The sequence below is a fragment of the Perissodus microlepis genome, chromosome 9, assembly GCF_051167445.1.
Source record: "Perissodus microlepis isolate ML-2025 ecotype Zambia chromosome 9, ASM5116744v1, whole genome shotgun sequence".
NCBI classification, from domain to species: Eukaryota; Metazoa; Chordata; class Actinopteri; order Cichliformes; family Cichlidae; genus Perissodus; species Perissodus microlepis.
Window position 1 is genome coordinate 6,078,921 of NC_140469.1, and position 72,089 is coordinate 6,151,009.

Consider the following 72,089-nt stretch of genomic DNA (forward strand, 5'->3'; position numbering starts at 1 on the left):
CTAATGATACTTTAATGATCCACATCTACTGCTTCTGAAAGCTGCTTAAGGCAGTATGCAGTTTCATCCACAGCACATTCAAATGGCACATCCCCTATTTTTGCAAGTGTTCAGCTTATTTTACAGCCAGTTTTGTAACAAGAGAATATATTTTAAAAAAGCAAGTTTGCCTTTCATTAAGTACGAATGTCTACTGTTACTTCACATCTTCCCTGCTATAACGTTTGTACTAATACTGTTTATGTTCATGGAAATCTTTTGTCTTGTGGTTCACTGAAACTGTTGACTAAAGTGCTTAAGATACATTGTTACAAATATCAATACCGTAAGTCTTTTTAAATATGTTCTTCTGAGAAGGGTTTCAAATAAAATGCTTTACCTCGATCGATCAGGGTGTATTTGTTTGCCTTCTTGTTTCCATTGTCGCAGGGAACTTTGATCCTGAACTCCTACCTTACATCATTCACCTCATCTGGAGCTCGAGCAACCATTTTTGGAAGCCCTCCTCACTCTCTGACCATCTCCACAAAAATAAATCTGACTTTCTCACATTAGTTCTTTCTCCAAATTCATACGTATGTAAGAGTAAAACTCTTTGGAGTTACCTTCTCTCTACTAAGTAACTAAAAGAGACCTCGAGGTCAAAACAACATCTGCTTGCTTCTGAACACATCCAACCACCAAAACCTGCAACAGAGCACTGAAACAGAATAACTCACTGTTGGTCGTATGGCGTCAATGTGGGATACAGGACATCTTGAGAAATGTTCTGGATAAGTACCCTAAAACAGTCTGAACACATAAATTCAAGTGCTGTTAGCACAAGTGGATAAGAAATGTTTATAACAGTTAGGAACACAATAGAGTGTTTTTTCTCCACCTCAGCAACCAGCAGAGTACCAGGATTTAAATCATAATTTTCCACTGTTTACTTACAGTATTTTCAGATTTTGTAGGGCTTTTATTATAAATAATAAAATACATTTTATAAACAAGCTCATTATTTTTCTCAGTAAAAACTAGAATGTTGTAGCTATTTGGCTATTTAGGATCACCTCTTTACCAAAGCAGTTGCATTGGCCTGAAATCAGCAGCAGCTATAAAACAATCTAATGAAGGATTTTTGTGAAAAACACTGAGCTTTTTCCCAAAAGTAGTTTTTGTTTGTTTTGTCTGCCTTCGTTGCTGAGTTTATTTTAAAGGTTATTTCCATAATAATAATCCAGTACTCCCCCCCCCCCACACACAATGCAGTAGTAGTGAGATCCTTCCTTCGTCTGATCCTCCTGTTTTCTGTTCCTGTTTCTTATAAACAGCCCATGTCAGGCTCAACAGTCTTGCAGTAAAAGACTGCTGGCTTCTACTGCCTCTCGCTGCCTCTCACTTGTTTCTCAGTTTCTTCTGCTCCCGCTGTCCTGGTCCCAGTTAGCTTAGATGCAAAGCACTCAACCACAAAGGGCTGCCACAAGTTCTCACGGGGCTTCCATCATTAATATCAGCCACGTGCAAAAATTAAAAATTAGCAAAACGCTGAAAATGTGTGGTTGAAAATTGTCATTGCCATTTAAAGATTAAGCACTCCCAGCTGTTTGTGGGGGTCACTGGAAGAGCACAGATGAAGGAGGAGTGGATGAGTGAGTTTATTACGCTGAAGAAGCGACTTCCTCCCAAAAACACAAAAAGTAGGAGCTGGAGGCAGCCACTGTCTCTAAAGCCGTCAGAGCAAATAAATTCTTAGTGATTAATGGATCTTTAATTCCATGTAGCGAGATTTGTGGCTTCAGCAACATGAGCAAATGTCAAAACTCATTCTTAAGAAATGTTTAAGCGAATCTCATTTAATTTTTTAAGCAAACAAAGAGGAAAATCTGTTTTCTTCTTTTGCGGCAACTTAGTGGCAACTCTGTTCAAATGGATGTTTTATTTCATTAAGTTTCCATCAGCTCTTTTTCTTTTAGCAAAAACAAGTTGTATAAATCTACTATTAACCAGTGATTCCTCAGGATACCTCATAGGCATATGTCAGACATCAGGGATTGTCTGAATTTAATCTCTCTACTGTAGCAATACGGTCAACCTCACAACCCAACTACAGAAGTTACAGACACTTTCTTTCCTGTGAAAGTTTTCCTGAATTCTCTGAAGATTTGCAAACAGCTTGGTGGTGTGGTGGTTGGACCAGTTGCCTCCTGGCAATAAGGTCCTGAGTTCGACTCAACCATCTTCCCTGTTTTTGTGTGGCGTTTTCATGTTCTCCGTGGCATGTCTTTGGGGACTCCCACAGTCCAGAAACATGCAGTTAATTAGCAATCCTAAGTTGCCTGTCTCTCTGTGTTAGCCCTGCAACATACTGGCAACCTGTCCAGGGTGTACCCTGCCACTCATCCTATAGCAGCTAGAATAGTCCAAAGAAGATGGATGGTTGGCTGGTTTGTGAATGAAGGCCTTGATGTTGAACCTTGTGGAGCACAGTAGTTTCAGGAGCCTGGCCCTCAGCCTCATCGGTCATAAAGCCACAGCAGAATGTATTAGTTGAGCCACAAAGCCTGTGGGAAAGAAACTGCCACTTTCTTTGGCTTGCTGTCCAAAACAGCGACATTATTCAAGGGAAATGAGAGGTTACGCCCCCACACCTCAGCAGGGACAGCAATTATGTCCGACTCTGGCCTTTCTGGTCACCATTCAAGATCCCATGATTCTCATCGCTTCACTGAATGGATGGAAATAGAGGAGGGATATCTGTTATGTTGTTGCTCCTGTTTTGAGGGTGCATGTGGGCCCTGTTGTCTGCCACACCCATGTATCCCAACTGTTGTGTCTCACCATTGACCTAACCTTCACCCTGTCTCCACTCACTCCAACAGATGTTTCCCATAGGTGGGAGTGATGGATGGATGTCTACTTTATTGAACATTACATGAGTCTTATGGGTGGAAATATCCTCTCTGTAGCTGTGAATTTTCTCTGTCCTTATTTTGGGTGGACAGGGCAGTAAATATATAACGCTTAATTTTTAGGTCTTTGCAGTCCTTTGAGTGTTTGCCATGTATTGTGATACGAGCTTAATTGTTTTAAAACGCAACCGCTCTTTTGAAGTTTTTTTTTTAGATCCCACATCTCCCCAGGCGTTCTGCTGCAATATTTCATAAAAGAAACTAATGACCAGTAAAAATTCCTTCCAAATATTAGAAGTGGCTTTCTGTCCCCTCCAGTGTCTAAAGTGTATTTTTAATATAAAAATCACAAACTGTTGCACAGCAGCGGCAGAAGTAGTGTGGTTTGCTTGCCGATGCTGCCATCAAAAACATGCATGTGCACAACAACCTCTTAGAGCTCCATCCAACAGACGGCTGTGCTCTCTGGTAGCCAAGGACTGGGGGGGTGAACACGGCTTCTGTTCTCAATCACTAAATTAGCTTTTATATTACTGCAGCTCGCTCACACCATCAGGCCCGTTGAAGCGAGTCTTGCGTGTGGTGCTAGCTCGCTGTTTGCTCACTGCCTGCTCCCTGCACCCATTTCCTTCCTACAGTTCGTTGCATGCTGTCCTCTCATGCACTTGCATTTCTCAGCGTTTTTTGAAAACGCTTTTAAAAGAGCTCTCATGAGCTCATAACGTAATATCCTATAAATATATATCCTATAAATTTGAAAAAGCAAATATTTTCTTTCTCTACTCCATAAATGAGCACACTAATCACCCCTCTCAAAGAGCATCTGAAAACCACACTTTGAGCAATTGCCTGAGGGTTTGAGGGTGCTCAAACTCCAGTTTACTCAAATGAGTAAACCTGAGTTTACTTTGTTACTGTGTCCTTTTTGGGTAATAGCACACATGAGAATAAACTGTATTGTTTTTCGTTTTTTTTACTTAATTTAACTGATGTGCTTGCAAAGTAAGGCCTGTACTAAAAATGTCTTATCTTACTTTTACCCCAGCTTTTGTGGATAGTAGGTGAATTATAACAGGCAAAAGCTGTATAATAACACATGGAAAATGCATTGCTAATGTGTTCAAACATGGTTTAAAATCTCATTTGTATTTTTGGTATGTGATTTGAATGTGAACACAAATAAATAAAGACTCATTAAACACATTCACCTCTGTCTGATGGTCTTCGAGCAGGTGATTTGGTCCCTGGTTGGTTCCTTTCATGATGAGAATGACAGTTTCATTCTCCTCAGATAAGACGGGCTACACTGCAAACAAGACAAGCTAAAGCTACAAATTTACTTTAGCGTGTACATTTTCACTCAGGAAAGTCGCAAAAACCTGAAGCAACAAATTTGGAGGCATGGTTGACAATATATTATTATTTTGACCATCTTACTGATATTCTAGCTCCTCTCTGAAAGTGTGGTTTGTCTTTATTTTATAGCTAGCTTAGTTTTACTGGGAGTGATTTAGCTAGTATCAGGTGTGAATATGGTACAGTTTGTATTATTATCTTTTTCAAAGGTTCATTTCTGGCTGACTTGTAACTTTTGTACAGGTGGTCTCACTTTGTCATCAAGTACTCTTCAGAATGATGTGGAATTCATAGTTAAATCAATGACTCTGAGCCCCCCAGTTCCTAGGGCAAAAAAAGAAACCCCAAACTTACAGATTTCTTCCAGACGTCACAGGTGGTCTCCTGAAAAGCCATATTTAGACTGCGCCTAACATGTCCTCGGTTACTGTTTCCAAACAACTCTTTCATTTGTCTGTCTAGAGCACATTTGACTCTGTGTCCTTTGACAAAAGCAGTTCCCCTTCAGTGTTCCTCGTGGACAGCAAAGGCTTTTTCCTGGCACACCCTCCACATATCACATGCATGCTTTTTGTGACTGACGAAGTATGCATTTTGACACCCACAGTTTGAAGAGTTACCTCCAGATCTTCTTATAAAATTTGTAGGTTCTTGGAGACTTTTTTTTGTGTCAAACAGCCTGCTGTACTGTGGATTTTCCTGGCATGGCCAGTCCTAAACCAGCTGACAGTTGTTTAAAATCTACACCACTTGTAGATAATTTTCCTTATAGTAGAATGATTTATTTTTTCAAATAATTTGGAGATCTTTTTAAATCCCCTAGCAGACTCATAGGCATCCAAAACCCCTTTTCTGAAGGCCTTAGAGGGCTCTTTAGATCTTGGCATGATGACACCAAATACTTTAGTAGCAAAGAGAACAGCAGGCCCTGGATGTCAGAGGTTTAAATAGGACAAGCTTGGGAGTCTGGAACGACTGATGATCATATTATGGATTTGAAAGTGTGATAATTATAGAGGTGTGCTTAGTTTTTCCATGTGACTGATCTGTTTGTTTGCGGCCAAGCCTTTAGAGATCAGGATCGTTGTGTTATACTGTAGTAAACGGAACATTTTTTTTTTTTGCTAAAACCCCTGACTTTTTTCTCCCGTAAATATGAGAGGAAGAACAGACTGGATGACGCTTCGTGCAGCAATCACCCTGAACTGTTACGGCACTTAACATCTAAGCATTTCTAATGAAACGCTCGTTACTCACCGGATCTGTCTGTTGTAGTCAGTGTAAAGGTAGATGAAGGGGAGGGGGGACCTGGACTTTAGGATATGCCTGTCAGCCACATTAACAGATCATAGCTCTTTTCCTTACCTGTCCTTGAAATCGAGGAAATTGTGAAATCTTAGAGACCAGTGCTCTGATTTGATGAAAGTTTAAATGTAGGATTCTAGTACACTGATTGGCCTCATAGGGTAACTGCAACATGCAACCCCCCCCCCTTCTTTTTTTGAAATATGATGTGATAACGCTCAGCGCACTTTTCAGCTTTGTATTTGCCTCACCTAAAGCCTCTCTTCTTGTGTTAACACTAAACTGGAAAGGAGAGGATCCTGATAGCCAACAGGCAGTTATATTTATTTGCAGACAAAGGATAGTAAAGATACTCAAAAATGCCAAGTTCCCCACACGGCAGACAGTGATGAATTGGCGTGTGCTCCCAGCTGCACAGCTGTGAACCATAAGCCCAGCCAGGTTTCCCCTCACTGGATCGCGAACCAACCTGAGAGCTCCGTATGGCACCCCACCAAAAATTATATTATCCCAGAGTTTTCATCAGGCTCTTTTCATCAAACTATCACAACTCTGGACCTGAGGGGAAGACATGTAACTGAGGGGAATAGCACCAAATCAACAAATCATCAGCAAGGCATTATAGAACATCCTATTTAAATCTGTAACTGATTGCGCACCTTAAGACATGAAGACAAAGTACAAAACCGTAGTAGACACCGGTGGCTTAAATTTCTTTGCTGAATTAACAGTAATATTTGTAAAAGTGGTCAATTAGGCCTATACTCAAAAGTGCATTCTTCTTATTTGGCGTGTTGGCCACAACATCTCATTGATGTGGCCTCCTCTTCTATTTGACCTCTAAACTCAAACGTGTTTGTTCAACTTTAATTCTGACACTAATAAATGCCCTTTCTTTTTGCCTGATGCATAAATAACCCCTGTCCCAGTCTACCTCTTGCTGTCAGTTTGCCCAAGCACTCCCAAATACTTCAGAGCTTTGCAACTGTCTGCTCACGGAGAAAAATATCTGGAGACTCGAGAACCAAAGATAGCAGCAGCAGAATTATAGAGGTGATGACACACGAATAAGTGAAAAATTTCACTGAAGTTTTAACAGCACTGGCATTATAAATGAACAAGTCAAACACGTATGCTTCTTTGTTATTCCAGCATGACTGAGGACTTTTGGCAAGACTTAAGTGTGCAAAAAAGCATGATTTGTTAATTCAGCTTGTATCGACAGTGCATGAAAATCAGAGGGTTCGGTTTGCAACAAAAGCTTGACAGATATATCCATAACCACCATTCATGCTGGATAGTGAAGTGGTATCTCCTCCCTGTAGAGTACTATGTGCCAATTTAGTAGCCAGTTGTGTATTCTTGGAACGCCATATTTAGAGATGCAACACAGGACAGGAGGGTTAAACAGTACTGGGTGTTCCAAGTTGCAATTATTCCCCACTGTAATTTTAGGGATCAATCCCAGTGACTGCTAATGGAACTTGATTGCTTTCACTGGACATGTACAGACAGCACACGCTTCAGCTCACTGATTAGTGTCCCAAATGTCTGAAACCCCTCTTTGAAAACAGCAATTGGGTCATTTTATACAACCTGCAAATTTTCTTCTCAGTCACACTTTCCACCATAGCTGGCAAACTTTTGAGCAAATATGTTTCTGGCTTTACAAGTAGTTATACTATGTAATTGCAACATGGTTTACATGGGGTAATTAGGCCCAAGCATGGAGTGAAAACATCATCTTAAATGAGGGGCAGATGATGGGTGCAGAGGCTGCAGCTTTAAAAAATAATTTGGATTGAAATGGCGTAAGGTGTTGACATTGAGCTAACACTGATTTTAAGTAATGGCCACTTTTCATAGCCAGCTCCTTTAATGTGCACTGAATGATGAAGTAGCTCAAGGCAAAGGTGTTCCCTGTTGGATCCATGACGTGTAATGAATGTCTGCTTTTTAATTTTACAATCCCTGCCTCAGAGAGGGACACTAAAAAGGAAGTCTTTAGGCCATGGCATATAGAGCATATATCAAATTTTCTGCAGCTTCTTTACTACAGCGTTTTGTTAATTAAACATAAGACACATTTGAGTCCCTCTGGAACTTTAGGGATTAGAGCTGAAGTGGAAGTTTAAGGAGAAAACAAATGTTATGAGCGAAAGTGTATAAAACTTTAACTACAAACGCCCCTCTGGCAAGCCAGACCAAACCCACATAAAAATGAACTCAGTCGATGTCATATAAAACAATACAAGAGAGACTGTCATTGGTATATAAAACATACAGACACTGGATGCAAGAACAGAGTTTCCCACAATTACACTGACGTACAACATTGAAATAAATGAGTCTTGGATGGAGTGTAGGGTAAACTAATGGTTACTTTCTGGTATTGTATGAAAATGCTCCAGATGTTGTTTTACTAAGCATAAGGGATCTGATATATACTGACATGAATCTATGAACCAGTATGGATATACTGGAGTTGGTATTTTATGAGAGAACATCAGGGGTTTAGTTTTATACAAACACAAACATCAGTATGGAAAGTTGTCAGATATTTCTTGTAGTTGGTCATCAAGACCATGCACAGGAATTTTGACCCAGTCCTCTTTACAGAAACTCTCTAAATCCTTTAGTTTTCTTGGATGACATTTGTCAACTCAAAACTTTAACTCGTTACACAGATTGAGGTCTGGAGACCAGGGCCGTGCAGAGACGTTTAAAGGGGCGGGTGCTCAAAATTAAAAAGGGGCACATTGAACCAGGCTGAATAACAACAACACACATTCATCAAGAATCTAGTATGGGATCGCATCATACTATATCACTGTTGTGAGGTGGCGACAAGGCAAAGCAAACGTAGCCTATGTTTTACCTCATGGGTACAATGTTGCTGTTGAGGGGTTGCTGCTGCTCCTGCTGCTGATAGTGCTGGAGGGCAGGGCTGTGTTGATCTGAGACTGTAGACATTAAAAAGTCCATAGGAGAGATAGTAGCTGATTAAACAAGTATCATGAGATAATAACAAAATGCAAAGATTGGTGACAGCGCTTGGAACCATAAGGCAACAAAAAACTGTGAGAAATAAATTAGGCTCTGCCTGTGAATCACTCTTTGCTTCTCTTCTTCCTTCCATCCCATCATTTCATATATCACTCTCCACTTGCTGTCTATCTGAGAACAAGGCACAACTTGCTATTGCAATAAACTATAATCTAATTATCCACACCTAACAACTCTTGCACTTAATCTATAATAAAATGATGACAGAAAAATGTTATAGCACTGCCTTTAGTAGCCTCACACAGCTCCTACTGTTTCCTCCTCATGTCCTTACCAGCCATGTCTGGACAATGTTATATCATGAGTAATAATTTAAAAAAATCCATATACATAAAACAAACACATGCACGCACACACAGTGACATTTTAGACCTTCTTCAGAATACTGTATATGCTATGGGCATCACGGTGCTGATCCAGAATCCTTACATTATTATTTATTACTAGAGCTACAATAATAAAGCAATGAGGAGGGGGAAGTAATAAATATGAAATAATGTATTTATGATGATTCCATTTGTTTCACTATCCACTCTGTGCAGGGGCAAAGCTTATTACATTTTTAAACTGTAGAGATACAATAATTTTACTGCTGCAAAATCCAAATTTTGTCTTATTTAAAATATAAATCTAATATAATCTGCTTCTTAATGTATGTTCTTTAAAATACAGCGTGTGTTTTTTAAAATATTATAATAATGCATAATTATGTGGACATGCACATTAGATCGTTTTTTAGTGAAATATAATCCCCCAGAAAGGCAGGAAAAGCTCTGTAACTTACTTTAAAACTAAATATGTTCACTAAAACGGTGGACAGAGCTACAGACCCATGACAGCCTTACACAGTGAGCTAGCAGCTATGACCAGCACTACTTGTGCAGTTAATAAAAGGACAGGTGTGTTCGTCGCGCTGTTGCAAACACAGCACGCTCATTTGTTTCAGTTCGTCAGTTGCCACAAGACAACTTACCAACGTGTACGTAATAAGCCAATACTCCTGTGTGCTATACACTACAGTGTACGCTGTACACCTACTTACTGGTTTTGTCGCATCAGTCTGTATGGAAGAAATATAGTAAGTCTGTGTCTCTGAGTTAATTTGTGTTTCTCCTACAGCTGCGGACCGCAAAAAATGCGCGTGCTCTTTGTGAGCTCGTTCCCGGCTCGTAACCAGCGCGTTCTGCCGTCAAGGGCGATCATTGGTTAAATGTGATCATGTGACTGATGCAAGCCAGATCCTTTTATTTAGCAAAATTAAAAGTATATATTATTGTTGAGGGGCACAGACAGGACTCCGCACGCCCAATCACATAAAAATAAATAAATAAATAAATAAATACATTTTTAAAAGTTGCCTCAACAAAAGGGCACTTTGGGCACCCATCAGGAAAGGGGCGGGTGTCTTGGTGGTACTTTTTGGATGATTTAGATGGGTTGTGGATGAGTCTTCCAGGAAAACAATGTTCTGGCTGAGGAAAGGAGGTTCTCATCCCAGATTTTATGGTATATGGGTCCATCTGTTAGCCCCTCAATGCAGTTAAGTCATCCTCTACCCTTAGCAAAAAGCATAATGTTTCCACCTCTGTGCCTTGCTGTGGCAATGGTGTTCTTTGGGTCATACTCAGCATTACCCTTTCTCCAAACAAGTAGATGCTGCTCAACTTTGGTTTCATCTGCTTTCTCTTCTTGGGATGATTCACCACCTTACTCATGATCATCCTCACCACATATGGCAAGATCTTGTATGGAGCTCCAGAAGAAGTATGATTGATGATCATTTCTTGTTTCTTCTATTTCCAAATAATCAAACCAAAAATTGTCACCCTCTCATCAAGCTTCTTCCTGATAGTCTTGTTGCTCTAGTCTACAATCTTGTCCCTGATGTCCTTGGACAACTCTTTGGTTTTACCCATGGCAGTGGAGAGGTTAGAATTGAAGAAATTGATTCTGCAGACACACATGCTTTATACATGTAATGATTTGAGATCAGTCAATTAAATAACATTCAATTACAATCTCTGGAAGCCAGAATTCTGGCTGGGTTGTGGGAGATCTAATACTTATTTCACTCAATGACTTGACTTTTTGGTTGATATTCTGTCTCTCTCTCCATTACCAGGAGAATACCATAAATATTAGTGACTGTTAATTTTTTTGTAATAAAGCAAACTTACAAATTCAACAAAACATACTTACTTAACCACTAACCACTCAAGCAGATCAATGCAAAAAATAATGCAAAACATAAGGAAAACGTGAAAGAGCCCAAGGTGTTGACCAATTCCAGCACCCTGTCCTGTGTCCTTGTCCTCCATCACACAGTGAGAGCCTATTCACAATATAGAGCTGATGTTTTGTAGTATATGTGTTTATTTCCTTTTTCATCAGCCCTTTAATCCTTAATATGCATGGGTCGAAGTCCAGAAAGACTGCAATACAAGCTGTTGTGACACTATGACATCATCTCTGGGGCTTGTCTGAGCTCCATGGGAGACAAAATATTATTCAACTGTTTTTACAGGCTGAGTTGTAATTACCCCTTGTGGGTCGACTAGACCAAACTGATGGGCAAAATTGAGGGGGAACCCTCTAAAATCAGACAGTAAAAGTCTGGTGAATTCTTTTCTTTCTTAATTTTTCATCCAAAGCAGTAATGTGTTCCAGAAATGTCTAAACTGTGAGTGGAGTAAGACTGAGTCAGGTGTCACATTCAGCATTACAAGACTTCATGAAAAATAGATTATACTGCAAAGCTTTTCAGCAGTAACCCATATCTGTAGACTAGAAATATATAGTCACTGGTGCCAGGTTTCAAAAAAATCGTTTATAGTTTAACTGCAACACCCAAACACATGACGAAGAATAGACAACAAAGAAAACAGATGCCGGTGTAGTTTAGGAACTCCAGCCAGAGATGAAACAGAACTGTGTACAGGGATCGCCTGCAGAGTCCCTGCCACCAATCCTTATAGAGTGGGACATGATGATTAATGTTGTGCTCCTACCTGTTGAATCGTTTTGCACGCCCACACTTGGATGACAAGCAGGAGTCATAAAGAGAGGTGCAGGGAGCAAAAGCAGAGGCTTTGGAGAGGGTAGATTAAGAACAAAGAGATGCCATTTACAAGCCTCAAAACTTCCCCAGTCAAGTCTGTGCTGAGCCACAAGTTTAGATAACACTGGCAAGGTCATAGGAGGTAACATGAGTTCACATCAGGTGAGAAGTCAAACATACATATTGTGTATAATCCAAGCAAATAAACTATTCTTAATTAAAACCATTACATGACTGGGCCATTCATGGTATGTTTGCACAAGCTGTTAGTAAAAGTTAACTTCCCCCATTAAATGAAAATAAGCACAAATAAACAATAATTACACAGGGCTCGAACCCTTCATATGGCTCTTGCTGCTTAGTCACGTCCTTCGAATAACTACCTTGGATAAACCCCAAAGGAACACACAGCTGAGAACCTCAGAATCTGTGACTCATGAGCCCACAATGTGACAGGTTTATAATGGAAGTCAATGAGAGGGTGCATCAGGAGTAATCAGCAGTGGCATGGCTATATACAGTCAGATTTTTTTTCTCTTTCTTCTTTTCAGTGTTACCGAAAATAGTTTAGAATTGTGTTTTTGTGCTGAATCTGATGGAATAACTCTCATTACAAGGAAAACACACAACCTTGAAGATGGTCTGATACACTGATAGGCAGCTGTATACAAAAGTGCACTAAGTGGTTGCTAGAAGGGGACAAAATCTCTTGACACAGGACCATTTAGGACCCAAGTGTGATCTTGTAGGGATAAAACATGATACACTCTTTACAAGCATCCACAACAGGTTTATTGCACTGTAAAGTGTCTGTAGCAGACAGTGGGTTTGACTCAGTCTACATCTTGCAGGAGCTAAAGAAAAGAAACCATAATGACTGACCTTATTGCAGTATTTGGAGTTTTCTGCTGTTAGCAAAATCCCACATTTTGCACATCCTTTGCACAGCTAGGACACTACATGTATATGACACAGGTGCTACATTGTTTTTTTTTTACAAAGCAGCACATGACACGGAATAAAATCTGCTCATTTGGATTTATTAGTGCTTTTTCGCGCTGCTTTCACAGATTTTGCGCTTATTTTCTGGAAAAGACTGAAGAGAATCTGTACTCAGGTCTACTAATTTATCATTCTAATTACTCAGGTTTCATTAATGACTATTTATAATATTGCTTTGCAGTATTATGTTCCAAACAGAAGGACTAAATACCAGCCAAAGGGGGTTTTCACAAGCTGACAACTCAGAGTAACATTTCAGACTCCACCGTGGATTCGTGATTTAGACAGCCTACTTTTTGCAGCGTGATGGCTCCCCTCCCTCTCCTCCCCTCTGCTGGCCCCGGCCCCAGAACAGGCGTAAGCCATCAACAGTATGTTCGCAGTCTCAGGCTGTGTACTAGGAAACATGAGCAGGGTGAGATATTCAGAGTCCCGGGCAGCGCGGCGCAGGCCACTCGATAAAGCGGAGGAGGAGACGGCAGTCCGTGCGGTTTGAGCTCAGGATCTCAGGAGGGGAACATGTGAGCAGGGAATGGGTGACTGGAAACAGGATTATTGCTCTACACAGCAGAGAGACGCAGGAGGGACCCGGGACAGGTAACTACACTCACAGTGGTTTACTGCAGCAGGAATGGAGCCGCGTTACTGAGACTCAGGACAGGGATGATGTAGAGGACAAACACGTATACAACTTTGAATGAACTGGACCGAGTTTGCATGGCTCTTTATTCTCACTTGTAACCCCATATAGAAAGCTAAATACAATAAACGTGACACAGATTGGAACTTGAATATTACTAGTAATACTACTACTAGTAGTAATATCGCTTAGGTGTTTTATTTCAGTGCTGTTGCTGCGCGGAATTTGCGCCAGGTTAATGATGAAAGCTCAAAGGTGCTTCTCTTGTCAGGACACCTCAGTCACAAATTGAGGGTGAAAGGAGAAAAAAATAAAAATGTCACATTTTTGTGAAGGCTTTAGGTTTGTTTGTATTAGATTTAAAAAGAGAGGAGGAGTGGAAGCACCAAACAAAATAAACCATTCACGAGTTCTTGACGCGCGACCACAGAGCAGAGGACGATACTTGGAGGTGAATTCCACTTGAACACATTTTACAAACTCAAATTTAGTGTTTACAGTTCAAATCTTGCAGTACCACTTCCCTGCTGTCTCCTGCAAATAAAGTGGAAGTGCATTAAATTGAAGAGAGTGGAATTTTGTCACTTAGAAAAATCAGATAAAGAGTTAGTAAGTTTATTGCAGCGCTGCATTAATGCGTACGAGTCACACAATATTTATTTACCCACTGTCTCATAATTGATCTGCTGTCTGCACGCATTATTTACAGTTTTATTTATGTCAATTTCCTCACGCATACCTTTGCACATCAATGGATATTTGTGCATAATGAGTCTGCACAAGTGCTTCTGTTGTTTTGTTTGTAAACCAGCTGATGCATCAAAGCTTCGCTGTTAGGTACGATCTGCTTTAAGTCGATCAGCTTTTTAAATGAAGTGTAAATAAATGAGCGAGCACATTTAATAAGGTTTGGAATTTAAATTTGTCAGAGAAATGTTTTAAAGTGTGTTTTAAAGTACTGGCATTATTAAGTGTTTTGTTTTTGGTTTTTTTTTGTGATCCTTGTGGCCAAAGGTCAAGTTGTAATAGTTTCCCTGGCAAATTTACTTGTCATCCTCCAAGGTATTTCTGAGCACGCTTTGTGTAAAATATGTACACTTGTTCCACAGAAGAGACACTGGGACACTGTGACAACTCCGTGGATTTCCTTCCCTCCTTCTGATATTTTACGCGTCAGAGAAAAACGGTGGATTGTCTGACCAAAGATGAACACCATCGTCTTTAACAAGTTGAGCAGCCAGGTTCTGTTTGAGGAGAAAGCGAAGGAGGTGGAAATGAGCAGCAGAAATTATCTAGAAGTGATCGACGGACAGCATCCAGACCTCCTCTCCAGCAACCAGACCATCAGAGACAACCAGGCGATCAGACACCGGCGGAGCGGGTATGTGGAGCGTTCTGTTATGGTTAACGCTGCTGGTCAGCATGTGCGGAGTTGGATTAACTGGAGTTCCCCTCCGGGGTGTTACTAACGAGGAGTGCCTCTATTTCACGGTTATTTCTCCCAGCACGAGCTAACAGAACGAGAGAGAGGGAACAACAATGCTGGTTTTGTTATCAGAGCGCTGTGGTTATCGCTCCAGTTTGTGCGCAGAATTAAAGACAGCAGACCAAACACCCAAGCCAGACTTTTGGGTTCAGATCCTGTTAAAATAAATATTTAATCCATGTGTGTGCACGAGCCTCACTGAGTTGTGATACAGATGCATTTATTAACATTTGGATTTGATAAAGTACCAGCAGCAGTGCGTAATTGCGCATTTATGCACAAACATTTGAAACGTACGCCGGCCTCAATAAGCCACAATTTTGGTCGTTTATAGGTCCCAACATTATGCTCTAGATCTCAGCACTGAAAGAAAAAATAATAATAATTATCAAGTCTAGCTTTTTTCATGTAGATTTAATGCACCAGGATTCTAGGGCTCAAAGAATTTATATTTACCGTTTCCCAATCTGGTCTTTATTTTGGTGCTGATGTTCACAGCTAATCTTAGAGTTAATAAGTAGGTCAGCCTTGTTCAGTAGCGGAGGTCTCCATCTGTTTTCAATAAATAAATTCACCCTTGAGCTCTCTGTGTGGTCTAGTCAATCATGTAAGCGGCCATTGATTTTTTTTAACTATATATTTTCTACAATAGGAAGCAGGTGTAGGTGAAGATATGTCCTGATATGTCCATGTTTTTTAGTTTATATCACAGCAACCTGGGGCAAAACAGGTATGTTAAGGAGCCTTGTGAAGAAGAAACCCTCAGTAATATTAAAAGAATTCTGTGTGAACTTATGTGAGTTGTAGGTGTTTTTTCAGGGGACGGATAAGACTAACAAAGTACATTAAATTTTTAAACAGAGTGCGTGTGTGAGAGAGTGTGCTTAAAGCCAAAGTTCAGAACATGGAATGAAATATCCTTTAAGATGTTCATAGCGATCTGCATTACAAGGAAAATATTTGTAGAACATGAACCTCGGGTAGACTTTGAGGTTAGACTAAAGTATGTTACATTACAGTGAGAGCAGCTTTTTGGTGAGATAAAAGGAGAAATGCAGCACAGCACCATACTGACATCTACAGGTTCATAAGACCTGGAGCTACAGGTGAGACTGAGTCCTTTGCAGCTCAGGAAAAGCAGACTCAAAGAAAGACGTTCTAATATTCATTTAAGGGCTCATAGAAAATTCATATATTGTCATTTTTCATCTTGTGTAATTTCACTGTAGTGATCTTTTATGAGTTGCTGTTGTAGCTCTACTCACCACTGAGTTGCTGAATTGGGATTTGAGAAAATATATTTGCGATCTTCCAGGCCACAGAGTATATTCCCTACTTTGATTTTCTGTAAGTGAAAACCAGAAGTATAATTTCAGCTTTTTGTCCGTCCCTTGTGTGATGGTTTGGCTCAAGCCGTGGCCTCTGTTACATTGTTCTTGATCCACTTCTGCTGGGTGTGAAAAGTTAATCTGGCAAATCTTTGTGCCTGAGTAGAATGTTTTTGTTTGTTTCATAGCAATGTGTTGGCGGTTTGTGGGACACGCAATGAAAAATAAACTGCAAGTGGCTATTCTCTTTCTCCCCCTCACTGACTCAGTCTCTCGTTCTTTTTCTCCATCTCTACATCCCTTTAACATCTCTCGGCTTAATTGCAGTGCTTTTGGTGAGAAAATTGCACACTCTGTAGAGTTTTCACTTTATGTGTCATGACTAACAAAGTCAGGCAACTTGCCACTCCACTTAGGACTCCACTTGCTGCTCGCATAACACCGTTTGTTCATTTCAGTATACAGTACGATCCTGATTATGTTTCATTGCTTTAAATTCAGATTTTATCACATTTTTAAAAGCAAAACAATTTGTTTACTTTTTAGTCTTTATTCAAATATGACAAGCATTGTGTTAACTCATAAACGCACTGTGGGCACATCTCCTATCTTACTCATAGAAGGAAGATGTGTTAAAAAAATAGGCATTTAAAGAAAAGATAAAAGATTCTACAAACTCAAATACCATTTACATACTCTACCCGTTTCTTCACAGGGGTCGTCCCAGTGGTGGTAAAGTCCGACACAAACGTCAGGCCCTGCAGGACATGGCGCGGCCGCTCAAGCAGTGGCTCTACAAGCACAGGGACAATCCCTACCCCACCAAGACAGAGAAAATCCTCCTGGCACTCGGCTCCCAAATGACGCTGGTTCAGGTGAGACCACTTTCTGGTAATCCTTCAAACTTCCAGGTCAGGTGACAAAGAAATTGACAGTGAATACAGAGCATTAGAGTTATGTTTAACAGTTAAGGTTGATGTCTGTTGTTGGGAGCATTGAAAAGCTGTATTTTCATTTGCACTTGAAGTAAGTGGAACATGCTTTTCATCTTGAGTACTGTGCACCTATGCAGCAGCACTGAATATTGTTGTTTCTTCACACTATTGTAAAAACACTTTGCCGATGACTGCTTTAGATTTACATTATTTTATAGGTCAGTTGTGAGAAACATAGACGCATTTATATATTTTCATTCCTTTATTTCTCAAGAAAGCCTCACATTTTTCTTTAGCGTCAAACCAACGAAGATTATACTGTAGTTACATTGTAATTATCAGTTCAGTTTTTCACAAACTTCACTTAGCTGCAAATAGAATTTTATGTCATGTAACTTTTTTGACTTTACAAGAAAGGCAATTAATTGAAATTAATTTGAACCATTACTCTGTTTTTTTTTATAATAATCCTGGAAAAATGGTGAAATCAGTCTTTTTTATTATTATTATTTCTGCGTAACACGGATGTATTTTTATGCTGCATTTTCTTTTGACAACACTTCATTGGGACTTCACGTGGGACCTCGAAGTGATCCCAACCCAGAGTTTGGGATCCTCTGATCTGCTGTAATGCAGTTAGAAACGCAGATTTCATATACGCTTTAAGCTTCATTGCACCCTCTGCTGATGATGCCAGAGTACAGTGGACGGCTTGACTTTAGCGACTGACCGCTGAGAGGAAAACCCAGTGGAGAATATGAGTGTGTTTGGTGTCTGGCACGTGCAGCTGTGTATGTACAGTATCATCTGGCTGACAAGGTCACTGATACAGCCTCAGAAAGTCTGCGGCGGCTTTTTTGGGCTGCCGGCCACGGTGCTTAATCTGGTTCTCATTTTGGGGGCCTGATGGAGCTGTTTGTTTTGGTGAGGGCGAGTAGAGTGCAGAGGAATGCTTTGTGTTGGACACAGGGGTGCTGTGCCGCTCACACACACTACCACACAACCTCACACACACGCATGCATGCGTTTAAGCTGACACTCAAATACCAGCAGCAGCGTCAAAGGTCAGTGGAATATTTCATGATGGTGAGTGTAGGTATGCAAGTTATAATTGCATTTTCCAGCATGAAGGAGGTATAAAAGTTTTATTAATTAATTTTTAATTGATTTTCTGTTAAGTGTGCGTTGCTGAGTCAATGTATCAGCAAATCAAATAGCTGATTGACATCAAACTGCCACAAATGCACTGCTTCTAAAATCTCAAATCAACCTGGAGACCATTTTTCTCTTATTTGTTGAACTTTTGAAAGGATATAATCTTTAATATATGGGCATTTGGGACATAAGCCACAATTTTAAAAAGTGCTGAGACCATCTGATGATTGTATTTTCTCATTTTGTAGACTAAACTAATTTATATTAAAAAGTGTTATATGATAGCACCAGCTAACTGTTGACTCACATTTCTTTGCCTGTCCATTGATTGAGGATGAGAGCTACCCCTTTCTTCCACTGTTTAGTCCAGAAATGTAGAATGCATCACTTCCTGTGCATTTTCCCTGGAAACACCCACCTGGCACCAGGTGTTTAAAACAACTAAATCTGTCATGTTTTAGCAAAACAGCCTGTTCTTTCCATGTAAATATTGTGAATCAAATGTGCTGAAAATCCAGTCCCATCTCTCCATCACCACTGAAATCCCTCGCCGTCCCTGCATGCCGTCTCCTCTATGGTACACACGCGGCTGACAAGCCACGGCTGAGAGAGCTTGGTTTGGCGATTGGGTCCAGCCTTTTTAGGCGTTACCATCTCTGTCTCTTTTCCCTGAGCCATTCTTTCCCCAGCTCTCATAAGCAAGCTGTCTCGTGTCTCACCTCGCAAATTGACAAGATGCCGCCGTCCTCCTGGTGTGCCACGGTGCTGGGCTCGCGACAGAGGGATGTGGGATGGTCTTAGTTAACAAGAAACATGATACTGAAAGAGAGGATCGGAAAAATAAGTACTCTAGCATAAGGCCTCTGTCTCAGCCCCTTCATAAACTGCTTGAAATCTATTGAGCATGAAAAGTTTTTCTTGTATAATATCTAATAGTCTCCATTCCCAGTGAAAGGAAGAGTGCTGGATCAAGTGTCTCTTTTGAAGACACTCATCTTGAAGACAGTGTTGGAAAAAATGTCTTATTGGTGGGAGGCCGTGCGAGTCCAAAAGAAGCATGGGCAATGTACGTCTCAGCTGGAACGTTAGTTAATGAAATGTTGCGTTCATTGGCCATCCGGCGTTTGAATGGTGTTCAATGTTTCTGCATGTTACTGATACAGAAAGGATGCATGCTGCGGTGTCTCTCTGGAGCGTCTGGGTTGTTTCTTAAGTCTCGGCCTCAAAGAGCTCCTCTGCAACCCGACTCTGTATCTGTCTTTTGCTTCGGTCTCGCTTGGTTTTTCTGAATGAGACTGATGGCAGGCAGAGAGCAGACATTTTCTTAGGGGATAGACTTTGTTTTGCTGGATATGGAAGAATTTGGAATCCAAACAATAACATATGTTTCTATTTGCTGTACGTTCCCACTTTGCTCTTATTTGTCTTACTCACTCTCTCTCTTAGGTGTCCAACTGGTTCGCCAATGCCAGGAGGCGACTGAAGAACACAGTAAGGCAGCCAGACCTGAGCTGGGCGCTCAGGATCAAGCTGTACAACAAATATGTTCAGGGGAATGCAGAGAGGCTGAGCGTTAGCAGCGATGACAGCTGCTCAGAAGGTACGGTTTCTGAATTGTCAGCCATCCCATTTGAGCAACGCTGAACCAGGTTTACTGGGATGGAGGAGTGGTCGTCCTTTGACTAATTTCACCTCAAAGGAAGGATTATTAGCCAGCAATGTCAACACTCAATTTCCCCAATCCAATCCAACTTTATTTATAAAGCACTTTAAATAGCCAGCACAGGACCAAAGTGCTGTATAGTAAGTAAGTTAAGAACAATAGAATAAAACAAAAATAAAACACATAATACATAAAAATTAAATTAAAACAGCCCTATATATATATATATATATATAAATATATTAAAAAAAAGAGACGGGTTTTCAGAGGTGATTTAAAAACAAGCAGAGAAGAGTCTAATCTCTAAAGGCAGATCGTTCCACACTTTTGGAGCTACTACAGCAAAAGCACGATCTCCTCTAAGTTTACGCTCAGTCCTGGGTGCATTCAGAAACAGCTGATCAGCTGACCTGAGAGAGCGGGTGGGTGTATAAAGGCTGTAACAGCTCAGAGAGATAAGATGAGGCTGGACCATGGAGGGCTTTGAAAGCAAATAAAAGAATTTTAAAATGAATCCTCAAAGGAATGGGCAGCCGGTGAAGTGAAGCTAAAATAGCGCTCAAACCTTCGAGTGCCAGTTAAAAGACGAGCTGCAGCATTTTGCACCCTCTGTAGATGAGTCATCGATGAAGCACTGACCCCTATATAAAGAGCATTACAGTAATCCAGCCGTGTGTAAACAAAGGCATGGATAACTAACAACCCTTTACTTACTAGCATGTTTAATTTTGATCTGCAATATAGTTAATTAGTTTTATTCAAACAGTTATAATTAAAAGGGTGCCCTGTTTAACCCTCTCGAGGCAGGCGTTGCCGATTTGCAACAGTTAAAAACTAACAACCTGATTACCCCACATGCATATTTTATGAGTTTTTTTTACTCAGAAGTACCACTGCAGGACTTGGTTGTGCATTAGCAACAAAAAGTTTAATTTGAGCCTGAGAGGGTTAACTTCGTTCACATGAACTGTAAAAACATATTTATATTGTCTTCTATGGCGGGAAGCTGGCATAGATACAGTGCACGTGCTGTATATCAGTCACTTGTGACTCATTCGTATTTATGGAAGTTTTCCATCACATATAACGTTACATAGAACACACATAAGATCACTGTGTCCCATCAAATTTGTGTTGTTCCGACTGAGAGATGACATTACTATCAATCTATCTATAGATAGATAGATATTTTTTAATGTTTTTTTTTTCTTTCAGCGAAACAGAAACAAGATTTTTCGGTGTCCATAGTATCAAAACAGTATATGAAGTTTAATTTGGTCATGTATGATGACAAAATTTGTTTTTACTTTATATCTTTAAAAAAAGAACTGCCTGAAATGATCATTAGAAGCATGCACTAATCAGACTTGTACCATGTGCACCCATGCACAGCACACAGAGCAGATTGATGTGATTAATTCTTTTTCCATTCACCAAAGCATATTATCCATTTTCATTGGCACTAGTTAATCTAACAGAATTTTAATAATGATGATATTTGAAAGGCCACTCCTTCTCTGTGTGTATGAGCAGCGTTGTTCTGATTTGGTGTTTGACCCTTTGCCTGCTCTTTCGCTCTTATTCTGCAGCTCTCTGTCTCTCGCTGAGAGCATATCCTTGAATGCTGAATGTTAGAATAATTCAATAATGTGCATTAAAGAACAGTGGAAAACGTGTGCTGCTCAGTCAGTTTGATGGAAGATCACTTCTGAGATATCACATAATAATGGCTCTCTTATATAAACTGGTCACATGCTGTGAACCTGATGCACTCTGTACCGACTGACCTGCGAACTTACATCATAGTTGTTGTACCCCCAAAATTTTAAATGTAGTGTCACGGAGTGAACCGGCGCCAAAGGCCAGTCCACCTCCTTCTGAGTTCCTCCTAAAGTGGCCCGACGCTCTGCAGAAACAGTGTTCTGGGCTGGATATAAATGGTGATCCAGCTGAGAGACGCCGAGGCCGATGGGCTGCGACACGCTGTCATTAGGACACCCTGCTGAGCCAACCTCTGCCTCCTAGTCTGCAATTGCAAATGAGCGGCTCCCTGTCAGCGTAGTGTATTTACTGCAAACACATGTTGATCCTCAGAGGAGAGTGACTGCCTTTTTGTACTCCATGACAGCACAGAAAACATGGGTAGGAAACATAAAAAAAAAATACAACTTATATCCCCGAGCAGTGAAAGAATAGAGAGAAAAGACGAGCGCTGTGGTGTCAGTGATCTCTAATTAGATTTTTGAGGAGCAGAAGCCGTGTGCGGCTCACAGAAGAATGTGTGCATGGTGTTTGCATTGTGTCTGCCACAGGCCACTGTACCACCGGAGGCTCTGTATATCTCCCTGACTCTTCTCCCTGTCATATTATGGTTATGAAGCTATCCGCAGCCTGCTTCCACTTCTGACCCACGCGCTAAAAGGCCCTCTATTATGTTTTTAAGCCTATGCTTTTGTTCCAGAGTCTATTTATGGGGCCAGATCTAACCCCACTGACCCGGAGTGCATTCCTCTTACTGTCTGAAATGGTCCAGCTTGTTTTGGAGTTGAAGTGCAGAGAAAATGTTGTTTTCTGTTTTGTGAACTGGAGTGTCATGGAGGTGCGAAAAGGGGCCTGCTTTCTTTAAAATACTGCAAGGACTTGATGTGAAAAGATTTATTTTATTGTATGAGTGACAACAGGAAAAATGCTGATTCTCTGATGGTGCACAGGAAGGAGAGCAAATACTCTCCATCCATGTGTTTCTGATATGTGGGAGCTATAATTTTAATTTGGCTCCGGCTGAATCAAATGTCCAACCTGTCCAAATTACAAAATTATGGTCTTGGCAGAGACAGTATCTAGAGCGAACTTCTCCCTAATTTCCCTTCTGCCAGAGGATATCTGGTTCTTCTGTGCAGTGTTTTATCTTCCTGCCCCCCCACCTTTTCATCAGGTTTGGACCTGTGCTTTAATTCAGTGTCTCCAGTTGCAAAGCAGCACCCTGGAAATTATTTATTTCTGCAGGGGAACTTAGGGGCAGCATGCTTTTGATGGAGAGGAAATTGACTACCATCCGTTATGATTCAGTAATGCGTCTTAAGTCTCGGCTGTGCTTCCCGCTCTTGAAGGAGAGCCAACGGGAGGGCAGGAGTGCCAGGTTCAAATCTCCCTGCCTCGTATTTGGATTCAAGTTCAGCTCAAAATAACCAGCACCCGAGTCAGATGGGACGCACAGAACTTGGAAAATTATTTTAACTCTAGAAATACAATATTTGCTGAAGAAAATGTGCGTGATTGTTATATACACTTATGCTAACTGGAGCTCCAGCCGCAATTCCTGTTTAAACTCCCCTTAATGCATTGACTGAGTTCCATGTGCAGTAGTAGAGATCGGAATCTTTAAAACATTTTGTGCATTTTGGGCATTTAGCACTGATTAACTACAGTGTTTAGCTTGTGAACTATATATGTGGTAACTGTGGGTTTATGTGCAGTCAGTGACTGCGACAGTGTTGTTTGCACACATTGACAGAAACCTGAAAGCAAATGAAACACAACAAATACAAATCCATATCATCCAATATAACATTTCCATTAAGGAACAGTGTCCAACTTCTATAGCTCATGTTTACAAATTTTTAAAAAATCTTAATTTTTTGAAATCTCTTAATAAATATATAAATGTGTTACATGAACGTTAAAAGGTTTGTGTGATTCACAGTTCTAATCTTACCCCCTCCTCCTTAATTCAAGTCTTTTGATCGGCTGATCCTCTCAAACGCAAATTCTGATCAGCAGTTGAGTGGGGCGTCTGCTGACAGCTGTGAAAGTGTAAGAATATATTTCTGCAGTCCATCTAAATGAGTATTCTTATCCTGGCACAGATGGGGACAACCCTCAGAGGACACAGAGTAGCCCCGAGGAGCTCACCAAGCCCATGTACCAGAGTGTGATCAAGAAGGAGGGCTCCTCCATGGTGGGGATGGCCATGGGCATGGGCATGGGCATGGGCATGGGCATGAGCATGGGTATGGGCGCGGGGCTGCGTTCGGCCGCCGAAGCCGCCTCACTGGCGGAGGACTACGTGTCTCCACCCAAGTACAAGAGCAGCCTGCTGCACCGTTACCTGAACGACTCGCTGCGCCACGTCATGGTGGCCAACGCCGTCATGGACGCTCGAAAGAGGAACCACTCCGGCTCCTTCAGCTCCAACGAGTATGACGATGAGCTGCTCTCGCCGTCCTCCTCTGAGGCTGAGGCAAACTTTGTTTATCGGGCTGGTAAGAAGCCACATTTCTTGCATTCTTTCCCTTTAAGAGTCTCCCTCACACACACGCCATCCTTCACTTTTGTTCTTTTTCTGTCCCCTCCATCTGCACATTTTGTTTTAATTCCTGCAGCTGGTCCATTTTTTTTTTCCCAGCTGTCTGCCTCTCTGCCTGCCTCCCTGCTTGTGTCGACAGTATATGACGCTTTATCTGGGTTGCCAGAGCACACCCTTTAACTGTCTTTTCACATGACGTTTGACTTGCTCAATGAGATTCTTGTGACCACTGAGACCTAGTTAGCAGAGCCTTGAGTGTTAAGAAGAGTTTGATTAAATTATAGAAATATCCAGCGTGTGTCCAGCACCCTAACACAAACTCGTATACACATTCGTGAACCCATGTGCATAAATGTGTCTTTCAACCACCCACAGGCAGCTCTTCTGACCTAAATGCCAGACACAACAGGGCCATGTGCATCATGCTTACATTCACACTACTGTTTGGGATGCCTTTGATTGTGACCTGCTGACAGAGCAGGGCAAACAGCCTCTGTGTGTGTGTCTTTAAGCATAAACTTGTTTTTTTTTTAACTAAAAAAGGATTTTTTTTTCATCTCTGACGTACAAAAATCTGCAGTTTCCACCAAAACCAACATCATCCTAAAAGGTCAGACATCACTTCCACTGCTGCTAATGTCTTTACAGTCAGTAGAGTTGGAGGGATCATTTTCCTCCCTCTAGAAGAAGACACTTGCTTCCGTTCATTTTCTACAGAATGAAAACACCTTCATATCAAAACAGAGGATAGATTTTGTTTTTCTATGCCTATTTTAGTATTTTGATATTTTCCACTCTGCTGCTGTGTTTTAGTAGAAATGGCATGGAATGGAATTCCCCACAAGGAAATGATCCTTAAAAAATGTTTCCTAACTTTTACATGTTTTTATCTAGGGCATTGCTTTTTTTCATTTCAAGCTAGAGTTAACTTTTTCAATTTTATCTTTTTAACAAATTAATAGAAATAAAAGCAGCATGGTAAAATATTACATAGGGACTTAGTGGAGTCACTAATCTTTTATGAGGACCTTAAAAGAAGTGTGTGTATTATTGTTTTAAATTAAAATAAAAATTCCAAGTTTTCATTGTCGGTTCTTAGAAATTAGTTCCTTTAAGTTTCGGTCTTCTGACTTGAAGTGAGTTGAATCAATTAACTGTTCTCTGAAGTTATTAAATTCTGTTTCTAAAAAAGCCTCATTAGCATGTTTTGTTGTTTAAGGAAAGCATACCCGTACTTGTTTTTGCACATTACATTACAGTCACTTGTGAGACACCCTGAAATAATTACCCCAGTTGACTGCAGTTAGCTTATTTTTAAGTCTGCCGGGGCAAAGTTGTGCTTTTTAACCCGAATAAGATAAAATGTCTCATAGCAATATCATTGACGTCGATGTTCTTCTAACCGTGAAGTCACTGTCAGCCCGATGCAAATCACAAAAGCTTTGTAGCCTACAGAGGCTTTCACAGCGCTTCAGCTCACAGCTCGTCTGTGGCGAGAACAATCAGAGGTCTTCCTCAGCTGAGAACACTGGGCCATTTGTTCAAGCAGACTTCATAACCAATAGTAATGTTTTCACTTTCTGCAGAGCATGGACAGGACCCGGAGGGCCTGGATCTGAAGGTGTAGGTGGTGGAGTAATGGAGAAGTGAGAGTGTGTGTGTGTGTGTGAGAGGGGGGACAAACGTGGACAAATGTGTTTCCTATTATCTGAGCATGAAGGAGCGTGTGGGGGTTGGTTTGTATGAAACGCATCAACGACTGCAACGGGTACAATCGCCTTTATCAAAAAAAAGAAGAACTTCAAACCCCTTGACCTGAACGAACATCAGGCTTTTTTCACAGTGAAGCACCTGTTGAGACTTACAGATGGAGAAAGAAAGAAAGAGACGGATAGACCAAGTGAGACTTATAACTCCTTTCTACCAGATTTTAATAAGAGAACTCCCCTCCCCCCAAAAAAGGATTAATTCATCTGGCTGACCTGCTGTTTTTAATAGAGGCTAACTATTTTATCTCTATAGCTGATATAACTTCTTGGCTTTGAGGTGTCCCTCTTGGATTTCTCGGGCTTTGGCACCATTACAGAAGTGTTACTCTCTTACATGCAAGAGAAGCTTTCAAATCCGCACATGGAAAGTTCTCAGAGGCGGCGTTGACTCATGGGATCGAACACCTGCCGGGGGCTCTCCGATCTGATCGACCCGCTCAAAGAAACGAAACAAAAGAAAAAAGTCGAGAAGATGAAATTTTAATCCCGCATCTGATTCCCCCGACAGAGCAAATGACAGAGCAGAGAGAGAAATCACTTTAAGCTCGGGCTTGCGTCACTTCCTCTGCAACTTTTGAATTTTTTTTTCCTCCTGTGGGCTCCGCTTCCCAGATACTTGTGCAGTGAACACATTCCTCTTTTGCAAATAGTTTTATTGTGTTTTTATAATAAGAGAAAAATGTTTCCCCGAGTACCTGATTTCACATAAATCTGTGCTTACATCAGAAAAGCAGAGAAAAAAGAAGACAGAATAAATCAACTTTAAGCTCTCTGAATGTTCCCCCGCTTTCTTTCTGACAGTGACAAAACGTCTGACATTTTCACTCAGCAGGGAGAAATAGAATTTAAACGTAGAAAAACAACAGCTTAAACACAAAACGATGTCTCTCGGTGCATTCTTTTGCCGAATTCCAGCTTGTGAACAACCACTTGCGATTGGTCAAAGCAAAAGTGGCGTGCCTGGCAACCATTGTGCCATTGGCTAAAAGTCCATTAATAGGCCAGTTGGTTGTTGTGGCCGCAGCCTGAGCCCCTGTGACTACAGAGGGCAGTCAGACGTGGTAGGAGATGGTGAGTGTAGATTTACCCCAGTGGAAAACTAAACTTCTGCCAGCTTGAAAGGACTCACATACAATTCACAGGCCTCATACGAGCATAGGCACACACACATCCAGTACAAACACACACATACACACTGCAGTCCAAAGCCTGTGGGGAATTTCATTGAACACAAGGAGCAATAGAATTCCATCACACACGCCAGGGGTTTCATGCCAAATTACCCTTTAATGGGATATTAAATGGCAGGAATCTGGCCGAGTGTTTTTCTTGTTGCTCGGTACCAGATTTCGCCCCGTCTGATATCATATAGATCATTATACGCCAAATAACTCCCAACGTTTCTGCGGGTGGAGACCGAGAGATCTTGGTCAGACGTTTTACATGAGATTGACAGTAGTGCATTTTCTCAGGTTCTACCCTTTATGGACGTTGGTTACAGCTGAGTACAGTAGCCTGATGGTGAATGTAGAGTTCTTGCCAGTGCATCTATTGATGTGGGAAAGCCCCAATAACTGCAACCTAGTCAGTGGCCAACAGCAAATTCCCAGTAATGAGATTTTTATTTGCCTGTTTAAAGTCATTGCTCTATTAGGTTGAGATACTGTTAATAGCTGTTATCACCATCCTAAAACGGAATAAAAATGGCAGCATGTAGGTGTTAGCATGCTAACATTTGCTCATACACAGATTTTGTGAAGACACTGCATTTCGATGATTTTAGAAACGTTTTGATGTCATTTCTGCGCTAAATGCAAAGTGAGAGGACCACAGAAGTCATTCATTTTGTAGTTGCCATAAATGTACCCATGAAGTATCGTGAAACTCCCCCAAAAGTTGTTGAGATATTGCAACCTGGACCAAAGTACTTGTGCAACCGCACAAAATTAGAGAAAAGAGCATTTTAGAAATCATCAATTTTTTCTGTCTTTTCAGCTGAGGCCGATTGGTCAAAAGCACTGAACTAAGTTAAAAAGTCAACCGTAGAACACTTTCCCCTTTTGCTGCCAGTGAATTCCTGGAACCTGTCCCATACGTTTTCACCAAAAAAAAGAAAGTGGCACAGTAAAGTTGTTGGGCTTAAAGTTGCAACCAGTGATAACACCATGTATGGGAGAGGTTACTACAATAAACTCAACAATGATTCTCAGAGAATTCTGTTGGCCATAAAAAATACCCAGACCAAGGCTACGTCATGTTTGGTGCTCAAACCTGTCCACATGTGGTCTGCTTATCAACAGGTGCCAAGGTAGAAATGATTCTTCACTCTTGCTCAAGATGACGTGATAATTTTGAGTAAAATACAACTGAAATCTATAAAATCAAAGGTTTATTTACTCAAAGAATGAATATTTAAGAAAAATGCACTCAGTACAAACTGAATGTATACAAGTCATTTGAACAGGTTCCTTTAGATTTAACATCTTGTGTTGTACTTATGTAACAAAATTACACTGAAAATTTACATGCAATCAACTTTTTTGGACGAATAAAGTTTTTTTAAGGGTACTGCCATTTGAACTGGCTTGGCATGAGCCCCGGCAATATGCTTGCGAGAAAGAGGTAAAAGTTATTCTTCCTGAGGGGAACGTGAATATCTAGCAGCTAAAAGTGAAATATTTGTGTCGAAACCTGCCAAAATCGTGTAATTATTTATTTTTGTCACTTCCACTTGATACTTCCACTATTTATTGCATTTCCCATCAATAAGTCTATGAATTAGAGGATTTCTGCCACCGAGAGAAACAAACTGGCCCATTATTTATCACATTCAACTGACTTAAATCTAAAACTGGTGGTTTTTAACACGTAGGATTCTTAGAAACCTGTTCAATGAAAACAGCAGTGCTTGACAGGAGCCGCTGAGGTCCTAAGGGCCTTTCAAATTAGGCTGGAGCAAGTGCCAGACAGTTATTGAATCCTGGAGAGTTTCGTAGCACTTAAGGAGCTGTCGACTTGTCCAGGTGAATGGAAGAAGTCGTCTCATTGTGGAAAAAAACACCCAGAGTGTTTGGATTCCTTGCCGTGAGGTGGAAGGGTAGAGAGATGTGATGGTCACTGCCGATAAAAAGAGATTTCTATCATGATTGTTTTCATATTTTCGACTAACAAGATATACTTAACTGGATTTCCCTTACTCTCTCTTGTTTCCTCTCCAAAGAAAAAAACCAGACTGGGATGATTTTTGTAGCAGTGTTGTTCAGGGATGCCGGCTGTTATGACTGATTTAAGGCTCTAATGTCTTTCTTGCTTGGGCGGCAGGGTAATTTACTGTAAGCCACAGAGTAACAGGAAAGACAGCGCTCGATACAGGGACACTTGATGACAATGAGCCACTCCTGGCGAGTGATGGATGAAGACTCGTCATCTCAGGAATTCAAAGATGTGGATAGACTGGCTACAATTTGCTCTTTCCACAATTTCATAGGAAAGAAGAAAGGGAAGACAGAAAGAGGAGGAGGTTGGAGATGTTGTTCCAAGGCAGCAGCTTTTGCCAAGACTGACTGGGTTCAGGTTGGGCTTTAGAAATCAATTTGGACAGCATGAGAGGGAGGAGAGGGAGGCGCTTGGTCCATCCAGATCAAGAGTTGAGTTTCCCCAGAAGTGGCCCGTTGGGAGAGAAAAGACAGCGTGGTGGCAGTGACTAAGACACACAGAGAGTGTGGTTGGAAGAAGTGAGTGTGTGCATGTGTGTGCATTCTTGTTTTTTTTTCTCAAAAAGATAGGAAGATGAGGGGAAAAACTGGGGACATCTGGTTGGCCCTTACTTTGTGATGGGGTTGTTTCGCACAGGACTGGGACTTGGGGATTGGGTGAGACTACTAACAATTAAACTGAGGTGTAGGAAAAGTTCATCCAAATTACAAAAGTGATCTATATATTTTTGTACTTACCCCTTGCGGTGTCTGGTCATGCAGATTGTTAATAACCATAACAAACGCCTCTGAAAAGTCTTCCAACTCAATTGGGAGATAGTTGGAATTTTATTTGTCCTCCTCAGAGCATTGAAAAATTTCTTCAGAAAAAAAAAAAAGCAGCAGTGATTATTTCCAAAGAAGCTGTGTCCCCTGGTGCAAAGAACTCACCGCCAACTGAATTTTCTGGTAGAAAGGAGCTCCAGTAACAACTGTTGAAACCGTTTAAACCCTTTTTTAATTTAAAGACATAACAATGAGGTAAAGTATGCGACATATTCAGACTAACTTTGGATTGAGTGAAATTATGTAAGCTTGATCTCACTTACAAGAAAAAGCAGGTTTCTTGATAGTGAAGATGATTTAAATGTTTGATGTGACAATATAGTTTGTTTCAGTGTTGCCACACAGCAGAGCCTTTGGGAATCACTGCAGTAGACAGTGGATTGAAGCCTGTATGTATAAGCATTATGAAATCAGTGTTGTTTTATGTAAAGCTATACCTATACATCAGTGATATCTGTGTGCTCGTGAATGTTCAGGAAATTTACTATAAGCTATTAAAGTTTTATTGCCCTAATAAGAGTAATATTTGCTGCCTCCACCAAGGAGCTTGTGTGATTGGTTTTGGCTTGTCTGTTTGTTTGCAAATACTTATGTTAACATAAAAGTTACGGACAGGTTTGCAGAAATGGGATGAGGCCCAACATCGAGCTGGATCTGAATAGAGGAATTTTTGGAAGGATTACTTTTTTTCATTGTGAAGATGTCATCTTCACAGACGTGTATCGAATTCAAACAAGAAAAAAACATTCAAAACATTGAATTTACCAAGAAAATATCACAAATTAATATGGATGTCCTTCTAGATCCAGGGCCTCAGTTTATGTGTGGTACAAAATGAATTTTGAGCTTTGTTGGAAGTATGCAGGCTTGGACTGCTCTTGTTTGTATTACGTAATGATTTTCCAGCATTTTTCAAGATAAAAATGCATTCATAATGTTCAGTATAATTTGTTCTTTGAAAGCAGCTATTATCTTTCTTTATATGTTCTGTTTTTACAGTGGTGGACAGTCATATTAAACTTGGCAAACTCCAAGTAAACCCCATAAACCAATAGCTGACTTTGATAGGTCTTTGATTTGTATGACTTTCAGCCTCAATACAGTTATTTTAGGCATACAGCTCTAACTGTGAGCTAAGAGGCTCCACCCACCTTTCCACCACCCACCCTCTGTTTAAAACTTCTGTTTGGAACTCATGCCCAATCAGAGGAAAGCTGGCTTAAAGGGAGAAGAAGCTAAAATGGCTCATTTCAGACAATGGAACAAAATAAAAGCAGCACCAAGCCTTCCAATAAGGATTATTTTTGAACTGTGACTCATGTAGAGCTACTCTAGCAGAGTTCATTAATAATAAAAAAAAAAATACTGAGCTAGAAATGGGTGTAATAGGTCCACTTTAACATAGTATATTAAGGTATATAAGTGTCCTACCGCTGCAGCTGTGTTTTTTTTTCCGTCTTGTCACGCACAGCAGAAAATAGAACTAAGAAAGGACGAGATTAGACACACATAATACGACACATAAGTGTCCTTCAGGGTGTGGCTGGTCCAACGGTGGGAACAACTAGGAGTTGGCAAAAGTTAGGCATAATCCTGGCATTAAGCTGTGGGACAGCTTCAGGCAAATGGAAAGGTGGATAAAAAAGACAGAGAGGAAGAAAAAAAACCCTCATGGTGAACCTCTCTGACTGGAAGATGGGATATTGGCTTCTGACCACTAAACAGAGGCTGGATGAGAGGCAACCAGAGAGGACAGCAGCAGACTGAGACAGTGCTCATCCTGTGGAGAAGTGTTAACAGACAAACACCAGCACAGACACTGTTTATACACAACTGCCTAACATAGAACTTGAAGAGGGCAGAATAATAAGCCCTCACAACCTGATAGTTTTTAAATCATCAGTACACCAAGGCTTCTAGGGACGGACACACACACACACAAACACACACACACATAATCATTTCATCGGATTCAGAAAGCACAGCTGCCTGCCTAGTCAGAGAAACCGAGCCACGCTGCCCTGTTCCGTATAAAACACAAATTGTTTCCATTTTAAAAACCCAGCCGTGTCGAGAACAATCGTTTGCCATCGCGTTCCCACGGGATGGAGGAGAGAGGAGAGAGTTTAACGAGCGAGCCGAGGTGTGACCCAGCAAGGACGCGGAACACACATACGCAGAAATCCCCCAAGAGTGTGAGAGGGCCCTGCAACTACCACTGCAGACAATTGCAACATAATAATGCAGTGTGTGCAGCACAAACATATCATTTGGCCAGATCCCCCTGAAAAAAAGGTTATTTTTGCACACATGTAAACACTTAAAAATCTGAATAATGTTTACTTGTGGTTTTTGCTTTTCCTTTTTTCCCCCCTGTCCTAATTTGTGTGTTTTCTGCACCACAAGCAGTTGCCGTTCATCCCTGAGGATGTCGCTGAGAAAGCTGTGATGAAAGGGTCTGCCTGAGGAGACTTGGCCCCACTTTTTTTAATCTCTTTTGTACCTGCCGCGTCAAAGCGGTGATAAGAGGCTCATCTGTTCGTCATCAGCGATGTGTCCCAGTCGAACGTGATCCTCTTTTTAATCTTTCTGCGGCCACCCATGCTCACATCTCATTCCACTTCCTAATTCCCCCTGGTTCCTCTTTTGGATGCTGTGGCAGTCCACCCACAGCCACACAGACAAGACACTTGCACACATTGCCATAACATCGTATTTACTTCTTCTTCGTCGAGACGTGCTCCTTATTTTGGCTGATTTACGGGGGCCCTGATTACTCTCTGTTTACTGGCACTCGTAAACACAATGACAACCTGGCAGCGTTTAAACATTTCAAGCACTGTTATTATTTCTCCATCTAGCAAGAAGACACAAGGCAATCCTCAATGCTAGGATCTTGGTTATCTGCCCCCAACCGCAGCCACAGCACCAGTGTGTCATCTGCCGGGCAGACATGGAAAAGGAAAAAAAAGAAGAAAAAAAGAAAGCACAGAAAAAGCAGGAGATGAACGTCGTTTTTGGGCAGCAGCTCAGTATCTGTCTGGCTGTGTCAGCGCATGTATGTTGGATTTAATAGTTTAAGAGCTAATTATTCAATATTTTTGTAAGCGATGAAAGTGTTGTCAGGGCGAATGGAGAAGGCATTAAATTCACGCCATGTATGATGTCTTTGGCTAGCTGAGTGGAATTGACAGTTTGCTTCGTTGGAGCCTCAGACTTTGTTCAAACGCGGCAGAGACGGGGAAAGGAATGGCTGGGAGGGGTGATATAAAAGTAGGGTTGGCAGAGCACGAGGCAAGCTGAGTGCCAAGGCATCCCTAACTTCATTTACAGACTCTTCTTGACATTATAAAAAAGCACAGAGCATCAGAGAAATATAATAAAAAGAGAAATCTTAGGCTCGCACATCGGGCTTAAAGTGGCAGAAAGAAAGAAGCTCAAAAAGGCGTCGCAGCACCTGAGGGATTTTGGCATTTCCTTTAGCCAAGTCTTCTTGACTTGGCTAAAAGTAATTAATGCATCTTCTGATATTGATTTGACTTCACATCAGGTGAGCTCAGCACAGTTCTATCCTGTAGGTCGAGCACAGCGTTGTGATTCACCTGTGGTGATGGTAACTTCTGACTCATCCTCGGGTTTGGGCGGCCTTCAAAGAGGCTGCTTAATGACATGATGGTCCATTCCTATCCTGTGGTTGCACAGGTCAGCGGTGACCAGATTGTCCAGTCTGCAGCACCACTCTGGTTCTCATCAGGTCCTGTTAGGGGAAATCAGCTTAGCTCATTTCCTACTTTAACAGTCGAGTTTGGATTCTGTCTCTGCGTCCAGATTCACCGGCCTTCGTCCAGCGGTGGAATATTTTCTCATTCAGAGCAAAGTAAACATATTTTCCCTTCTACCCAGTGACTTTCTACACTGCCTTTATTAGTATAGCCTAATACATTTAATAATAAATAATTAACAGATCTCTCAGTTTAGCCAATTTTGAGAAGAACTTTTTAAGATTCACAGAATTTATTCATTATTTATTTCAAAACTGGCAGCCCAGACAATTGTTAGTTTAGCTTTCCATCCATACTGGTAGTCTTACATATCCAGACAAAGCACATCATTTCTGTATCATCTTTAAATGTATCTAAAGTGAACACATGTTCAGGTTTCAAATGAATTAGGCTTCTCTAAGGACTCCCTACACACAGTTGATACAATGTTCCTATGATGTACAGATTAAGCAAAAGAAGATCCAGTGTGTTAATACTTGAGCTGTAGACATGCTGGTAGAGCCAAGCTAGCTGTTTCTGCTCGCTTCTAACATTCCAAGCAAAAAGTGCTGATAGCTCTAATGCAGTCACCTCAAACTGAAGACCAAAGCCCCACCAACCTGCATGCACCTCAGCCCTTCTCTTTGCAGGGAGAAGCCTGTTAGAAGAAAGATTTAAAGGGAGTGTTGCCTTAAAGGGAGAGCACTTGTTTCAGTCAACAGGGCTGCACCAATGCACGATATAAGATGAATAAGGATTATACACCTCTGTGAATCATGGAGACCTACTCTAGCAGAGCTAAAGAATAAAAATATGGAGATTGAAATGAACATAAAAGACCTATAAGTGTTAGAATTGTTAAACCCTATTGCTTTAAAATTGAGCCATCTTTTCTGTTTCTAGGTAATCATTTGAAATTATTCTGGATAATACTAAGGCTAAAAGCCCTTGTGTGTGTATGCTTATTTGTCTGTCTGATTCAGCCCAGCCCACGGTTTGTGCAACTCAGCTTTCCTTGTTTATTGTTACGAGTTGCTAACAACAACTCCAGATGGTAATGATGATAGTCAGCCACTCTCCTCTGCAGCCATCTTAACAGGTGGAACCTTATAACCTCAATAATTTGTCAGCCCCTGCTTGTTTCCCTCATTTTCACCAAGTTTTGTTAAAGTTACTTTTTCTTTTTTTTTCTCCTATGTTCTTTTCCCCCTTCCCCTCCATCGTCCCGCTGTGATGTTAAGTGAGCTAGTATTTTTGGACTTCCAGCACAATGCCAGAAACCATCAGACTTCTTAGCTTTCCCCTTTGGCGGTCCGTGCAACCCCACTGTCAGTGAAGCCCAAAGGCAACAGCAAAGTTGACTGAGTATTCAGTAGCAAAGTAGTTGAGTTTAAAAAAGAAAAAAAAGTGAAAATAATAAAAAAAAAAATCTTCAGTGATTTATTGGCCATTTATTGAGTCTTTGGCGCTGCTCTTGTTTTTAAAAATCCCAGTTTTAGATGTTTTAGGCAAAGGGCTTTGGAAACAGAGTTTTTCTGCAAGCAGTGGTGCATTTTCAAAATCTGGGGTCCAAGGGGTTGAGAGCTGGTGTCTAGTCCCTAATGAGGGCCTTGGAGTGCAGGGTGGCAAAGGTCGTCCTTGCATCCACCTGCTAGAAAGCTCAGAAAACACTGTTTTATTTGTGTGTTCTGAAAGGAATCATCTGGACAGTGGCTGCCTCACACACCCTGGAAACACTTAAAGCTGTGGATGGAAAGTCTCACACGCTGCACTTCAGATCCCACAAACACACACACACTTTTCTTCTGCCTGTTGTTTGTCTTTGATGTTGTTGCTATCAGTTGCTGTCACCAACCGATCTTTACACCGGGCACCACAGCCGTAAACACTGAGCTAATGTATCTCGAAGGCAAGGGGGCAGGGGGCATAAACAGCGCATGAAAACTGCGTAATTTGGCCTCTAATTACAGCACTGTGATTACGGAGTGTTGTGCACATTTTTAATCAGAACCAATCTGTTTTGGAGCCCTGGCAACAATCAGGAAAGAAAGATGGAGATAGGGTGCAGGGAGGATGGCTTCACAGTTTTCAAGTATTCAGTTGACACTGGCAATTTAGGCAATTAATTTGAAGAATGGCTGAAGAAATATAGAGGGATTAAAAACTGGAGACTAAGAAGAGATGGATAATATCAGGGGCTTTAAAGAAACCTGCTCTTGACATAGCACAGAGTCACTCTTTATTAAAACAGACGGGAAACATTGCATTTGTTTTGGCTGGTTCCTGACGAGTACCTCAATCAGGGGGTATTACAGCAAATCAAAAGGTGAACAGTCGACCTGGGGGACATCAGTAAAGGAAAAGGGGACTCGCTGATGAAGTGAGATAAAGGCAGAGCAAAAGACGGGACAGCAGGGAGTTGTGGTCGGATGGGAATGAGAGGATTTTTTTGGAACACTTTTACACACTGAAGCCCCAAATCTCATCCTGTGGTTTGTAGTACTGGGTTATCACGTCCTCATCGCCCTCACACACGTGCACACACACATTCCTGCTCTTCTTCTGTCTAAGAATGATTGACTTCTTCTGTCTGTCTCTTTCTCTCTCCCTCTCTCTGTGGATTACACCTATTACGGAATGAGCGGGAAAAGTGCAGGAAATGTTATAATCAGGCTCACATTAGCTCTGGGGCCTCTTGAACCCCAACGCTGTCATGAAAGAGGAACAGAGCGCGGCGTTGGGAGTAATTAGGCGCTTCAAGCCTGAACGCTGTATCCAGATATTTGGAAAATCTACGGAGGGTTTGGCGAGGTTAGAGGTGACACAACAGAACAGTTAAATGTTGCATGTGCTTTCCCCGTTGCTGAACGAGCTTTGGCTCCTTTGCTCTCAGTGGGTCTCTGTTGGCTATGTCGAAGCCTGAACACAGTGTCCTCGCTCAACCTCTTCCAGTCCCTTCTTACCACGATAGCAAATGATATTCCAGCGAGAATGAAGGGTGCAGATTTTTATTAGCAAAGGAGACCGTTAATGCACGCCCGCCAACTGCTGCCTTGTGGTGACGGTGGCTGGTGGAAGGGTCTCGTTAAAACACCAGCTCAGGTTTAGACACTTGCTTTATGGGGAAATGCGACATTGGCGGGGTATAAAAGACTGGGTGACCCTGGGGGATTCAGGATTGACAGCCGAGCAGGAGACAACCCAGGTATGACGAACTCTGTTATCTTTGGACGAAATGAAAATTTGGGGAGAGTTTGCCCTCCTTTGAACATTTTTGAGTCATCCAGTCATCTATATCTGGTCAAGACCGAACTTCTTAAAAGCTCATGGGGCCTCAGACGCATGTTTAGTTAACTTAAAGAGAGCGCCCGGGGGCGACGCGACTAGAAAAATCCAGATGCTCTCCTTTTTTCTTTTTTTTTTTTGGTTAATGCCTCATGAAACGCCAAGCCTGTGTCCTCATACTCACTGCTGGGTAGTTCTCACCTAAGGCTGGAACCAAGACAGCAGGACAGGTTCAGCTCAAACACCCAAATGAACTCCTCTTTCACTCATACACACACGCATTCAGGCAACAAGAGCATGCTGAAATAAACACACTGGTTGCCCCGAAGAGAAGTTGGGTTTCATTGTTTAATGACTCTGCTATTCCCTCTGCTAATGTTTCACATATGAGATAAAGATTGCTCCCATTTGAAGAGAGGAAAAAAAGAGAGGGAGAGCAGGCATCCATCTTTCTCTCACTGACTCACTTGCTGCCTTTTCATTCCCCCTTTAAATCTTCCGTGCTCAGTCATTTTTGATCTGATTTCCTCAGACAACTCAATTACGTTGGCCCGGGCCCATTTGTTTTCCAACAAAATATTAGAGAATGGAGCTTGTGAGTCATAAGAAACATCTTTCAACTCGATCCCATTAGTCACCTTGTTTCTTGACGGCTTATTGCAAAAAAAAAACCAAAAACAACAAAAAAAACCCGTCCTTTTTGTCCAGCATCTGAGCGAAGAGAGAAAACAGAGCAACACATGTTTGCACAAAGCAGGGTGTACGCATAAGAGTGCACAGCATAGACCTCACACACTACTGCACACACACTGCGAGAGTGTATGTTCAGCGACATTCCAATAAATCCTCATTGACCCCGATGAACTCAGCAAAATTAACCTTTTTTTCTCTCTCTCTCCTTGCTTTCAGAAACCACAGAGCATGGATCAAGTAAATGTGACAGGTGAGCAGCCTTTCTCTTAACGCTGCAGACCAGATCGAGTCATTTGCATTTGCGAGCTGATCGTAACGCTCTCTGTTTTTGTCCTTTCGTGTTGCATGGTCAGCTCGCTCATCAGCAGCAGCGGTGGCCCCAGAGCCACACAGAAAGAAAAGGCGAAAGGCAAAGACGAGACATACTGGAAGGAGATCAACGCCGCCATGGCCTTGACCAACCTGGCACAGGGGAAGGACAGTGCCTCCGGGACCACCAGCTGCATTATCCAGAAGTCCTCTCATATAGCAGAGATCAAGACTGTCAAAGTGCCGCTGGTGCAGAAATATTAGCCTGGACGTCGTCCTCCCGTCCCCTCTATGCAAACCAGCAAACATTCCTGTTTCAGCAAACTCACCAGAGTCCAAATAAACTCCCCCCTCCCCACCCCAAAATGAAAAGAACTGTTGTTTAGGGAGGGTGGTCGTGGGGTGGGGGTATTTGAAGTCAGGAAGTGTGAGGCAGAAAAAGAACTTTCATTCTTTTTGGTTGTTATTGATGTCTGAAAAAAAAGGTTCATAAGAGGCCTTGGCTATCTTCTCTTTTGCGAGTACTAGTTTTAGCAGCAGTATTTCCTAAAAAAAAAAAAAAAAAAAAAAGAAAGAAAGAAAGAAAGAAAGAAAGAAAGAAAGAAAAAAAAACAAAACTTTTGTAATGTTAACTTATTTTTTTTCATGTTTTATTTTTTATTTCTTCTTTTTTTAACGCTACAAATTCAGTCTTTTTGCCAAAGTGCCTTTGTTGTTTAGACAAATAACTCACTGACTGTGGTTGATGGGGAGCACAGATACTGATGTGCCTCTGGAACACTTTTTTAGGGTCCCAGTCATGATTCAGGATTCAGGATTCAATTTGTGAATGAAAATTCCCAGCAACAGCATGTGCCTTAAGGGCTGAGTGAGCTCAGCAATCCGAGGCGCCGACGAACTCGAGTGGCACACACTTGTACGGGTGCACACTGGGCTTGGGAAAATGCCCGGTGTGAATCCTCTGAAGGCATTGTTCTTGTTTTGACTGGAGTCTTCATTTTGACTGTAAACTGAACTCTGTCCCAGTCCCACCCACGTCGATGGCGGGCCAACAGCAACTGCTGGCTACGCAGATAAGCAGCTAGCTCTCTCCTCCTTGTCCACATCTCAGCCTTGGATTTCATTAACCAGCGAAGGATTCCTTTCTTATCGTGGCTTTTTACTTGCTCAAATGTGCACATGACGCTCAGCTGGACCCAAATGAAGACGCAGTGACAAAGATATACGCATTTGAGGCGTGCTTTAAGGCTCAGTGGAGGAATGCCATGACCTAAAAGGGATGTTTTTGCTTTGCATTATCAGTGTTTTATGCGGACACTGTTGCCTTTTCACGTCTGCGCTCAGAACAAGATGGTCTAGTATGAGAAAAAAAAAGCCACCGCCACGAGCACCCCCAGCCTTTTGATCCTCAGCCCTCTCAGCTGTTTAGCATTACATTCTAATTGCTGTTTACAAGGAGCCAGAGGACAGGCTTAAAAGTTTGACTTTCTTCCCCTTCGCTCCATTTTTTTTTACCCCTGACTTCAAAAATACATTTCAGTATTATCTTTTCGTTGGCCAAGCAAGTATTTGTTATTGTCCATCTGTGTGTGTGTGTGTGTGTCTGTTTTGTTCTTGATCAAAACTCGGTTTCTCTTAAGCATCAAGCGCTTCTTCTGTCATCCAATGGAAAGAATCTAGAATGTACTAATGTACAGTGCATATGTTAGAAACGTTTGGGGGGACCGATGCCAACTTCACAAACAGGGGGAATGAAATTGAAGTCAATGGGAGAAGTTGAAGTTGGCTCTCTGTGCTGACTTTTTAATTTTATGTATATCTTCAAGGTACTGTTTATATGTGTCAAAATGTACACTCCTTCAGAAATTGTGCAGTTTTCCTTCTTTTTTTTGACAAACCCAGACTGTGCATCTGGTCAAGGACTTTGAGAGGGAGTGAAGCTGCACAAAGTAACTTTTTGACCTTTTTATGTGTCTTGAATGTGTAAACTGTTTTTAAAAAAAAAGCTGCACTTACAGTTTTCAGTGGAGGTGTTTTTACATAAAAATGAATGGAAGTAAAGAGAAATGAAGGACAACTCTATGTTATTCCTGTTAGTGTGACTATGGAAGTATTATGGAATGAATCGCACTAGCCACTCCCCAGGCACTATTTGCTTATGCAGGTGGGGGGGCTCCCACATGTGTTTTTTATACACCTGATCCAGGCAGGGTGGCTGCGGGGTACCGTCGGACCCGCTCCTTGTGTTTCTAATCGCACTTCTGAACCTCTGGGCCGCTCGTGACCCTCACACCTCACACAATACCCGCTTTCTGGGAAGAGGCAGAGCAAAAGGACGGAGGCTTCAGAGACAACAAAGATGCCTTTGTTGTTCCTACCTGCCACCCCCACGCCCCCCCCCCCCTCCCCCCAAAAGAAAACCCTACAAGTATAAACAAAGCCAAGAGTTTTGGTACTGTATATGTCTTTCTCCAGCACAAACCATGCTTTCACAACCATGCTGACGAATGGAAAGCAAACGTATATTAAAGCTTATAAATTATTATTTCAGACTTTGTCGAAACAAAGAAAGTGGTGACCATAGTTTGGTTCTTTTATTGTTAAGTTATATAAATTGAAATGTTATGTTTATTTGTTTGTTTGTTTTGATAGAGACTGGATTTTCAATCCAATGACCAAACACATATCTCCTCATCTTGTCCGATTTGCTCTCATGTAAAATATCTTTTATAAAAACAGTTGTTACTTGATGAAAGCAATGAATAAACCTCTAAATGAAATCGATGGGGTGTGGGGTTTGTTTTTGTTTTTTCTTCCATGTTACTGGTGCACTAACGAACTTAATACCAAGCAACAACTTCCACAGGTGAAAATTAAGCCAATGTGTTCCTATAACCTTCCTCATTTGGCCAATTGAGGCCCTCTGTTTTGCAAACAGGTATCTGTTTGTGCTGATAGGGCAATTAACTGTGATAAATAGAAGAGGAATCACAAATCTGCTGTTGTCTGCATACACAACAAAAATTGCACCAAATGGAATTTCACATTAGCTTGCAGGTCAAGCCAGAAGCTCATAGGTTTGAAAAGAAAACAAGAGTACAACCTTTTAAGTTGAGCCTCCTATTGCAAAGAGATGCATGACTAATGTGTTGTGCAAGCTGACTCAGACTGATTGCAACCCGTTGGCAATCTGTCCACATTTTGAAATTAGTTGGCATTGATTTGCAAACCTTCAACAATCTGTCTGACAGTGATTGCAGTCAGACTGTTGTTGTTTGGAGACAGGTCACTGTAACTACTTGCAATCAGCTGCTGAAAGCAAAAACAAGTAAGAAGAAAAAAAAACAAGAAACCAACAATTTTTCCTAGTGGTAAGTAGGCTGCCATTCTATTTTCACTCTAGTGTGACTGAGCTGTGATATTACTTACAACTACCTGCATCTGGCCTTGTTAACCAAGCTTCCTAGTGTTAACTGATAACTTAGCACTCCACCCTCTGATCCTTTAACACACCCCAAAAAACAAAAAGGCAATTCTCAAATTAAGGCTTTAAAACAGGCTATACATGCATATACAATTAAAGCTTAAATATTAAAAAAATTGCTAACATGTTAAACTGTTAGCAATATCAGCAATCACTGGAAGTGATGCTTTCATCGTAGATGTAAAGAACATTGGTGAGAAATGTGCGATCAAATGTAGGGTTTCTACATGTAAAAGAAAGAAGAAACACAAAAACATATATAGCCTGTGTGGAACTGAGGAGATTTGTAATAAATCTATTTGGGTTTACAACAATAAGCGAAACCTCTAATAGTACGTTCAGTTACTTTATTCAGTTATAGTCCAGATTTAAACACAAACTGAAGAAATTTTACATGGTAAGAGTATTTAGAGAGAATGAAAGTGCCGCAAATTACATACAGGAGTGTTATTTTTTATCATTTCAAACGTTTTGATGAGTGAAGAACATGCAAACACAAATTCTGTAAACAGTCACTTTGGGCAACTTTAGCCTTCCTTTGTATATGTAAGGAGGCCAAAGTCTTAATTCCATCTACGGGCCACGGCTCAACACTAAATGCAATATAGGAGATGTTTGTTTATGACACAAAAGGCGTGGTGGTTTTTAAGAGCTAAACAAATTAATCATGACAAACCATTGGGAGAGCTGAATGTACACAGCAGTTAGCTGCGTCAACCGCATACCACACATTAGTGGTTTGGGCCCCAGCGTTTGCTATCTCATGTGTATTTTTGCTACCTTAACGAGAATGTTTGACTTTATTTGTTCAACTTGGGATCACATCAAAATCTGTCTCTTTGCAGTTGAAGAGAGCAGAAGGAGATAAATGGCTTTGAATATAGGTTTCATAAAGTTTTGGTTTTCTGTCATGATGTGGATACCTACTATAGTCTGCAACTATAATTTGAACATTTGCAGTACGGTGGATTCTGCATGATAAAGCCAACAGACAAAGCAACAAGCTTTTATACAGTGATGTGGCACCTCAGGAAGTCCAGGGGAAAGACTGAATTTATGCCTCACACTTCCGAGGTGTGTCCTTTTCCTTGGGGCTCAGTCCTTCCTGTATATTAATGGCTCTACCATGCCACTGCGTTTCCCAAACCTGAGCTCTGCCACGGAGCTGAGGCCAAGCCCTCTGTCTTGGCAGGAGAGGTAACAAGCTAGAGGAAACAAGGCTGCAAGGGTTTTGTAAGATGGTGACAGAGCTTTTACCAAACTGGAGGGAGTGAACACCACAATCTGGCTAGTGTTGCAAGAGGCATCCTGTGGTTTCATTACGAATCAGAACCAATCAGGATGTCCCGTCCATTTTCCTGTTACACAGCTGTCTCTGGACCTGCGAGATGGCTCTCGCTGACACTTCCTGAAATAATCCTTTCAGCTTTTTTGACCTCTCATCCCTCACTGCACTTAGCTGGCCAAACCCCAGATTCCCTGAGCAACATTTTCCATTGAAAACCTAAGTGATATTCCACTCTGCCTATAGCTTTCCCAGTCACCTTTTTATCTGTGGCTTCTCTGCATTTGCTGGTGAAGGACTTGACAGGAGGCATGGAAGTGCACGGTTATCTCGGCGCATGAGACAGACTTCTCTGGACTTCACCTTCGCCATTTTGCTGCAAACTAAACTCTCGCTGACACCAGGTAAAACCACACAGAGGGAAATCTAAGAAAGCAGACATTCTGAAAACCATTTCCCCATTCGATGAAGAAACACGACTCCAGTGGCATGCTGAAGTAATTAGTTACCTTGCTACGAAGGATGCTTCGACGAGCCTCTGTTCATTCAAACCAGGACTTTGTCTTTTGGATGCAAATACAAGGGAACCGCTGGGCCTAATTGTTAGATTCCTGAAAGAATTGACTGATTAAAAAATTCATCCGGCCTTGCAATCATTTCAGGTTTGGGACTGTTTTGGATCAACTGGAACTTCATGGGTGTCTGAGAAGGCGAGACATTAAGGCCACCGCTTAGATCACGGACACTGTGTGAACAGAACTAATCACATGGGAGGGAAAAAGGGTCAGCGAAGCCTTATTATTACAAATTAGACCCTATAAATTATTATGTTTTCCCAACGGGCACATCTGTACTATAGATCAGTTTCGATTTAAGTTTGCATTAGTCTGGGAGCTTTGAGTAGACATGCAAGAATGAGCTGAACTGCACTGCAGAGTGAGTGCATAGATAACAAACTAAAAGAATTACTTTCATTATTTCAGATTTTTGTTTTACCTGTAGATATTTCATTTTCACAGTGAAGACAACATTTTTTTCACCCAAGAAGGAATCCGACTCCTGCCTTTTACGCTTCATTTGTCTTGTCTTACGTTCTCTTTCATTATGTATCATTTCCTCAAATCACTCACATTCCGCCTTTCTCTTCTTGATTCCACTATTATATTAAAGCCACATTTCTCTGCACTTCTTCTGCGTTGCGCTTTATTGTGGTGTGGTTTCTGACTCCCTCTCCTTGTTGAGCTAACCTAAGGCAGTTGAAAAATATTTCCTGTCTTCGTTTCTCATAATAAACGTCTTCGCAAACCACCGAGAACAAGACGGAGAGAGCCGTGCTTACACGGAACCGCAAGTAAACACTGGTTTTGGCCAAACGAGGACACGCTGGGTGTTATTCCAGGTGGACATCATCTCCGTTTTGTTTTGAGAGAGGGTCGGAGGGAAAATTGTGACACATGCCAGTTTGAAACAAAAAAGGTCAGTTGCACTTGTAAGAACAGCATGTGGAGGCATGCACATTGTTCTGACCTGAGAGCACTAGGAAATGGATAAGTGTAGGTGGTTGAGTTGCCAGAGTAAACTCCTCTCACAGAAAAGAGAGACATGCTCTTCGTGAAACGGAACACGAACGGGTCTTCGGGGGCGAGGGAATGCAGGAAATCTATGCTTTGATACCTGGTGTCAAGTTTTTCAGCTTTCATTCACATGATTTCATTGACCGCAGGCGCTCCTACATGTGCCGCGCCGTGTTGTCGGCAAGAAAATGCTTACACAAAGTCCAACCACGCAAATCGTGTGTTCCTCTCCTCCCTAAACTGACATAATCCCAGTCGCAGTCTCACCGCAAAGCCCTGCAACACAACAGCTCTCATGTTCAGCGCTGTTGTCCAGAGGTTAGTCAGATCTTTTACTGTTTCCCTCTACCATCCAAACAAGCCCACCATAAACCGCCACATGAAGTAGAGCTCCCTGTTTGTTTATTGGAGGATAATGCTTGTGAATTTCCTCCCTGGATCCCTCTTTTCAGTCCATCCAAGTGTCACACACGCACACAGTGATAGTAACAATGGTGGACAAGCAGTTAAGCTGCCTGCACCTCAGCTGTTTCCCAACAGCCTAAATCCTGGTAATTGGCCTTCCCCTGAGCTCCTGAGACAGGCCGACTAAACAGCTGCTACAAACAATGACACCCCTTCCAGAGGTGTTGTGTTCCCAAGCCAACATACAGCTGCCAACAAGGGATCAGGGACAGGCAGGATGACATGCAAGCCAAGGGGTGAGAACTGGTACTTTTACTTGTGTTGGTGCAAACAAAAGTCAAGAAGACATATCTATTTTCATATACACATGAAATCCCCTAATGGGAGTCGGTATGTCCATATTTCAGCACTTAAAATTACCCTGAGAATGTTTTGAACTCTTTTGAGTTGGACTTGAGGTTATTCACAGTCATTGTTTTGGAATTGACGAACTCCAAACTTGCTGCTGGCCTTCCAGCATCCAGCCTCATCAAAGTACAATGCATCTCGTTTCAGATCCAAAGGGGAACCATGGAAGGATTTGAAATCCCTCAGGACTCAATGTTCGCCCCAAGTTTGTACTTACTTTCACAATGCGATACTAACAAACACGATTTTCTAGATCTGCTGCTCCATAGATTAGCACCATTATGATCAGCAGTCTAAATGCTAGGACACTGGTTCCCAGCCTGGGAGTCAAAATTTGCAAAAGGGAGAGATTAGAATAAAAAAAATGTTCTCTCTCCCGTCTAACCCCTCCAACCAGACCAGCATGTGCATAGAAACACCCTATAAATAGTAACGCCAAACACTACATAGACATTTGGCTTTACAAATGACACGAACTCCACTTTCTTTAGTAAAACTGCTCTGTTTAACCCATTCATCCACCACATCCCACTGCCAATGTGGACACTTTTTCTGAAGCCTGAAACCAGATCCCACAGGAGGTGCACAAGTCAAATTTCCTCTCAGACAACTTTAATCACAGTTTGCTGAAAGGTTATTACTGCATGTTTCCCCAGTGATGCCTACCCCAGCTTTAAGTGTCATTTGTTCAGCTGTGTACTTTTTAATGCAAAGCTGCCATTATTTTGTGTGTGTGTTTTGACAACCTGACATCAATCAAGGTTTAAGGTTAAGGTTAGACTAGTCTAAATTCAGCTACTGTAGTTAAGGAAAACATTCATAGCACAATTATCGCTGTCTTATCAAAGGCACTGTCAATGTCATGTCACCTAAAACAGTGTCAGCTACTGTCGAAAACAACTTTTTTCTAGGCCTTAATATAGCAGTCGTATTGGAACATGGCAGAGTTAGAAAATTTGGTGTACAGGCAAAGGTCATGGTCATGAGGTTTCATAACTTTCATTACAAACAGGCCTTATTGTTCCGCAGGAAGAAACCTTTCATTTAAGTCTTATTTCGGTTCCTGTGAATGAACTTTGGGTGTTGCCAGTTAGCGAGGCAGCATAATTCAAAAATAACACTCATGGCGGCACGATAAGCCATGATTGCATGATTGTTGTTTTCGCATTCTGTGGTGTCACCAGCAGCCACTTTGCCCTCCGATGCTGATATGGCTGCCCATTCCATGTGGGGTAAAACCTCAGCCAGGCACTGAAATGTGGGTTTTAGCCTGATGTATTGAGCAGTTGAGGAAAGTGGAATCTTGCAAGGTTTGCAATTTGCACACAGAGTGCCTCATTGAGGTGGGTGCATCATGCTCCCACTTTCCGCATGTAAAAAAAAAGGAGTTCTTGGATTTTTAACTCAGATGGGCACACAACTTTAACTTTTCTCTCTCTCTCTCTCTCTTTTTTTTTTTTTTTTTTGCTTAGATATAGCATATTAGATATATATAATAAATACATTCTGTTGTAAGGTAATGTCGAAAAGTCTTGAGCCGCCACTAATGTCTTTATATTTTGGTAGAAAAACAGGAAACAGGTGCTATTAAGCATACAAACATACATGAAAATACAGTAGATAGAGTTTGCACAGAGGGTTTGTGCAATTCTAACAAGCCTGAAATTCTCAGTACAGCCTTTAACAATGTTGAGGCTCTGGTGAGGCCAATCTACGACTGATACTGTTTCATTGTGTCTTCTTCTATCCAGGTATTCTTTTACCGATATGACTGTGTCTTTGGGATGATTGTCATGCTGAAAAATTGGGCCCGTGTGTATCTGTGGTATTTTTCACAGAGTCCGCTGAAGAAATAGGAATAAATTATATGTTTAATGGCAGCTGCTAGTAACAAAGTGTCTAAAGATACACTTTAAGACACAAGTTGTATGTTATGTGTGGACACAACACCAGCTCATCATTTAAGTTGGATCGGGATTTTTATACTTATGCATTGACGTTCATTATAAACCTGGGATAAAACGATCTCATCTTGAGGTGCTAGTGTTTTGGAACCTTTATACTGGCCAAAACATTACAGTCATTTTTGCCACTGATCCACTGGATGTACCATTAACTGATATTTTTAGGTTGTTGATGGCATTTTATGTTTTTTTGTTTACTCTTTATCATCCTGTATGATTATTGTGAGCATAATTAGAATTCAAAAGCATTTTTACAGGTTTTTTAACCACAAGTTGCTGTATAAAAAATAACAAAAAGACTCGTTTAGTGATAATAAATGTACAAAATACTCATAAAGGCTTACATTGACTTATGTTGTTTCACTCCAGAGTAAAACTGAAGCCACAACCACCCGTAACATAATGACAACTGGGGGATCACAAATAAGACAGAGGAGAGCACGGCCTGGTGTCTCTGTGTAATATTTCATCATAGAAAATCTAAATAAATTCCTTACTACAGTCAAGTGTAACCACGTCAATGCAGCAGATGTAAGAAATGGCAGCTGCTGGAGGAATGTGGTTTGGCAGCAAGTGAGGCCTGGAGAGAGACTGGAAGGTCCTCTCACGTTAACACTTTCTGTGTTTGGGAACACAAAAATACATTGTTGATAGACTGAGCAGGATTCAGTCAGGTCTGCTGGGGGGGTGTTGGTTGTGGGTCTCATCTTTGTGGTCACATTGAAAGAAATCCCACACAGTCCAGATCTAGTGAAACATACAAACCCAATTCCAAAAAAGTTGGGATATTGTGCCCATAAGTGTAAATAATCAAATCCAATGATTTGCAAATCTCATAATCTTATATTTTAATCACAATGGATCATAGAACATATATCAAATGTTTAAACTGAGAAGATGGACCATTTTAAGAAAAAAAAAATATTGGCTCATTTTAAATTTGATAACAGCTTTTCTCTAAAAAGTTGGGACACAGAAACATCTGCTCTGTTTTTTACCAACAGTCATTTCTCTCCCAAAAGAGCAGTTTCTGTTCTTTTGGGAGAGGAATGTTGTCCTACTGTTCTCTGATAGAGGATAGTTACATTTTTCATTTCATGATATGCCAAATTTTGCACGCAGGCTAGTTCAGCACTGGAGTCTTCTACCACAAAACCATGCTATTGCAATAGCTGCAGTAGGTGGTTTAGCATTGTCTTGCTCAAATATGCAAGGCTTTCCCTGAAGAAAAATATATATAAGCTCTTCAGTCTGGGGGATGCAGTGTCCAAAAATAACTTCAAATTTCAATTCGTCTGACCACAGAACATCTTTCCACTTTGGGTTTCCGGATCACATTGACATAGGGCCTCTTCTTTGCATGACTGACTTTAGATCTGCATTTGTGGATGGCACAGCCATCTGTGTTCGCAGGCAGTGATTTCTGGAGGTGTTCTTGCCGACAACACTCAGAAAGAGTAAAAGGTCTATATAAGAACCAGTCCATTTACCATTTACCAAAGATCACAGTCATCAATTTCATTTTTAACAGCATCATTCTGAAATTGTTCCACAATTTGTTGATGCAGTTTTTTACATCTGAGAAACTCTGGCTCACTAAGATGCTCTTTTTATACCCAATCATGTTACTGACCTGTCACCAGTTAACCTAGTAGCTGCAAAATGTTCCTCCAGCTTTTTCTTTTTAGTACTTTAGTTACTTTTCCAGCCTTTTGATTGCCTCATCACAACTTTTTTGTTACTGTCATCAAATTCAAAATGAGCTAATACTTTTCAAAAAATAGTAAAAAGCTTAGTTTAAGCATCTGACATGTTTACTATGTTCTGTTGAGAACAAAATATGGGTTTATGAGATTTGCAAAATCATTGCATTCTGTTTTTTATTTCGGTTTTACACAGCGTCCCATTGGAATTGGGTTTGTATTTTAAAACGATGGCATTACAGAACAATCAGAGTGGTATTTAAAAGGTCTTAAACACAGATGCTAAAACATATTTTACCATTTTATAAGAACATATTGTGATTTTTAAACATTCTGGGAGGTTGGAGGAGAGACATAGCGACAGTGTGTGAGGCAGCAGACCTGGCAAACTGCATGAGTGTGGCAGGCAGTTTCGAAGGCCAGCAAATAAATAGGCTTCACATTGCTCAAGCACATACCCGGAGCCAAAGCTGTAATGTTACCATAAATCTGGAATTGAGTGGGCACACTCGGCCAATGCAGGAGCTCATTCTTCCAGATGTTAGTTATGGATCCCCTTTGTTTTCTCCCCCTACTCAGATAAATGTGTACACATGTTAGGCATGAAATTGCACAGAGAAGCTGTCTGGATTCAGAATTTCATCAGTTTGATGAAGTCAGGTTACAAACAACCGTTCTGCTTAAGCAGACTGCTGACATTTATCAGATATCTAGTCTAGTCCATAAAATGTGAGTATGTGACTTCTGGCTATAGATAAGCCCATTAGCATTGTTTTTCTATGTTTATGCAGGGATACCATATAGAAATGCATCTATGTTCCTTGGCTGTTGTTTGATACGCCATGGACTTACTTTTCATTACTTTTTTGATTACTTCTTATTATTAATAATGTTTAAGCTATCTAGTACATTTAAAAAGCAGAGCTTAGACTTCCAGTTCAGTGTTGATATTTCTTAAAATAATCTTATATTTGTGTTTAAAACTTAATGATTCTTTTAATCTTCTGGTGATGTGTGACTTGCTATCTTTAATTGGAGACTGTAGAGACGGTTACTGGTGTTTAGCAACTAAAACATTAACCGTAACACCGTAATTTATAAACCCTGTTTTTGTGTTATTTATTAAACATACTTAACACTGCTTGTAAATTTGTGCGATTCTTATTTTTTAGGAATCATCCAAAAGACTATTATTTATATCACAAACCATATGTAGAGATCACAATTACCTATTTAAGTAACAAAGTGGGTTCATTCATGACTCCAGTCTTACATTTATAGTTGCTGTTGTGATATTTTTAATCATAAAAGATGTTTTCAACTTTCCACCTTCTTTGATTTTCTTACATGAACTGAAAGTTGTGCAGGGTAAAGGAATAGATGTATTTTAATATTATAGGCTTTGAATTGAATTGAATTGAATTGAATTGATTGTATTGCAATTTGTTTTGTCTATTTACAGTAAAAGAAAACAGATGTCATAAATGACCCCAATGAATGAGGGCCACGTACAATCACCTGAGGGTTAAAAGCCTGATTTTTTTTTTCTTTTCTCACAAATACTGTTGTTTGGTTAAACAAAAAAAGAAGACCTACATGGACTAATCACTATTTGGACTGCATAAACCCAATGTACACAGTATTCCAGGACAGAAGTCTGAATTCATGGGGGGAAAGCAATCAAAGTGATTCTAAAATCTTGGACTCATTGGAAATCCAGCGGTAGCCAAGGTAGACGTTTCAAAACCAAGACCAGTTTCTTAAGTGGACATCTGCATGGTTTCTATCTTCAGCTGTGGTTCATCTGCCTCTAAGGAGACCTCAGTTACTGTGTACAGTAGCGCTTTATAGCCTGCTGCGTGACTTTAGCACCATTTGGCAAGGACTGTACAAGACCTCCTGAGGCCTTTGGAAAATATGATCCTTTCACTGCTACAGAGGATACTCTGTAACAATTCTTCTATCCGAGTTCAATCGACATGCTTATAATGCTTATTATAATTTTTGGGTGCAGATGGCCACGGGACCACTGCTACGGGACATATATGGTCACAAACATTATCGCTTTTATTCGGAGCAGTCTGGCTGTGATTTTTATGGGCTTCTTGTTAGTGATTGTGAAAAGACAGATAGGAGATACTTCCCTGAATCGGCATTACAAAGAAGGGACATTCAGAAATGAGGTTGTATTTACACTGCAGCAGAATGTGCACAAAGTCTTACCTCACAGCTTTTTTTTTTCACCCAGTGCATTTGGTGGTACCAGGCCACATCCTGAGATACTCAACCAGCATTAGCTTAAACGCTTCTTGTCAGCGTTGCCATGACAGAAGGTAAATATGATAACTGTCAGGCTCCTTGCAGCTGAAATAGCTTGGCTGAGCAATGCTAGAATGAAGACCAGTAAAATATTGAAATAAAGCCTAATGGCCTGTTTGGTTTGTATTTAGGGAGACAGATCTGTCTGTTAATAGGCTACTGAAGCAAAAATGTGTCTGAATGGCACATTGTCTGATTTGAAGCGGTATATGGATACTTTGGTAAATGTGCTCATCTGCTTTGTTGCCAAGAGTTAGATAAGGAATGCTTCTGCACATTTTTACCTTAGTATTTTGAGTGGAAACAGCTAACCTGGTATGTGTTTATTAGTGAACTCGAAATATGCTGGTAGGATTGTGTTACCTTTGGAGCCGGGCAAGCTGTTTGCCCCCTGCTTCCAGTTCTAGGCTGACGTTTATGATATACCTATGTTTACATTTTAAGCTAACTAGCTGTTGGCAGTAGCTTCATACATGCCTGGGAGGTGTATCCCTATTCTCATACCATTCAGCGAGAAAGTGAAATAAAGGAGTCAGACTTTGATCTCCACACAGTGGAGGTGGTAATGGCTGGCAGCGCATGAGCTCAATGTAATATATATACGTGCTACTGTCTGACACTTGATTGGATGAATGTAAATATCTGAGTGCAGGACTGCTGCCTCCTGGGAAAAACGAGCCCAGAAATCCATCTCCATAAGTGAATTTGGGAGTTGCTCTGAGCCCTGTGAAGAAGTCAAGGTTATAGCTGTGGGGAAGCAAGAGGCTACCCCTCCACCAATCCCATACACACTATTGTTACAATATCAGTTCACAGCCCCAGGGGAGGCACAAGGTATTAGTAGGGTGTGGTGCTGGTGGGGGGTCTGTTTTTTTTATTACAACCTGCTCTGGGCACAGTGTTTGTGAAAGCTGATGTAAAGCAAGACATGCAGACGGTACTGCTCTGCGTTAACACAAGCTGGAGCTCAGCGGGTAATAACATGAGCCATATTGCAACTGGGGGATCCCGAAGTAGCCAATCTAGCACTACAGCTTCCTTTATACCTCACTACGCTCACACACCAACACAGCCACAAAGATATTGCAGGCAGGCATACAGGAATGTCCACATGTATGCACATCTGGTTACCAAGTCTATGGCATCTGAAGGTGTCGGTTTCATCCGACATCTGAAACAAACAATCAAAAACAGTTCCTTTCCAAATTCCAAGAAATTCACAGCTACCTAAAGCTGAAACACAAGATGAAATTCATCAAAGGTGAGTGAAAACCAAATATGGCTTCTTGGCAGTATAATAGGCAACAGAAATGCTCAAAAGAAAATAAAAATTGCATCTACAAGTTATAGAACTCACTAGAAGTCAAAATCCTCAAAGTAACATAGAATTGAGCTTAAAAGGGTTTTTAGTTCCTATAAGGATTAATTAATTAATTTGAACTGTGAATCATGCAAAACAACTCTAGAAGTGTCCAGAAATAAAAAAGTGTAGTGTTGGAAATAACATATAAGGCCCACTAGCTGGTGTAAATCTACCATAGGGTAAGAGGGGAGTACACACTGGACGGGTCATCAATCGGATGCAGGGCTAACACAGAGACAGATAACCATTTACACTTACAGGCCATTTAGAATCACCAATTAACCTAACCCCACTAACCGCATGTCTGTGGAAGGAAGCACAGTACTAAGAGAGAACCCACACAGACACGGGGAGAGCATGCGAACTCTACACAGAAAGGCCCCAGCCAAATAGTGGAGTCAAATCCAAGACGTTTTGCTGTGAGGCAACAGTGCTAAACCCCACACCCCCAGTTGTCGGGTTCAAAAAATTAAGCCAATGCAGAAGTTTCTTAAACCTGCATTCTGTCTGATATGCAACTGTGACTGTGAGAAATCTGTCAGGGAGAGGCAGCCATCTGCCGCCCCTCCCCTGGTTCTGCTGGAGTTGTCTTCCTGTTAAAGGGGAGGGGTGTTTTCCCACTGTCTCCAAAGCGCTTGCTCATAGGGGTTTATATGATTGTTGTTTTCTCTGTATGTATTATTGTAATGTCTACCTTACAATATAAAGCGCTTTGAGGTGACTGTTGTTATGATTTGGCACTATATAAATAAAATAAAATTGAATTAAAAAGAATTAAATGTGCTAGTCAAAAAACATTTATTGTGAATCAAATTTGTGGAGATTGCTAACGCTTATCAAATGTAACTTCACAATATTTCCATTAAAATGTAAATTTTTTTCATAACTGGTTTAACGTTTTGTTTTTTGCAGGTTTTTTTCTCCTCAGTATAACAAAGCTGCTAAAATGTGGTGTACTCCCCAGGAGGAGTGAACTGGCAGATCTCCACCCAAAGACCTGCTTAATTATGATCGCTATAGCCTTAGGTAACATAAGATCAAACCACAAATTCTGTCAGGCCATTGAACGGACAGACATACCTGTACTTGAACCCGCTAAATGACTCTTGTAAGCTATGTGGTTACAAAACAATTGTCATGTCTCTGTTATTCCATATAATCTGATTGAAAGGAAATCCTGCAACAAAGTGGATCGCGGAAGACACACAACCAGAATGAAATGAAAGTATTTTGTGTTTGCATGACCTGGCTGCGATTTCCTTGGAGAGAGCTTTATTTGACTAAAGGGTGCTGGTAGGAGGGTGGGAGATGTAGGTTGGCTTTGTGTCTTCAAATTCAATTGTCCACTATACAGTTAAGGAGCCCAGGTTTCCTGTGGCGTGTAGTAATAAACTTAGGCTCAGGTTTCATCCAAGGCGTAAAGGACAGAAAATGGTCAGAAAAAAAACAAAGTGATCTGGACTTCTATATAAGGTTAGGGACGTAAGGTACAAGACGCTGGGAAATCTCGACAGGAAGTCAGGAAGTTTCAACCTCAGAAATCTCTCCCTTCTTTCAAGCTAAGCTCTGGCCTGGCGGAAAAACGGCTTCTGTCGAATAACTGTGGATCTTCCAGGACCTTACAGACCTCCTTGCCTCTTCAAAGAGAATGAAATTGGGGTCTTTTAGTCTTGGTGGTTTACAACAAAATTCTCTGGTCTGGCCCCAAAATTAAGATCAGCTTGGAAAAGAAAAATAAGCAGTGAAATTACTACACAGGGGCCCAGATTATTTATACAAAATAATGAATTTGTTTCTATACATGCCAATCATCTCACCCAGGAGGGAGTTTATTAATTTTTTTTCTGCAGTGCTGCAGTCAAACATGCGTCCTGTCCATGAAAATGTTTGAGGCATGTGGAAAGCTTACACCCAGTCCATGTTGATACAATGTGATTAGTTTATTATAGAAGCCGATGGCCTGAGTACATGGCTGTTTGCTTCCATGTTGCAGCGGTAGCATCTGGTGGGGCGATCTGACACGGCGGATGATGATGACACGGCTGCGGAATGCGAGACGCAGAGACAGTGAGTGGCAGGAGATATGCCACACGGGATGGAAGTGACGTGAACATGGGGAATTATGGGTGGGGAGACGATGAATGAAGTTACTCATCCTGCCAGCCTGTCCTCAGCCCTCCCGCTTATTGCCACAGTAACCTGAGGCCGGGATGAAAGCAACCCCAACAGCAAGAGGACTTTTCTTTTCGAGGTTGAAGAGCACCCATCTCCTGCTTTCTTTAGGACTAGTACACACGGTGCTGTGTTTTTGAAAATAACAGGAGTGAGTTACAATACAATCATTTAGGTTCAAATTAGATTGACAGGGTATCAAATATGAGGAAACTCAGTTACAGACCTATTATGAGCTGAACTGACTTACATGCATCCGAGGCCAGAGGTTCACGCCAAACAAAGACAGAGGTCACCTGTTCACCCTGAGCCTGTTCTTATTAGGTTATGTGGAGCCTGATGTTATTATACACATATGCAACAAACATGCTGCTCCTGAGCATGTGGAGGAGCATATGTGTCGACAAAATCTATAGAAATTCTGGTAACGCTATAATACACCCAGGGACTAACGTTGCAATCTCCCTATAATTAAATAGAATTTACTTTATTTGTTTTGTGATAATATTTTATTTGAAATTATGATATAGTTATATTTACAAACAAATACCTAAAAGCAGGTAAGTAGTGTTCACTATGCTGTACATTTTGGAGAGGAGGTCATATTGGGGAGGGGCTTAACCTTAACTATTTCCACATCTTTTACAGAAAAGGTGACACAAATTATCCTGTGAATAATTTTAAGTTTATAATAACCTGGTCATTTCATGGCAAAACCATATTTCATCTTACATTGTAAGTATGCCTTCCATTTCAGGGCATGGGCTGTATTATGGAGTAACTTATGCTTGCCTTTTTACACCTTTATTTAAGATTTTGTTGTAATGGCGGAAATTAATTGAATTACATGGAAACTGTGGCCTTAGTTGTGAACCGTATTGGAGTTTACCATTCAAGTACTTTGCTTAATTCCAACAAGCCCATACAAGGTTCAAGATTTTGTAGAATGTAGGTGGTTGAGGTGGTGGGTGTTCTTTGTGAGGCAAAGGACACAGGAGGTTGCACAGTTCAAGTTCAAGAGATCAGGCCTGAAACTGGATTCTACGGCTGCCTGACAAAAATGTCAAAGGGTCTAAATGTGAACGGGTGCAACAATGTAAACACTAGGTTCCTTTTAATCAAAGTGTTTCCACCTGCAGTGCCAGAGCCATCAGTTCTGGTCATGCAGGTCATTACCTCCCAGTTTTCTGGGACTCAGTGGCTTACCTAAGGGAGGCCTGAGCTCGACTTTGCCCGACTTTAGAGGAAGGAAAAGGAGCAAAGGGGCATTTTCCTCTAACTTACCTCAGAAAGAAAATAGTGAAACAATCTGCAGGCCTACGGGCTCCTTTTACCATCAACAAGTGAGGTTCAACCCCTAAGTGCAGAGGACATTGAGCTCTTGTCCAGAAGTTCTGTTAAACTCAGCAAAGGCCTGCTGCACTTTTCAGCCCTATCCCCTACCATATCACAGCTCCTCACTACAATAGTCAGTGCAGGTGGTTGTACTAGAGGATGATCTTTTTCCAATCACCTTCTCACTCTCTTCCTCACTTATATAAGTTAACATGGCAAAACAATCACCTGATAGCAAAATGGCAATAAGCATGACGACGTGAGTGCCATCTGGGAACCCGACACCTTATGAAACGATGCCCAATGTCTCATAAGGTTTTTACACACGACAGCATGACTGCTCTCCCGAGGAGCTCATCTGAACGCTAACCCATAAGGCCTGCTGCTCTGGCAGGCAGAGGAGGAGCAGGAAGACCAGGTTGTGCTAATGAGAGCCAGATCTGCTCTGTTAGCTTTGTGCCTGGCTGCATGCTCAAACACAGGCAGCAGGACAGAGAGCAGTCTATCAAGCAGTCCCACCAGAGCAGCTTTCAGGCTTTCTCAGACAGCGAGGTGTGTCAGGACATGAGGTGTTCTGGGTGTTTTCATGTGACATGTTGGGTGCCAAAGAGTGTTTAATCCTCCTTTCAGTGCTTTTCTGTTTGACCAAGGTTTACCAAAAACTCTTTTCCCCAGGGAAGCCACCGTCTTTCATCCACCCCTTCAAGCCATACTGTTGGATCTTCTGCTGCATGAATTGCATTGAAACCACAGACACTGAGGGTGATCAAGTTATTGATGTGGTAATCCAGTCATGTTCCTGCAATGCCAGCACAAAGTTTGACTTTTTTGGCTTTAGGTGGATAAATTTGGAACATCTACCCCAGAGGTGGAACTGTAACAACTAAAGGTTTCTCAGAGGTTAGCATCCTGGGTATCGTTAGACCCATTTTACTCAATCGCAGGTTTGAGTGTGATGAATCTCTGAATTTAGCCTGACACTTAAAGTCATAAAGATACTTGATTTGACTTGATAGAGTTCCACCCCAAATCCAAACTGCTACACTGCCCTGATATCCCTGTATTCTGAATGTAAGTTGAGCCACTGTCAACACATTAACCTTTTTGCCAAAAAGACAATTTCGTTTTTAATCATCACTTTTTTAACATTCAAACACTTTCCAACTCACTTTGGAAAAAGGTGACCTTTTTTCTTTTTTCTTTTTTTAACCTTAATTGACGTGAGTCATGTCTTTTTAGTCAAACACTACGGTGAAATTCAGATATACCATAGTTTTATAGTTAGTCTACTTTTTTGCATGGGCATGCAACCAGCAGTCTTAGCTAATTATAGGCCAATCTCCAACCTTCCTTTCATATCAAAAATCCTTGAAAGAGTAGTTGTCAAACAGCTAACAGATCATCTGCAGAGGAATGGTTTATTTGAAGAGTTTCAGTCAGGTTTCAGAGCTCATCACAGCACAGAAACAGCTTTAGTGAAGGTTACAAATGATCTTCTTATGGCCTCTGACAGTGGACTCGTCTCTGTGCTTGTCCTGCTAGACCTCAGTGCAGCGTTCGATACTGTCGACCATAATATCCTATTAGAGCGATTAGAACATGCTGTAGGTATTACAGGTACTGTGCTGCAGTGGTTTGTATCATATCTATCTAATAGACTCCAATTTGTGCATGTAAATGGAGAGTCCTCTTCACACACTGAGGTTAATTATGGAGTTCCACAGGGTTCAGTGCTAGGACCAATTCTGTTTACATTATACATGCTTCCCTTAGGCAGCATCATTAGAAGACATAGCATACATTTTCACTGCTATGCAGATGACACCCAGCTCTATCTGTCCATGAAGCCAGATAACACACACCAATTAGTTAAACTGCAGGAATGTCTTAAAGACATAAAGACCTGGATGGCCGCTAACTTTCTGCTTCTTAATTCAGATAAAACTGAGGTTATTGTACTCGGCCCTGAAAATCTTAGAAATATGGTATCTAACCAGATTCATACTCTGGATGGCATTACGTTGGCCTCCAGTAACGCTGTGAGGAACCTTGGAGTCATTTTTGACCAGGACACGTCCTTCAACGCACATATTAAACAAATATGTAAGACTGCTTTCTTCCATTTGCACAACATCTCTAAAATTAGAAATATCCTGTCTCAGAGTGACGCTGAAAAACTAGTTCATGCATTTATTACTTCCAGGCTGGACTACTGTAATTCATTATTATCAGGATGTCCAAAAAACTCACTGAAAAGCCTTCAGCTAATCCAAAATGCTGCAGCAAGAGTCCTGACAGGGACTAGAAAGAGAGAGCATATTTCTCCTGTTTTGGCTTCCCTTCATTGGCTTCCTGTTAAATCCAGAATTGAATTCAAAATCCTGCTCCTCACATACGAGGTCTTAAATAATCAGGCCCCATCTTATCTTAATGACCTTGTAGTACCATATCACCCTATTAGAGCACTTCGCTCTCGCTCTGCAGGCCTACTTGTTGTTCCTAGAGTATTTAAAAGTAGAATGGGAGGCAGAGCCTTCAGTTTTCAGGCCCCTCTTCTGTGGAACCAGCTTCCAGTTTGGATTCGGGAGACAGAAACTATCTCTACTTTTAAGATTAGGCTTAAAACTTTCCTTTTTGCTAAAGCATATAGTTAGGGCTGGACCAGGTGACCCTGAATCCTCCCTTAGTTATGCTGCAATAGACGTAGGCTGCCGGGGGATTCCCATGATGCATTGAGTTTTTCCTTTCCAGTCACCTTTCTCACTCACTATGTATTAATAGACCTCTCTGCATTGAATCATATCTGTTATTAACCTCTGTCTCTCTTCCACAGCATGTCTTTTATCCTGTCTTCCTTCTCTCACCCCAACCGGTCGCAGCAGATGGCCGCCCCTCCCTGAGCCTGGTTCTGCCGGAGGTTTCTTCCTGTTAAAAGGGAGTTTTTCCTTCCCACTGTCGCCAAAGTGCTTGCTCATAGGGGGTCATATGATTGTTGGGTTTTTCTCTGTATCTATGAAGCGCCTTGAGGCGACTTTTGTTGTGATTTGGCGCTATATAAATAAAATTGAATTGAATTGAACTATTCAGTAACTGTTGGAGTGCAGTGTCCATTTATGTAAAGGCCATCGGTGCTTCATTAGAACCTTGTCTTCTAGTGCCTCTGGTTATGTGTGGAGTTTGCGTGTTCTAACCTTGTCTTCACAGTAGATCTAATATCTAAGTTGTCCATCTGTCTTTGCCAAGGACAGTTTCACAAAAAGCAGATTCTAAATCTCAAAAAGTTCCATTTCCTTCTTTAAATAAAAGGTTCAGGATTCTGATGCATACAGCATTAGAGGTTGGGGTGGGGGTTCGAAAATTACCATCCACTGCACAACTTTGCACAATATGTTACTAAAAGGTATGTAAAGCAAACAAACGTATTCTCCAAAATATATAATCTCTCAGCTCCTCGAAGACTGTTTTTTCAGTGTAGGCATGAGGAAACAGTGGTGCTGCAGCTCAGCACATGGTTGGACCACATGAAGACTTTAGGCTCCGCGTCTCTTTTGCTTGACTGGGACATATTTCCACACAGCTGCCCAGAGTGTGGCAAGAAATGAGGGATATGCTACAAGGGAAGAGTCCTTGGTTTAGCTGCCAACCCTGACCCTTTTATAATGGCTCAGGAATTATTCACATCCCAGTTAAAGCACTGATAGAGTGAATTATGGCTGCGGTGGTGCTTCCTGAGGAGTTCGCCAAAAAGATGATTTAGACAGATCGCACGTCTGGGGTCTGAGGGCTCCTCGGACACTGTTTAAACACCAAGTCTTTATTCTGAAGACACAGGAATGTGACGGGTGCCGGGTGAAAACCCATCACCTAGCAGCCACATTTCTAACATGGCAATGATGACAGGGGCGCGTCAAGTAACACATCAGCAGCAACACATCCATTTATATTCACTTAAAAAAGAACTTTATTTAGTTTAATACATAGGGCAATTTGTAGTGAAATATGGATACATTCAGCTTTACACAAAGGTTCCCCGACAAAGTCTTAAAATACAACGTTTATAAATGTTTTGACATATTTCAACACAAAAGAGACATCTATACCAGTTTAATAAGTAAAAGCCTACTTCCTTTTTATTGTAACCATTAAATTTAAATGGTAAATTAGCATTTATTTTCAGCTAAATATAAGTAAGCCTCTAAACGTCATTCACCAGCAGACAAACTGGGGGGAAAAAAATGGCACACAGATTTCCCATGCAATTAAAAAAAATAATAAAAATCAATGTGTGATGAGACATGCTCAAATTCATGTCACTTTCACTATCCCTGTTAGGAGATCAAACCCCCAGAAGTACATTTTCTGGAACATATGCCAGCGCTTGAATACTGCAAACATGGTCAGAGGTCAGGGGTACAGTACATTTATGAGTGTTTCTCAGATGCTAACACAGAGATGGGAGAACTGCGAAATCCATTAGCAATGTGGAGCGCACAGCTTTTTCTTTGATTTTTCCAAATTCAGTGGAGACACCCGTATGACTCACTGCCCTCTTTAATATTGAACACTTTTCCTTTGTCTCTGTCCAGTCAAAGGGATCTATATGAAAGACTAGCAGTGGTGGTGATATTACTGATATTATCTGTCTGAGTGAATGAGTGCCAGTAGGTCGCACTCCATTAAAGCAACTTGTTACACACATTAAAAAAAAATAATTTTAAAAAGGCGTGCAATTTTAAGAGGTCCCCTCTTCTTCAGCACCCAGTGGAAAGCATGTTGGTGCCAGTCTCTTTGATTTATGCTCTTTTCAAAAAACACAGCACTAGTTTGAAGTCCAAGTCAATAAAAGTCATAAAACACCATTCCAAACACTTGGAAAGAAATGAGGCAGTCATGTGCACAACAGAGTCATTTGATCCAAGCCTTTGACTGAGAGTGCCGAGATAAAATACAAGACGGCTCGGCTTGATAAGCTCCTCCATGAGCAGCATTATAATCTTAGAGCCTGTGCACGGGGAACAGGACAAAGTGCAGGGCAGAAGAAAAGTGACACTAACACTGGAGAAAAGTCGGCCCTGCTTTGATGCAGCTGTGCTTGCTAAGGCGAGGTGCGCCGAGGACAAAAAGCATGCTTGATACGAAAAGAAACCTAGGTCAAATACAAGAGTTTCCACTCTCATTATCATACTTCAGAGATTTAGCCATATGTCTGACAAGCTTTGGCTCACGATTCTGGACTCGCTTTACTGCATCCCTATAACTAAATCATACGAGTATCAAGCGAGAACGGTTAATGTTTTGACCGTGGCACTGCGACTGGACAAAACTGCGACTCAAAACAAAACAGAAAGAGAGAAACACTCAAATTCCATTAACAGGAAAGCTGAGCTGTATTTGCATTTTAGCGCCGCGTTGTCACTAGAAAGTGTGCAAAAGGTCTGTGTGTGTGTGTGTGTTTGTGTCTGTCTGCAAGAGAGAAATAAACACTTTCACCTAAGAAGAGAGGAGAAAGTTGGATCTCTAATGCCTTGATGTGTGAGGACGGAGCTCAGGACAGCACACAGCAGGAAGGGAAGGGAAGCTGTTCTTTTAAAGTGTGTATGCTTGTGTGTGTGTGTGGATATGCTTGTATTCGAGGGTATTTGTCCCATGTAAATCTTTAAATGTGTGTGTGTAGGTAGTCTACACAAGGGAGCAGTAGCCGCCGCAGGTTCCACCTCCTGCGTCTTCGTCGGTGAGCTGGACTGCTCGGCCGTGGTTCTCGCTCTGCCATAAGCCAGGAGTCTGGATTATCTTCTCCACCAGCTCCTCAAACGCACACTGAACGCCGTCCCTCGTCTTTGCACTCGCCTCTGGGAGGACAGAGAGTGCAGAGGGAAGGAGAGAGGAGGGGAGAAGTGACAGGGACGGGAATGGGGAGGAGGCAGAGATTGGAAAAGGTGGAGAAAAAGAAGACAAAACGCAGAAACAACAACTGTTAATGTCTGCGTCTTAATGTCATCATCTGCTGGCCCCCCCAGCAGGAGCGCGGAGTGGTGGAAAACATCTCAACAGTAACTGTCAGCTCCACGATGCCAATACTGGACCATAGCAGGTTATTATTGGCTCTAGTCAGCACCTGCTGCGTAGCATGATAACATCCAGGAACATTTCAATTGTAATAACCATAGCATAAAGAAATAAATCCTACTATGACAAATCACGAGAAATATCTTTGAGAATTGCTTGGAAAACATGTCAAGAAATCTTTACATATTACCAAATAACACTTTAAGTGCTCAAGATAAAAACTAGGTGTTAACTTTTAAGTTCCCCCTTTTACTGACAAACCTGAAAAATAACAGCAGAGGGGGAAAAAAGAGAGTGCACTAAAGATGATATATGAAGCCTGCTTTATAAATAGAAGTATGCAAGCATTCCTCGGTGAGTATGATAGTTATTTCAAACTCTGCCTCCCCTGTGTAACAGTCTGGTGTAACTCATGTGCCCGGCAGCGCTTTGTAGAGCGGGGAATCCTCCTGACTTACCTATAAAAAGCATGGAATGTTTTCTTGCAAACTTCAGCCCTTCGGCCCTGTCTAACTCGTGGTTTTCCTAAAACAAAGGAAAGGTAATGGATTATTTGAGGTCTGTCGGGTTGGGCTGTCAGCTACTGTGGTCGTCACGGGCCAGAGAGAGAAAGTGGTTTTCACAGACAAAGATCAGAACGCAATGAATTCATGACAGTACACGTTTTTAACTCCACTTACTGATTCTGGTATCCTGGCAAAGGACCAGCTGCCAGAAAATATGAAAGTGCTACTATCATTTAGCTTAGCAATCCATCAGCTGGTCGAGGGCTCACTTTGTAAAATACACTTATTTTTGGGGCAATCCATCTCCCTGTTCTGTGTGTGTATCACATATATATCTAAAGAGCATAAACCAAGGGAAGACTGCACTGAAGCTAAATACTAAAAATGTCACACGCACCCTTAACATCACAATTTTATAGACAAACACACTGACCTTATCAATTTTGTTCCCTACAAGCATTTTAACAAGGTCATTCCTTGTACAGTATGTCTCCAGCTCACTCAGCCAGTTGTCGAGCTTTGTAAAGGTTTCCCGTCTCGTGACGTCGTACACTGTGACACACAGAATGAACAGGGCATGCTCAGAATGCAGGAAAATACTCATTCACAGGATGAGAAAAAAATATTTTAAGTGCAGAATGAGTGTGTGGATTTTCTGGATGCACGACTGAGAGAACTGCAATAATTATGCAAAAGTAGTTATGGTGTGTAAGGCAATAGGAACATCTGACACACTAAAATTAATCTGACAGGTGTAAGAAGTCCTTGACTGCTGAACCTTTTCGACTGATTTATTATTGAAAATCACAGAGCAAATGAAAGTTTACTGACAATAACACTGTGTAATTTCCACTTCGGTAATAATAATACTAATAATAATACTAATAATAATCATCATTATCATCTAACAAAAAAGATAAAATAAATACCGCAATAAAATAAAGGAACATCAACTTAAACACGTGGCTGGTTTATTTGAAAAAAAAACAAAAGAAAAACAGGGGGGGGGGTGTCAAAATCCCACTGATACAACGAGGCGCCTTCTGTTACTTTACATCATTAGTGTGGTCAAAAACCATGAACTGTAGAGGAAGTCTGCTTTAGAGGTTTAACTTTCCGTAGTGTGTGTGTGTGTGTGTGTGTGTGTGTGTGTGTGTGTGTGTGTGTGTGTGTATACATGCTGCACATGCATGACCTTATGAAGACTCTGATTTAAGAGTATAAACTAACTTCCAGAAAGAGGCAGGCGTATGTGTGTGAGTCACAGGATGAAAAGCCATCACTCACTTTACAACAGGGGCATGACTGTAAAGTCAAAGGCCGCACACATGTGCGCTTGCACACACACACACACACACACACACACACACACGCACGTACAGGTGTTTGAGCAATGACGGTGCTAATAGCTTTGCTTACCCAGGATGACTCCCTGGGCTCCGCGGTAGTAACTGGGCGTCAGGGTTCGGAAGCGCTCCTGTCCCGCGGTGTCCTGCAAAACACACACTACTGCTCACACTTGCAAGGAAAAAACCAGTGGCTACAAACCAGGGCAGACAAACACGAACAACACAGACACACTCCTTGGTGTCCCTCAAGGGGTGGAAATAGTGTTACATAAGCGCCATCTTCTGGTTACTTGAGAGAAGAGCCGGTCTAGACCTGAGCTGGAGCTGTTTCATAGTTAATTTTTCTGCTCTGACAGACAAGAGCTGCATGTTTGTTTAACCGAGTGATACTAAAGCACTGGAATAATGATAGAGTCTGTAACATACCCATATTGCCAGCTTTGCCTTGTTGCCATCCACAGAAATGGTCTTCACTTTGAAGTCAACGCCTAGACAATGAAAAAAAAAAAAGAACAGAAAAAAAGAAAGGGGCAGTTAATCACCGAAACCCACATGATTACCTCATCCTGCTTCAGGCCCAATATGATGACTCCTACAGGTTTGTTCAATTACTGCCAACAATATCATATCATGGTGACAGACCATAATTATTGAAGATGAATTGTCAAAACACAATGTCTATGAACTTGTGTTAACCTCTGGTTATTCAGACTGGCATTACGCCCGTCCCGTGTCCTGCACTTAAATTACAGTGTGACCGTGCATTCACATACACGACGAAAGGACAGTGCGGTTTAATGTCCTGAACGAAAACCGACGAAGGTCTGCGTTAAAAAAATGAAAGGCCGGCACCTGTAAAATGGCTCAGTGAGCAATGACTCAGTCTTAAAAATCCCTGCCAGGTCCCAGAGGAGCAGACGTGAAAATAACAATGTTGCCCCCCCCCCCAACAAGTAAATCTCCTCTATTGCCTCTTTGCAGTGTCTCTGTGAGCGGAGCGTGCGGCGTCTGGATGACATATCGGCCGAGTTTTAGCATCCACTGACAGATTTACCAGGGAAATGTACACTTGTGATGGGCTTGTTTTTACATCTGGGACTGAGGAGGGGAGTTCAGCTGGGAGCCAAAACAGAAGAGAGATTGAGCAGGAGAAAGGGGACATGAAGACAGGCTGATATATGGCACCGCACTCACACACAAATACACAGTCTGTTCACAAAGCCCATCACAACAACTAGCTCTTCCTCTTGTCCAGCAGGGTTGCTCAGATACTGCTGCCAGGCGCATGTGGAGACGAGTTTACACTAAACATTTCCCTGAACCTGGACCAGTCTCTTCTGCTCTAATTCACTACATATACAGACGGGCCTTGCCCAGAGAATGCACAGTAACGCATCTGTTTGCAATATCACAACACAACAAGATGCTACTAGTGCTACAGGTCAAGGCTGGGCTGCTCTCTGCAGGCCCTTCTCTGTATGATATAAATACACCAAAGGCAGAGCAGCACAACCCACTAGTTCGACACAGAGAGAGTGGTGGTGGGGAATGACACATCATTGTTAGCCTGTATTCTCTTTTGTCTTTAACCTTTGGCAACGATGGCACCGAGAAGCAACAAGGTGCTTTAAGCCACCAGTAAAAGTATCATAAATGCAAAGCTGCTAATGTGCCTGCTGATCATCTTTGCAAAAGATCATTTAACACTCTGTGTGCTAGTGTGATGATGTGTTGAGACAGCCTTTGGCAATGGGAGAGATCCAGCCTCGGGGTGGTGAGATGAAGAAAATACTTTAACTGAGACTGAATGATACCAGATTAAAAAAAAAACCTGAATCTCAAGTCAAAGCACAGAACTGACTCCAATAAAGACATCTGTTTGGCAGAGAATCCCAGCTGGCCAAGTAAAACAGTAGCGGCCCGTGCCTTGACCTTGACAAAACAAAGTATTTTCTCCATTCCAACCCCTCTTGGGATCTGTGCTTTTCGGCCGTTTTAACAAAGACAGCATTGTGAGCTACAAGCGATTCACAAAACCACATTAGTTTGGTTTGAAAAACCAAAAAGAAAAAAAATTAAAGAAAAGAAAGTATAATTCTTCATCCAAATTCTCTCCAAAATATTTTAAATCTGGAGCTCATGGATGCTTTTGTCAAAATAAAATAATTAAGGTAGCTGCAGCTTTAATAGCTTATGAAAGTATAGTCGGTGTGTCCTTGATACGTCAACTGATTTATTCAATTACCAAAAAAAGGCTGATATTATTTCCAGATACACAGTTTGGGGTTGCCACTACTTCTAAAAACCTTTACCAGATAAGATGGATAGTTTGGTCTGCCACAGATTGTTTTTTTTTCTCCACACAGCATTAACTTTAAAATAAATCTGAAAGCTTTGTGGCTGTGTCAGTGTGTGGGATTGTGGTGACTTTACTTTTAGCTCACCAAGTGCTGCCGAATCTCCTAAACGTCCACATTTCTGCCTAGCGACCCTAGCTTGACTTAAAAAAAAAGGAAAAAGAAGAAAAAAGCTAAACTTTAACGTCTCTTTTACAGTTATCTGCAGTAGGTACTGGGGGTTTAGCAAACACATGCAGCCAGTATGCTGACTGAGCCTGGAACAGATAACATAAAAAGTCTGTCAACTTGTGGCTGCGTTGCTCCAGACCATGTACAGTATCTGTCAGCAGCCTCAGCCAGGCCTGCACACTACAGGCTGGGAAACAGAGAGAAGGACAGTACACTTAGCTGAGCATGGTTGTCACTTTAGTCTACTGCAGTTGTTTAAAGTTGTTAAAAACTCCAACTTTGCGTGGGTGTGTCACAGCACAAATATTCTGGCAGGCATCATTAACATCCTTACATTACTGAGGTCCTGATAAGTGGTGGTATTTGCAAATACTGCTGAGCAACAGGATTGAAAAAACAAAACCTGTAACCTCATTGTTTCTACAGCTAGTTTAAGACCTTTCTGATATTCCTAATCAAAATTGAATACCACGATCTATGAAAAGATCAAATGCATGTCTGAAAGTGGTCACAGAATGTACTCCGTTTTCATACATATGTCAACTGAGAGTGTACTTCAACTTATGTGTTGTGGTGAGCTAGAGTTTAATGCTGTACACACAACGGCAGAAGTTCACGTCATGTATGACCACGACTGGCTTTCGCATTGGGACAGCGGGCATCTGGTCTGGTGGTCCCCCCTCAGGATATTTGGTCTTTTGGACACCAACTGTATCCATTTATGGAGAAAATATCCTCATGTAAAGCCTAAAACCAGGCACCAGTTGAATGATTCAGTGTGTACTAGAAAATAATGCAGCAAGTTTCCAAATCATCTATTTCAACTTTTCTAATTAAAAATCATTACTACAGATATACAGCATAATTGTCTCTTCTGCCCTCTCATGTTTCGCTGGTCTAAGAGTCTGAGTGCACAAACATCAAATATCAGACAATTCTACCTGGTATCAAGCTGCTTTTGTGTGTTTAATCAGCTTAAATGGCCATATTGCAACTGTTTATGACAAATTCATTTATTTTAATGTAGAAAACGTTGGTCTAGAGCCCGACTGACATCCATCACTTCTCTTCCGTTTATCCAATTTTAGGGTTGCGAGGGGGTTGAAAGCCTATCCAAGCTGTCATAGGGCGAGAGACAGGATACACCCTGGCAATCTGTCCAGGGTGTATCCTCGCCCTATATTGCCAGTCTATTACAGGTCTAACACAGAGAGACCATTCCCGCTCACCTTCACACCTATGGGCAATTTAGTTACCAACTAACCTAATCCCACCAACTGCATGTCTGTGGAATTTGGGAGGAAGCCAGAGTACCTGAAGAGAACCCACACAGACACAAGGAGAACATGCAAACTCCATGTCTCAAACAACAAGTCTTTAGAAACTACAAACAACTACCAGCCTGAATTACAGACACGGACAGCTGGAATACGACTGGCTGAGTAGTCATTCCTGTTACACTTCTTGAAGTCTGCTCCCTGGTTGCATGTGTAGTTGATGTGCTGTAATGTAAATTCTCTGTGGACAAGTCCACGTGGTCAAAAAAAGACAAACAAAAAAAACTGGCAGACATGTGGACGTCTGCACAGACCCTCACCCTAACTGACTGACGACAGAGGCATTAAGTATAGACAACACTTTAAGCACAGCATATATGAATAACCCACAACCTGCTGTGACATTAAAACAAGTTCTTTTTTAACCTGCACTGTCATACTGTTCGAATAAGGACACATAAATAATTAACAGACAAACAAAACAAAACTGTTTTGTATGCCTGAAGAAATTCAAGAAATGTCTCAAATCACAACAATATTCATATTGATCTTAAAGTCCTATACTGGTCGGGCTCTATGCTGGCAGCAACCTGCTGCTTCATCAAACTTTTTGAAAATCTGCTCCTCCTTTTCCTTCCTGGCTCCACCGTGGTTATACAGCTGCCTGCAGGAGCTGTGCTGCTGCTGCTGAGATCACAACAAGTGTTGCATGTGAACATTAACCACTAAAGATTCAGTGCTGATATAAACTCATAGTCATATTTGATAGTATTTTGATAAATAAAAGCAATTTTTTAATTCCTCCTTTTCTTTCATGTTCATCTTGTGGAGGACAAATGCATGTGTTGTTCTATGCAGCAGTGGTTGGATGCTAAAGTGTTAGCATACTCATATGTAATGTGGACATCATTACTAACCCATGAGACAACAGGTTTAAATGAGCTCATGCTGTTTGTGCCTCAGATGAATCGATGCATTGCTTATTATTACTCAAATTCAAGATCCTTGTCTTTGTGACTGTTTACTACTCTACGTCTGTGTCTTATTTAATCTCTGCTGCTGCTGATGATCCTGTACTTGCCGGCACATTCTGATCTACAAAGCCACATTTTTTCCATTTTACCCTTTAACAGACCTCACATGTTCAACTCACCTATTGTTGCTGATTGTTCCGGGTCGAATGTGTCTTCTGTAAATCTTAGTAGGAGGCTGTTGACAAGAAGACGGAAATAAGATTAGACCTCATCATGACTCACACGTGTGTTTTTTAGTAATTGTATTCTCCTCTCTTGAGGATGCTTTTGAGCTGAAGTCAGGTTTCCAGTTGCCCTGACTCCTGCGGCAGGAGACAGTCTCTTTCTCTATCTCCTTCTATTGATCACTCTGTCCTTCACTTGCAAGCAAGAGGTGATGTCAAGCTCCAGATGACATCACCACTAGATTGCAGTGAGGAGGACAAGGTTCGTTTCTTAACCATGACTAATCGAGTGCAAAGGCCTTAACAGCCCCGCTGACGATGGCAATATGCTCGCTCCTCTCCCTTGACCCAGACATAATTCTCGTACTTTTTCCTCACGGGCCATCAGAAGAGATGCTGAAGCAGTAAGTGTTTATTGTTTGAGGGACATATGGCTGATGAACTCATGCAGGGAGACAGCCAAGTTAGAAATGTATTCTGTACAGGTCAGGAAACATGAAACACATACATTCCCCGCCAAGCATTCAAATCTGTCATGATTTAAGGGCCTTCAGATTGCAGGGAAACAAAATAAATATCTGTAAACTATTCAAAAATAAGTGTACCTATTTGATATTACCAAAGCTGGCTATGGATGATTCAAATTAGGACATTTGAAACTAATCATGGTCTGATTTTGTTTATTGTATTAAGCGAAATCCTATTTAATAATAATACTAAATTGCTTTCTGGAAACAATGCATCACGGCCTGGAAGATGCCACGGCAGACAGCATGCAGTACAGCCGTCTAGATATTCTTCTGTTTTCTGGAAATAAAAGCAAACACAGATCTGTGTTATGGTGTCGGCATAAAGCCAGTCCTTCCTCTGGGCAGAGCTTATACAGACCAGCCATTAAAAGATGTCAACTAGCAGTACAAGCCCTGTTCAAAACAAAAAAAAAAAAAAAAAAAAAAACTCTTTAGTATAAGTAGACACATGTTGCACATCAATGAACTGACCCAGGAAATTGGAAAAATAGAAACCATTTCAGCTAATAGTGGACACAGTACTGGGAGTTAAAATCTCAGCTGCAAAGAACATAAATTACTGCAAACTTTTTATAAATTATCATCTCTGCTTTCTGGTTTAAAACCTAGCTGATTTTAACTTTAACACTCTGTCCTTGTTGATGCTGAAGTTCCAAGTCTTATTGCCTCTCTTTGGTCTATTTTCAATAGATGGATGTACTTTTGGTCAAGAACTTGTTTAAAGTCTTACAATGGCATAATTTTCTCGGAATGTTCTATGGCTATGGAAGGCACGCTTGTAGTCAACACCATAGTCTACAATGTGATGGTTGATGGCTCAGGAAGGCTATCAGAATTCCTCCAGCAGCCGGGACCACTGTTATGGAGACCTGCAAACCTGGATCATGATCTCTTTTGGCAGGGACACACGCTATAAACTTCCACGCTGATGTGGGTAAAAAGCATTTTACCCTGCGTGGAATATTATCAGGTTGATTTGTGGTTGTTAATAAGGACTCTGATTACCACATGACGACAAGAGCAAGTGTATCGTTTACATGTTTTTGAAGTCCCATCTGGAGAAGGGGTACGCTTACTTGAGCGTGACCGGTTCGGATCGATCCTTCTGCTGGGTTCTTAATGACGGAGATGCTAGCAGTACAAGTAAATTGACTTAAAAGAGTGGCAGCTTCTCGTTTAGCCATCAAATTAGTGTGAACAAAAACAGCCTGTTTCTAGCAATTATGTCAGACGTGCACATAGTTGATGTCACGTACAGAGCTTCTGGCATCTGACTAAGGCGTTAGCTAAACAGTGTGCACAATGTAAGCATTTCTTGTACATGTTGTACCAAGACAGTCTGACCTCTGTTAGAATAAAGAACAGGACAAACCAGCACTGAACCGTCTACATCGTTTTAAAAAACTAAATTCTCTTTATCCACACATTTGGTTACCTGCTACATCCCTGCTAGCGCTGGCTAACGTTAGCAGGGAGCCACGACATCACTTTGTTGATCACTTGGTCTTACCTGGACTTCCCAACGCCGCTTTCTCCTATTATCAGTATCTTCAGCGTGGTAAGCACGTCGTCTTCCATTCTTCCTTCACTGTATGCTGTGTTACTCTCAATAAATCTCTAAAAGAGACTTGTTAAAGTGAAGCTGACTAACTTGCGTCCCTGTTTACAGCCCACAGCACAGATAATAATATGACAGCCCTTTGGTGAGACGTCTCACTCCAACCATTTCCGGTATGACTTGTCACTACTTCCGCTGGATATCTTACAGGATCTCTTGGGAGAAGATTATGTAAGACAAAGGACGCAGTGTTGCAACATGTCGACGTCATGTGTTCGTGTCATTTTAGTAGTACTGTATATTTGCTAATGGACTCTTTAAACGGGGATTTTTCACACTCCGATACATTTGTTGCTAATGTAATTTCAAAGCCAACCATTTGAAATTCTTATGTCACTGACAGTCACAGTGAATTGATTGTGACTGGCAATTTTGACATTTTGAAAATGGCTCATTTGTTTACATGAGGTATTTATGCATGTCACCGAATTCTACTTCTTGCACTCTGTGTACCAAAAAAGTATTGGTTTATATATGAAAAATATAGGCTCCTATGAATTTTCCACTTTTCAGTCATGTTCACCAGTACCACTGAACATGATCTTATTAATGTTTTAAATGAATTTACCCTGCAAATCTAATCCTATTCTAAAGACAGGGAAGGTTTTTGGTCAGTATTTACACATGTAACTGTACAAAACAATATATGTTGTTTTCAAAGGCTACATTTTTGGTCCTCTTATGGTCAGGTCCATAACTAGCTCGACAATGGCAAAAGGTAATTACACCTATGTAGAATACCAAATACAATTTTATTTTATCTTTAGTCAAAACAGTCAACTATACTCCATCAGCCTTTTTTTAACCTCCTAGGACCTGGCGTCCACATATGTGGACATCACATTTTGGGTTGTATAGACCAAAATGCTAAATTTTGCTCTACAAGGATCTGATATCCACTTATGAGGGCGTTATACTGCTACTGTTCTATCGAAATTTAAAGCGAATCCTCAT

The 72,089-nt window shown here is 41.3% G+C and overlaps 2 protein-coding genes across 2 annotated transcripts; one reads left to right on the forward strand and one right to left on the reverse strand.

Annotated features, from left to right (window-relative positions):
- The first annotated feature begins 14,432 nt into the window (after nucleotides 1–14,432).
- mkxa (mohawk homeobox a) lies at nucleotides 14,433–38,421 on the forward strand. The gene is made up of 6 exons (XM_084938836.1): nucleotides 14,433–14,702; nucleotides 16,851–17,010; nucleotides 19,672–19,825; nucleotides 23,755–24,150; nucleotides 37,959–37,992; nucleotides 38,096–38,421. The coding sequence occupies exons 1-6, from the start codon at nucleotides 14,527–14,529 to the stop codon at nucleotides 38,313–38,315; spliced, it is 1,140 nt and encodes a 379-aa protein (XP_084794962.1). The 5' UTR covers nucleotides 14,433–14,526; the 3' UTR covers nucleotides 38,316–38,421.
- A 21,579-nt stretch (nucleotides 38,422–60,000) lies between these two features.
- Nucleotides 60,001–71,260, reverse strand: LOC146379930 (ras-related protein Rab-18). Its single transcript, XM_084938837.1, has 7 exons — nucleotides 71,028–71,260; nucleotides 68,943–68,998; nucleotides 64,411–64,472; nucleotides 64,055–64,127; nucleotides 63,069–63,187; nucleotides 62,588–62,654; nucleotides 60,001–61,912 (listed from the first exon to the last, which is right to left on the reverse strand). Exons 1-7 carry the CDS (start codon nucleotides 71,093–71,095, stop codon nucleotides 61,743–61,745), a joined length of 615 nt encoding a protein of 204 aa, XP_084794963.1. The 5' UTR covers nucleotides 71,096–71,260; the 3' UTR covers nucleotides 60,001–61,742.
- Nucleotides 71,261–72,089: the final 829 nt, after the last annotated feature.

Coding starts and splice junctions, on each gene's coding strand:
- mkxa (XM_084938836.1), top strand. CDS start 14,527: ATGAACACCATCGTCTTTAACAAGTTGAGCAGCCAGGTTCTGTTTGAG. Junction 19,826..23,754: donor CGATGACAGCTGCTCAGAAG/GTACGGTTTCTG, acceptor ATCCTGGCACAG/ATGGGGACAACCCTCAGAGG. Junction 24,151..37,958: donor AAACTTTGTTTATCGGGCTG/GTAAGAAGCCAC, acceptor CCTTGCTTTCAG/AAACCACAGAGCATGGATCA.
- LOC146379930 (XM_084938837.1), bottom strand. CDS start 71,095: ATGGAAGACGACGTGCTTACCACGCTGAAGATACTGATAATAGGAGAA. Junction 68,999..71,027: donor AGCGGCGTTGGGAAGTCCAG/GTAAGACCAAGT, acceptor TCTTGTCAACAG/CCTCCTACTAAGATTTACAG. Junction 61,913..62,587: donor ACATTCCATGCTTTTTATAG/GTAAGTCAGGAG, acceptor CTGTCCTCCCAG/AGGCGAGTGCAAAGACGAGG.